We start from the raw sequence: 66,445 nt of genomic DNA, 5'->3' as shown, positions 1-66,445 counted from the left end.
GTAGGTTCTCTTCAGTTAAGTCCATCTTCAGCAACAGTTGTCGAACATTCGAAAATATCCCCAACGAAAGTGCTTCGGTGAAGGAGTTCCAATTATATCGATCGATATCAACTTTTAATATTTCGATCTTTTTGGTGAAATGGTTTGAATAAATACAATTACTATTAATTAACGCTAATGAACTTGGTCAGTTTTATTATGTATATAACTTATAATTTGTCACAAAATATTTTGATTATTATAAAGATATAGATGTAAAAATTTGATGACGTAATGTCATACTTCAAAGATTTGATGACGTAATGTCATACTTCAAAGATTTGATGACGTAATGTCATACTTCAAAGATTTGATGACGTAATGTCATACTTCAAAGATTTGATGACATAATGTCATACTTCAAAGATTTGATGACGTAATGTCATACTTCAAAGATTTGATGACGTAATGTCATACTTCAAAGATTTGATGACATAATGTCATACTTCACATCCAATTTACTGAAGTTCAGGCACTAAAATGCTAAATGTCGTGTATTAGTAGTCCTTGTTTACTGCGCTGTCGAGATTAGCTGATCGTACCTCCTAGCCCTCAATCGTATTCTCCAGTTGTAATGATTACATTGTCAAAGTTGATATGTAATAACGAATTGAAAAATTTCGATGACAGCGTGTAGGCCCTTCAGCCATGAGATGATATGAGCAGAATACGAGTGTTAGGAGGTACGACCAACCACCGGTGTATCTCGACAATGCAGTAAACAGGCTATGAGGGCTAGGAGGTACGCCGACAGCGCAGTAAACAGGCTATAAGGCTAGGAGGTACGCCGACAGTGCAAAACAGGCTATAGTGAGGGTTAGGAGGTATGCCGACAGCGCAGTAAACAGGCTATAAGGCTAGGAGGTACGCCGACAGCGCAGTAAACAGGCTATGAGGGCTTGGAGGTACGCCGACAGCGCAGTAAACAGGCTATGAGGGCTGAGAGGTACGCCGACAGCGCAGTAAACAGGCTATGATGTTAGGAGGTACGCCGACAGCGCAGTAAACAGGCTATGAGGGCTAGGAGGTACCACTAGCTGCCAGTGTATCTCGACAGTGCAATAATCTGGATATCAAGTTAAGGCTAGAAGGTACGACAATTTAAGCTACCGTACCGGTGTATCTCGACAGCGCAGTAAACAGGATATTATGGCTAGGAGGTATGACCGACTCTGGTGTATCTCAACAGCACCGTAAAGACTTTTCTTTCCATGGATGATTCCATATTGTATTTCAGTGTTTTAATTTATGTGCCTCTAAAATACAAATACTAAACATTTGCTCTTACTTTGTTTTTAAAAAATAAAACTCAAACCCTTACTTAGCATTATGTATAAAGTGAGCAGTCACTTTTAAAAACATTTTTGAAGTATAGATTTTGATATAAAAAAATACCGATAATGGCATTGTAGCACAACTGTACATAGTTTTTAAAAATGTTTATCCATATGCTAGTCCATGTTAACAATAGGTGTTCATTTGTTGAATGACTATCCATTTGCCTATCCAACCATGCTGCTATCTTTGCGATATACGCGATCATTTGGCTGTTGCTATGGGCGTGGTCATGTTGCTAGATATAGTTGCATACATTTTTTAATGTTTTTGTTCACTTGTGTATGAATTCCTGACATTATCTTTGCAATATACGTGATCATTTGGCTGTTACTATGAGCGTGGTCTTGTTGCTAAGCAAATTTGCTTACATTTTTTGAATGTTTACTCACTTGCCTACAGATGATGACGTTATTTGACCAAAATATACTGCCATTTGGTTGTTACTAAGGGCATGGTCATGATTGCTAGAGCCAATTGTGTCAACATATTTTGAAGAAAATCTGCAGATTAACACTTCGAGAAACATCTCACTAAGTTTCAGTCTCACTGACCAAGTACTTTTTGAGATATAAATTTTTGACCAAAATTCACATTTTTACACCTAATTTGCATATTACTAAGGGAATCATCATGTCATGAACAAATCTTAACTTACTCACCCCTAAGAATGTTCCCACCAAATTTCATGCCAATCTGCCCAGTAGTTTTGGAGTTTAAGTTTTTTTTAACCAAAAATCACATTTTTGACCCAAAACCCAACAATTTCCCAACTAGACATCAGAAGTAAATATCAAAGCAATGGGTCCAGCAGTTTTTTACTTTAAAGTTGTTTACAAACAGACAGACAGACAGACAGACAGACAGACAGACAGACAGACAGACAGACAGACAGACAGACAGACACTTTGCCATGCCTATAGCACTACTGAACCTTATCAGTTCAGTTGTGCTAAAAATGACAAAATGAACATTGCCATTTTAGAATCCAATATCTATTCAAGATTCTAAAACCGCCAACACGATATTTTAACTCTATGGAGATTTTGATTTCCTTGAAAACAAAAGATGATAAACTTCCAAATATCTGACCAGGAACAAGCTTTCATACCACAAAGTTTCGAGAGATTTGAACAAGTTCGGCTTTGGGGGAAATGGCTAATAGGACACACTCCATTCTCGCACAGAGAAGTACGTGTTACTTATCTGTGATTCTCGCAAGCATCTGGCAGCGGATTTTGGATGGTGACGTAAAAGAGGCTGTGGTTTACGACACTAGGCACACTCTACAGTAAGTTGTAACATATTGACATCACAATTCAAATGTAACTCTGAGTCATAACTTACGTTATCTCCTTTGATTGTTTTTGACAAATACGTTCCATAATTGTCAGCCCCGTCTTTTAGAGCAAACTGGTGAATCTCACATCTTTCAAAGGTCACTCTGACGTCATCGACCAAAGCATCATCTTTGCTAGAAGATGTTCTACCCCACAAGTAACATATATACAAAATAAATATAATGATAACAAAAATATGTTGAAAATTTCAAAATATATATTACAAAAAAGTCAGAAATATATCAATAGTGTTACATTAATATGTTTTTAATCTGGTTAATTAAAATAGTTCTTTTTGGCCAGTGGTCATACAAATTATACAAATCGGGCACTCGAGCGCGAGCGTCTAGTCGAGTAAATTTATAAAACCCCTCAAAAGGTTAGATGTTTGAACATGGGCTGGAAACCGTTGTCCAAATCCACCACCCCACCCCCACCCCACCCTGCCCCATCCCGCCCAACCCGGGACTGAATGACTGTCATATTGTAGAGTTTATACTCACATTTGGATGTACACAATACAGTCACCGTTGTTATGCGTGTCAAGTTTTATTCCCTGCTCCATACTACGACATATATTGAAGATGACGTCATCAGCCACTTTAAACAGATGGGTGTACCTGCATTGTTGGTGTTGAACGTATGATCTAATACGCATGCTCGACGACAAATGCGATATTGACACTACATCTGATTGCATGCCTGTATAAAAGTATAGTAGGAAGTGAACATGTGATTGATTGATGGATGGATGGATTACTTGGTTGATTGATGGATGGATGGATTACTTGGTTGATTGGTTGATGGGTGGATGGATGGATTACTTGGTGGGTGGATGGATTACTTGGTGGGTGGGTGGATGGATGGATGGATGGATGGATGGATGGATGGATGGATGGATGGACGGATGGATGGACGGACGGACGGACGGACGGACGGACGGACGGATGGATGGATTGATTGATGGATTGATTGATTTCATAAACTGTTGTCCTCTTCCTGTCTTGTTGACGGAATAAAGACACATTGTCTAATTCCTGTCTTTAATCTCTACTGTAGTATTAGTTACATTACATTTCACAGGATGATTCAATCTGTGACATTAAGTGTCCAAGTGATATACCTATTGAAAATCTCAAATAGAATATAGATATTTAGACAAAATCTCCATATCAGTTTTTTTTTAAATACCTGGATAAATTTCGTGCAATTGCGATTTTTTCAAAAATCAAACATGAATGTACACAAGACCATTCAATTTTCGAAAAAATAAAACCCTCTGATTTCAGCCCTTCCTTTAGTGTTCATGTGATTTTGATGGAGATACGTGATTGGTTAGAATTATAATAATATGGACATTTTGTATTGGTTTAAAGTGGCGATTGTGTTGCCAATGCCACGCCACCTTTTTGGAGTTTCTCGATGTCCTTGGTAAAGAACTTTGCACATTCAACTTGAAAGACCTGGTGGCAAGGGTTAGCATTATGAAATTTGAGCACTGATAAATTTGGAGCTCGTCCCATCGTGTACGTGGGTCTGGATATACTTTTTATCCAGCTGATTCTAATGTCATGGTTAATCATACAGAACTCAGTGTAATTTCTAATGCACACATCGAACTTTAATCAACTAAATTGTGATCTGTTAGGCGCAAATGTGACGTAAACTGCTACAATGTATACAGAGAAAAAAACTGAGAGAAATATCTACCGACAAAAAGTGCCGGACACCAAAACAATGTATTAATATAATGGATAAAAAAACACACATAAAGACGCATGTGACGACCACCGTTAAGTGTGGTGAATCTGGTCATGTGATGCCAAAAACCTATTTTATACCCAATTTTTAATCTCATAGTGATTTGTACAAGTTGGGATCGTTTGGTGCGCACTCTGGGTGCACATATGATGTAAACTGCGACAATGTATTTACAGAAATTTAGCACGCCAGTCACCAATGTTCATCCTTAAGACGTGCGGCCTCCTTTGAGTGTGGCACTCATGCTGCTCAAACTAACATCGGGTCATGTGATACCGAAAAACCTATTGACCAAATTCGAATCTGCATTTACACAAGTCACACAAGTGTGTGCCACTGATTGGTATTTGCTCATATTGTGATTTTACATGAAATATTGGATGGCCAGTTCGTGTACCTCCAAGGGCTTTGATTTTAAAGTTAGCGATTTTGAGTTTAATTATTTTTACTAATATTTGAAAAAATATGGCGAATCCTTGATGAGTGAACGTTATCCCCGACAAACAAAATTGAACATTTTGGCAAAAATTAATTTCGAATATGACAAATCAAATCGGTACATCACTTGGCCACTTGATGTCATGGATTCAAAATACATTGTATTCTCTGTATTTATCGAACTAACATAGATCTTTCTCACCTGATTTTAATAATACCAGTATTATCAGTAATAACACTGGTGTCAATACCACAATAATAGTTGTTTTCACCTTTATTCGTAACATGTTTTTATCAGAGTATTTCTCCCACTGTGAACCTGGAAATATAATAAATTAATAGGTATATATGTAATAAATTAATAGGTATATATGTAATAAATTATTAGGTATATATGTAATAAATTATTAGGTATATATGTAATAAATTAATAGGTATATATGTAATAAATTAATAGGTATATATGTAATAAATTAATAGGTATATATGTAATAAATTAATAGGTATATATGTAATAAATTAATAGGTATATATGTAATAAATTAATAGGTATATATGTAATAAATTAATAGGTATATATGTAATAAATTAATAGGTATATATGTAATAAATTATTAGGTATATATGTAATAAATTATTAGGTATATATGTAATAAATTAATAGGTATATATGTAATAAATTAATAGGTATATATGTAATAAATTAATAGGTATATATGTAATAAATTAATAGGTATATATGTAATAAATTAATAGGTATATATGTAATAAATTAATAGGTATATATGTAATAAATTATTAGGTATATATGTAATAAATTATTAGGTATATATGTAATAAATTAATAGGTATATATGTAATAAATTAATAGGTATATATGTAATAAATTAATAGGTATATATATAATAAATTAATAGGTATGTATGTAATAAATTAATAGGTATGTATATAATAAATTAATAGGTATATATGTAATAAATTAATAGGTATATATATAATAAATTAATAGGTATATATGTAATAAATTAATAGGTATATATATAATAAATTAATAGGTATATATATAATAAATTAATAGGTATATATATAATAAATTAATAGGTATATATGTAATAAATTAATAGGTATATATGTAATAAATTAATAGGTATATATATAATAAATTAATAGGTATATATGTAATAAATTAATAGGTATATATATAATAAATTAATAGGTATATATATAATAAATTAATAGGTATATATATATAATAAATTAATAGGTATATATATATAATAAATTAATAGGTATATATATAATAAATTAATAGGTATATATATAATAAATTAATAGGTATATATGTAATAAATTAATAGGTATATATGTAATAAATTAATAGGTATATATATAATAAATTAATAGGTATATATATAATAAATTAATAGGTATATATGTAATAAATTAATAGGTATATATGTAATTCAAACATAATTTGTGTATATTTGACAATCACAAATCTATTTTAGGAGAGTTCATGGCACTGATGTGTGAATTTTTCTCTGTAAAAAAACAATCAGGTATAAAAAATGAATGTACCGGTGACCTGTGTGTTGGGCTTTTTATACCTGACACGGTACACCTGTCTAAAACTATTTGACTACTAGTATCTAATGAAATTCATGAAGGTAAAGAAATTTACATAAGTACAAGGACAGAAAGTTACATAACTAAAACAAAACCTAACACTGAATAACAAAATTGTAACTGTGACACAGGGTATTACATTATACGTACTACAATACGTACGTCAACCAGCTGCGTTAACTAGGGAGCCCCGGGGGGGGGGGGATTAGCCAAAGAACTAGCGATGACTGAAGCATGCACGCGTCACATGAAAGTGTATCAAAAGTGTTCGAAACTCATGACTTTTGACCCGTTTCTGGCCAAAATGTAGACTTTTGACCGCTATTTTTCGAATTTTTGTAGAGTTTGTGGTTTTATTTTTTGTCCGCCAGGGTACATATGTACCCATTATCCACCCGAGTACCCCCCTCTCCCGGGCTAGGGAGAGGAGACACACACAGGGTGACAGATTTTGTTGGGGGCGAGTTGAAAATGGGACGAGTTCAGGTTGGGGCGAGTTGAAGTTCAGACGAGTTGAAAATGGGACGAAGTGAATCACGATCAAATTAAACATACAATACAAACGAAATACTACACAGAGAATCAGGACGATGGTAATTGACGCATGCACAGTCACCCTACGAAGTGTCCTCGAAGTGTTTGATATAGCGCAGGGTAAAAGAGGTCTGAGCAGGTCACATATGGTAATTAAAATAAATGAAACATTTGCAACCATTTAAACATACTCAGATACACAGACAAGATACAACAACACAACATGTATGAGTTATCAAAAATACCACAAACGCATAAGTATATTTAGATATATATCTTGTTTCCGCTATTTATCAATCTAGATTAGAAATAAACTATAAAATAATAAAATACAATAGTCTAATTTACAAGCTTCAAAATTAAAAGAAATAGAAACACGCACAAATATCAAAAACTGATAAATTATACAGAATACCGAGGTATCGTATCAAACGTGAAGGTGTGCATGACTTTCATTTATACACGTAAATAGGTCAATCTATATAAAAAAAATAAGTAATGCAGTAAATAACCGTCGAATTGTCCTGCAAGCTGGTTTCTTTCTGTTATAATTTCGCTTATTTTCGTAAAAGGAATGTTTATGCGTCTGGTGTGATAACTAATATGTTTAAACTGACTGCACATTCAGTTATAAGGACCGACATACACTTACCTAGAGCTGAGCCTAGAGGTGTCAGTTTCAGGACGGTTGGAGTTTGGCTGTCTGGAGCTGGAAGTTAAAGTTACATGTGCTGGAACCATACACTTCTTCCTTAATTGGATATACAGTGAATACCACGATTAGACTCTCACATTGAATTGAATTGAATTGAAATTTATTTCATCAGATAACAAAAAACAAAACAATAAATAAATAAATAAATAATACATTACACTTTCAAACAAATTGGACAAAAGGAAATATACATGTGTTATCTAATGGGGACCATGAAAATAGTTCAGCAGAACTAGTCGTGTCCATGGCCCGTACATTCAATTTTAGATTAATTCAAATTCATAAATGGACGCAACGAAGAAAATTAAGTCAAAAATAAACACAGCACGCATTCACGCACACTCATACACACACACGCACGCACATACATACATACGCATACACACACACGAGAAGAAATAAAGCAAAAACCAGAAATGTTATAAAAACGCCAAAGAGTATAAATTAAGGTTGGTGTGTAGAATTTAAAATATAACTTCTTAGTTCATTTTTGAACTGTTGCCTGGACATGTTAATTTTTAGGTGACTTGGTAAAGAGTTCCAGTGCTTTGTCGCTGCATATTTGAAATTGTGTTGGGTGATGGTCAATTTTATCGATGGTGGACGAAAGTTACCACTGGAGGCTGAACGGTTTTGATATGTATGAATGGGACGGTCAAAATACTTTTCTATGTTGTGGGGATAACGATTATTTCTAAGATCATACACGAAAATACAGGAGGAAAATTTACTAAGTTGAAATATATTTAGAACATTAAGTTGGTTAAAAAGGGGTTCAGAGTGTGCGTTGAAATCAGTGAATGTTATCAAGCGGACAAATTTCTTTTGTAGTCGGAATATTGGGTCGTGAAGAGTTTGGTAAGTATTGCCCCAAATCTCTAAACAATATGTTAAGTGTGGTAAAATAAATGAATTATATATCATGATAATGGTCGATCTGGGAACAAAGTGACGTAAACGTGAAATAATTCCTACTTTTTTGTTAACAACTTTGATGATATTTTCTATGTGAGATTTCCAAGAAAGAGAAGGATCAATAGAAACACCGAGGTAACTTGCAGATGAAACTTGCTCTATCGTCGTACTGCCAACATAAAGATTACCTTCCAAAGTTATATTTCTCTGTGGCGTTTTAATCAACATGAAATTGGTTTTCCCTTCATTAATAGTAAGTTTGTTAGCCATGCACCATCTAATCACATGTTGGAACTCTTCATTGATAGTGTTGAGGTTAAGTTTTGGGGAATACAATGGTCGAAATAAATTTGTATCATCGGCGAAAAGTCTGAAATTGAAATAGTTGGTGGAGTTGCAAATATCATTGATATAAATGAGAAAAAGGGTCGGGCCGAGAATTGATCCCTGAGGCACGCCACACTGGATTTGCTGTGGACTTGAAGATTTCCCGCCAACAATTACGGATTGATGACGTTTATAAAGGTAGCTACGAAACCAGTTTAGCGATTCACCCCTAATCCCATAGATATGTAACTTACGTAATAACATTTCGTGATTTATGGTGTCAAAAGCTTTCTTGAAATCGATAAATATTCCAAAGGTTGTATTTCCATTGTCCATCGTATTAGTTAATTCTGCGACAATGTCGACAAGGGCCAATTTAGTGCTGTAGCGTTTGCGAAAACCATACTGAATATCTGATAGGATGTTGAATTTGTCTAAATAGGAAACAATTTGCTTATTAACGATAATTTCGAAAATTTTGCTGAAAACGGGTAGTACTGAAATAGGTCTGTAATTCCCAACGTTAAGAGGGGACCCCTTTTTATACAATGGTGTAACTTTTGCAAACTTAAGTGCCTCGGGTAACATTCCTTTGGTAAGTGACATATTAATAATATGCGAAAGGGGACTAGAAATGTGATTAGCTGCATGCTTGGCCAACAAGGGATGGATGAGATCGTAACCAGACGCTTTGTTTGTGTCAAGGGACAGTAATTCTTCTGCAATATCTTCAGCAACAACTGGTCTAAAAAAGAAAGAGTTGTTGTAATTTCCTGTGACGAACTGTTCAAAATCGATATCGGACGATATGTTAGATGCTAAGTTAGGACCAATATTTGTAAAAAAAAATCACAAAAAGTGTTAGCTATTTTTGTAGGGTCTGTTTCGATCTCATTCCTGTCTGGCAAATGCAACTTATTTGGTGTAGAATTCTTGTTCACATTTCTATTTAAAATGTCATTAATAACTTTCCAGGTTTTGGAAGAATTACCCGCTACAGAGGTGAATTTATTATAGAAATGACGTCTCTTAGCAGCTCTCATGACACGTGTTAAAATGTTTCTGTACGTTTTATAGTATTCTTGTAAAACATTGTTCCTTGGCGACCGTTTAGTTTTAGAGAACAGTGTGTGTTTCTTTTTAATCGAAATGAGAATTCCCCTTGTCAACCAGGGTTTATGGAGAAATGACTTCGCCCAGTTTTCGTGTTAAGGGGGACATGTTTAGAGACTAAACTTTGGAATTTAGCGTAGAATAAATTATACGCCTCATCCGGGTTTGTGCTGTTGAAAACTGTCTGCCAGCTGACGTCATTCAGATCACTAAGAAACGATTCACGATTGTAACAAATAGTATCACCAATAGTGTTGTAGCCCAACTATCTGTAGCTGTATCTGTATAGTTACGGATTGGTCGGAATGGTTTGTGACAGTGTCGGACTACCATTTCAAAGGCGTCACAATATTTAGCGCACACAGTCCTATTGTCGAAATGGCATGCTATTGTCCAGATGGTTCAAGTCTACTAGTGAATGACAAAGAATGGGTGTACTGTTTGTATGTGAGCAGTTCGACAATTATCAATTTCAAAACACTTTGAGTTATTTGTAACACGGTCGGGACAAAACACAGGTGCAGGCCAGGCCAGGCCAGGTCAGGTATAGACTGAATATTGTTTTTGGATTCAAAGTCACATTCGGCTCCAAATATCCGTCATCTGTTCTTATTTGCAATATATTGGCTTTCATGGCAAATTTCATCTTCTCTTTTATAAATGCTAATTCAACAATGTAAGTACTCGAATATGTTCACATTCAGTTGAAAACGTCTGTGATAAATACTCTCTAACGATATCTCTCTTGACAACCATTAATTACCAATTTTCATTACCACTCACACAGAGCATGCACATTTAGATGTGTCATAGAGGGTGTAGTAGAAATGGTAGCTGTATGCCTAATGATGGAAATCCACAATTTCAAAGCATATAATGTACCCATCACCTGACCTGAGTTTTTGCGCCAACTTTCATTGAACTTTGTGCAACGTATATGTTAGTGTCGGTTACCCAGACTCTTGCCATTGAGAGCTCGACTTCTGCTGTTGGGGGTGGCGCCCTCAACGGCAGGAGTCTGGGTAACCGAGACTATGCATATGTATCAATACATATTAAAGTGTAATTTTGAACATTCATATAAAACAGATTGAATATCAGGCTAACATTGAAATATTCTTGTTATTTCACACAGTCTTTCAATTGTTAAATTCTAATTACAACTACGTAAAATGCGACTACGTTCCCATATGAGTGTCTGCCATCTTTTTTGTTTTTCACATATAACATTCTAAAAGTCTCTGCTGTTGGCAAAACGTTTTTACTCTTGAATGCACCCAGTACGTACGTACAAGAACGTACGAGTATGAAATCTATGTGACAAAAATGTAATATCTAGAACAGAAGACACTAATTGCGCTGCATAGTGATTACGAAAACAAAATAAGTACCGGTCGTTTTTTGCTTACTAAGGGACCGGTCAGTTTCTTCGGCCGGGGGGGGGGGTGGATTTGTAGGGGGGGGGGTCACTCTGTTTTTGAAATTGGCAGTAGGGGGGTCATGCTGTTTTGAAAATTGTGGATGGGGGGGGGGAGGGGAGTCATTGTGTTTTGGAATGTGATGGAAGAAAAAAATCCTTTTCTACAATGGCATATAGCTTTGTCTGAAATGTGGTACATGTCAATATTTGTTCTTATCCCTGTTTCTTACATAAATTCTTTAATATTACTTATTTAGTTCAAACATAACTACATATACATATACATATACATATACTTATACATATACATGTATTACCTAGCTACCACACTAGTTACAGAACATGTTATGTAAATGCTTGGCTGTTTCACAATCAGTGCTTCACTTATATTGCACTTTGGGTAGACTGTCGACAGTCGCTCGCGCCTTTTTTTCCTCCGTTTTATCTAAACTCCGACCCGGCGCAACACTAGTCTAATCGCAAACTGTATTCTTAAATAGCATTTACAAAAAAAGAGCCACATCCAACCCATTGGCTTATATGACATAAAGAATATCAAATTAATTAAATAAACAAATAAAATAAACATTGGACCATAGATGGAATGATTGGACGTATCTCAGAGTGACCTTATCTTATCCCCCAGTGTTGACTATATGACATAAGTATGCAATAGACACCAGTGGAAAGATAAACAACAAGGCGGAGCAAGATTAGTCGGTCTCACCATAGACCCTCCACCATGGGTGGAGGGTCTATGGTCTCACCCTTGCTAAGATAAAGTACACGACTGTCTCACCCCTAGTCTTGCTGCTAGACGTTCGGACTTTCTTTCGACACTATAAGCGAACGAAGTTCGCAGTGAGGGCTTGATGACATTTGCTAGACCTTGGATGTGCCATCCTCGATAGCGATGTTCGGTCGTGTGTCGTATTCTATCGGAAGAACATCCGAGGTCAAGCAGATAGACTATCTCACCCCTTGCCAGGCTAGGTGATGATAATACTGAGATACAAGTGTACACATTCGGATGGGGACACATAGTATGCAGTGTTCACAGCGAAACAAAATTGCCACGCAACATTCACAAGCGCTGATAGGGCTGAACAACGAGACGTGTCTTATAGTGTAGCTCATATGAAGACCTGTGTAAAATTGTTTACCGTTTCTTTTGAATGGTAACAGTTGTGCCCTCCTTCCTTAAACCCTTACTGTGCAGTCACTACTCCATTCATGGTACAGTAGTATGACATATTTTAAATACTATTCGCCACAACTATTTTTCTCCGTAATTAATTTCTCGTAATTTTGGCAAACTATTTTGGTCCGGGCCGTACTCTTGCGTTTCATTCGTGAGACCATTTCTAAATCCCCCTTTGTCTTACACTATCCAATACTGATAAGACTTCAGCAGCAACTCAGACAAGGAGTTGACGGTTATACCCTGCTACACAAACTTTAATATTAGCTCCAGTAGAGGACTGCTAATCCTGTACATGTCAAACACTAAGTTAACATTTTGACAGCTAAAGGGTATAACATTGTTTAGCATTGGTTCATGATCAAATATTGAGGATGGATCTATACAATGGGGGGTTAACGACCTAAAGATTGTCAGAAAATACACCAAACAGAATCTCACTCAAATATGTCGTCTTTATCGCATTGAATCAGACTTTTACAACTCAAGGTTGCTTCACTGTATGCCAAAAAGTCATACAAGAACACACTCATTCAATATGCAAATTGGGCTCATTTAATATGCATACATATTTTTTTTTCAAACAAAGACATACAGACATCGACACTCACAGAACCAAATTATAAGCAAATAAAACAAGCATAAAGGACATTGGCACAAAGAAGAAATAGTGATAAGGAGCAACAATTTTATTACCAATATTACTTTATAATGGCAGGCTTCAAAGATACAAAAGAACAGAAAAAGAGAGATGAAATGTTTAAAAGAATTCAAGGAAACTCAAAAATAGCACAATGCCATGGTAACATAACTATAGCGTTTTGGCAACAATTAAAATAAAATAGCATCAATGCCATGGTAACATAACTAGAGTTTCGGCAACAATTAAACATTCTCACAAGTAATAATAATAATAATAATAATCTTTATTTATACTGGATAGTTCTTTAAGCATTTAAACACTTGTCTCCCAAGAAGTCCAGTGAGGGCCATCCCTCATGGGTTCAGTGTTAATGCAGGAGGAAACCGTCAGAGTACATTTTCTCTGCTGTCCACATCACTGGTTCTGCTGGGCTTGAAATGAGCCAAAACGTTCCGAATCACCATTATTTTTTGAGAGTTTTCATGAATTATGCTTGAGGAGGTATACTTATATTATTCTCCCACATTTTTCTTCATTCAGCCATAAAAGAACAGTTACCTAAGAGGTCTTTAGCGATTCGTAGTGACTAGACCTCTTAGGTCACTCATATTTTTCCTGGCTGAACAATTGAGTAATAATATCTAGTAACATGTGCATATATTCTAGAATGTTGAGGAAATCTCTACTATGCCTTCAACTCTGCCAACAACAAAGACGACAATAGTTATTGCACTCGAAGGCAAGCATCTACATCAACTTTATACAAGAATAGTTTAACTGAACTTTTCTACAAGTTGTCATGCTTTATATACTATATAAAGTCAGTGCCACTTTAGGCCAAATAAAAATTGTTTCTGGTCAGAACAGTTTTGCTAAAATGCGATTTTTTTTTTAATTCTCAACAAACCTGTCACTCAGTCTACTATTTATGACAGTTACTGTTCTTTTTATTTAGTACTTTAAAGCAAGTGTGTATGTGGGGCAGATGTCATCTACTTGTTCATAATTGGCTCTGCAGTTGTGTACGCTGAATTAGGGAGGGTTATTTTTGTGTTTCCCCACAGATCTGCAGACTGTATGGGCTGGACAAACACACACACACACACATGCACGTGTGCGCGCGCACACACACACACACACACACACACACTCACACACACACACACACGCAAAGACTGAATCTGTTTTTCAACTGTCTGGTTTCAGTCTTCTAAAAAGGAGTACTTGTGGCTCTGTAGGAAAATAAAGAGAACAGTTATGAGTTAACTGCTTAGTTTGTGAATAAAGAGAACAGTTATGAGTTAACTGCTTAGTTTGTGAATCAACAAGTTTATTAACAGATAAAAAACTTGGAATGGACCCTAGTCTGATTAAAATCTGATGTAGGCAACTTTGCATGATTTCTTTATTTACCCCATACTTTTATTGTCATTTAGTCTTTTTTGTTCTGTGAACACCTTGTACCTACATCTGACACAATACCATAAGAGTCCTTGTACCTACATCTGACACAATACCATAGGAGTCCTTGTACCTACATCTGACACAATACCATAGGAGTTCTTGTACCTACATCTGATACAATACCATAGGAGTTCTTGTACCTACATCTGACACAATACCATAGGAGTTCTTGTACCTACATCTGACACAATACCATAGGAGTTCTTGTATCTACATCTGACACAATACCATAGGAGTTCTTGTACCTACATCTGACACAATACCATAGGAGTCCTTGTACCTACATCTGATACAATACCATAGGAGTCCTTGTACCTACATCTGACACAATACCATAGGAGTTCTTGTACCTACATCTGACACAATACCATAGGAGTTCTTGTACCTACATCTGACACAATACCATAGGAGTTCTTGTACCTACATCTGACACAATACCATAGGAGTTCTTGTACCTACATCTGACACAATACCATAGGAGTTCTTGTACCTACATCTGATACAATACCATAGGAGTTCTTGTACCTACATCTGACACAATACCATAGGAGTTCTTGTACCTACATCTGACACAATACCATAGGAGTTCTTGTACCTACATCTGACACAATACCATAGGAGTTCTTGTACCTACATCTGACACAATATCATAGGAGTTCTTGTATCTACATCTGACACAATACCATAGGAGTTCTTGTACCTACATCTGACACAATACCATAGGAGTTCTTGTACCTACATCTGATACAATACCATAGGAGTTCTTGTACCTACATCTGACACAATACCATAGGAGTTCTTGTACCTACATCTGACACAATACCATAGGAGTTCTTGTACCTACATCTGACACAATACCATAGGAGTTCTTGTACCTACATCTGATACAATACCATAGGAGTCCTTGTACCTACATCTGACACAATACCATAGGAGTTCTGTGAACACCTTGTACCTACATCTGACACAATACCATAGGAGTCCTTGTACCTACATCTGACACAATACCATAGGAGTTCTTGTACCTACATCTGACACAATACCATAGGAGTTCTTGTACCTACATCTGACACAATACCATAGGAGTCTTTGTACCTACATCTGACACAATACCATAGGAGTCCTTGTACCTACATCTGACACAATACCATAGGAGTTCTTGTACCTACATCTGACACAATACCATAGGAGTTCTTGTACCTACATCTGACACAATACCATAGGAGTCCTTGTACCTACATCTGACACAATACCATAGGAGTCCTTGTACCTACATCTGACACAATACCATAGGAGTCCTTGTACCTACATCTGACACAATACCATAGGAGTCCTTGTACCTACATCTGACACAATACCATAGGAGTCCTTGTACCTACATCTGACACAATACCATAGGAGTCCTTGTACCTACATCTGACACAATACCATAGGAGTCCTTGTACCTACATCTGACACAATACCATAGGAGTCCTTGTACCTACATCTGACACAATACCATAGGAGTCCTTGTACCTACATCTGACACAATACCATAGGAGTTCTTGTACCTACATCTGACACAATACCATAGGAGTTCTGTGAACACCTTGTACCTACATCTGACACAATACCATAGGAGTCATTGTACCTACATCTGACACAATACCATAGGAGTTCTTGTACCTACATCTGACACAATACCATAAGAGTCATTGTACCTACATCTGACACAATACCATAGGAGTCATTGTACCTACATCTGACACAATACCATAGGAGTTCTTGTACCTACATCTGACACAATACCATAGGAGTCCTTGTACCTACATCTGACACAATACCATAGGAGTCATTGTACCTACATCTGACACAATACCATAGGAGTTCTTGTACCTACATCTGACACAATACCATAGGAGTTCTTGTATCTACATCTGACACAATACCATAGGAGTTCTTGTACCTACATCTGACACAATACCATAGGAGTCCTTGTACCTACATCTGATACAATACCATAGGAGTCCTTGTACCTACATCTGACACAATACCATAGGAGTTCTTGTACCTACATCTGACACAATACCATAGGAGTTCTTGTACCTACATCTGACACAATACCATAGGAGTTCTTGTACCTACATCTGACACAATACCATAGGAGTTCTTGTACCTACATCTGACACAATACCATAGGAGTTCTTGTACCTACATCTGATACAATACCATAGGAGTTCTTGTACCTACATCTGACACAATACCATAGGAGTTCTTGTACCTACATCTGACACAATACCATAGGAGTTCTTGTACCTACATCTGACACAATACCATAGGAGTTCTTGTACCTACATCTGACACAATATCATAGGAGTTCTTGTATCTACATCTGACACAATACCATAGGAGTTCTTGTACCTACATCTGACACAATACCATAGGAGTTCTTGTACCTACATCTGATACAATACCATAGGAGTTCTTGTACCTACATCTGACACAATACCATAGGAGTTCTTGTACCTACATCTGACACAATACCATAGGAGTTCTTGTACCTACATCTGACACAATACCATAGGAGTTCTTGTACCTACATCTGATACAATACCATAGGAGTCCTTGTACCTACATCTGACACAATACCATAGGAGTTCTGTGAACACCTTGTACCTACATCTGACACAATACCATAGGAGTCCTTGTACCTACATCTGACACAATACCATAGGAGTTCTTGTACCTACATCTGACACAATACCATAGGAGTTCTTGTACCTACATCTGACACAATACCATAGGAGTCTTTGTACCTACATCTGACACAATACCATAGGAGTCCTTGTACCTACATCTGACACAATACCATAGGAGTTCTTGTACCTACATCTGACACAATACCATAGGAGTTCTTGTACCTACATCTGACACAATACCATAGGAGTCCTTGTACCTACATCTGACACAATACCATAGGAGTCCTTGTACCTACATCTGACACAATACCATAGGAGTCCTTGTACCTACATCTGACACAATACCATAGGAGTCCTTGTACCTACATCTGACACAATACCATAGGAGTCCTTGTACCTACATCTGACACAATACCATAGGAGTCCTTGTACCTACATCTGACACAATACCATAGGAGTCCTTGTACCTACATCTGACACAATACCATAGGAGTTCTTGTACCTACATCTGACACAATACCATAGGAGTTCTGTGAACACCTTGTACCTACATCTGACACAATACCATAGGAGTCATTGTACCTACATCTGACACAATACCATAGGAGTTCTTGTACCTACATCTGACACAATACCATAAGAGTCATTGTACCTACATCTGACACAATACCATAGGAGTCATTGTACCTACATCTGACACAATACCATAGGAGTTCTTGTACCTACATCTGACACAATACCATAGGAGTCCTTGTACCTACATCTGACACAATACCATAGGAGTCATTGTACCTACATCTGACACAATACCATAGGAGTTCTTGTACCTACATCTGACACAATACCATAGGAGTTCTTGTACCTACATCTGACACAATACCATAGGAGTTCTTGTACCTACATCTGACACAATACCATAGGAGTTCTGTGAACACCTTGTACCTACATCTGACACAATATCATAGGAGTTCTTGTACCTACATCTGACACAATATCATAGGAGTTCTTGTACCTACATCTGACACAATACCATAGGAGTCCTTGTACCTACATCTGACACAATACCATAGGAGTTCTGTGAACACCTTGTACCTACATCTGACACAATATCATAGGAGTTCTTGTACCTACATCTGACACAATATCATAGGAGTTCTTGTACCTACATCTGACACAATATCATAGGAGTTCTTGTACCTACATCTGACACAATATCATAGGAGTTCTTGTACCTACATCTGACACAATACCATAGGAGTTCTTGTACAAATCTTGAGTGGATTTACTCACCAAACAAGAATGCCTAATGCGCCAAGACGTACCATGACGTGTGAGTTCCAGTGTGGGTACTCGAGGGTATTTTTAGTGTTTTCTGCTGCACTTTAATGATAGTACAAGAACAGAGCACTTGTACAAATACCATGGGTATGCCACACTTGTACAGATAACATGGGTATGCTACACTTGTACTCACGCCTCATGGCCTTCTGTTATATTATCATAAATTGAGTAGTTATATACCTGGTACATGATTCATATAATGTTCCCATCCCGGTGACTGTTGTACACCTAGATTCCTCCATTCTGTCTCTGTCATCAAGTGAGTCTTAGGAACCAGTTTAGCCAACTCTGCCGGCAGGATCACATGTCTGAAAAGATATAATCAAACATAATTCAGTATTCTCTGGTACCAGTTTAGCTAACATCGACTATGTCACCAAGTGAGTCTTAGGAACCAGTTTAGCCAACTCTGCTGGCAGGATCACATGTCTGAAAAGATACAACCAAATGTATTCAATGGTAACTAACTCTGTCATGTACATACCTGTATTCAATGGTAACTAAGTCTGTCATGTACATACCTGTATTCAATGGTAACTAAGTCTGTCATGTACATACCCGTATTCAATGGTAACTAAGTCTGTCTTGTACATACCTGTATTCAATGGTAACTAAGTCTGTCTTGTACATACCTGTATTCAATGGTAACTAAGTCTGTCTTGTACATACCTGTATTCAATGGTAACTAAGTCTGTCATGTACATAGCTGTATTCAATGGTAACTAAGTCTGTCTTGTACATACCTGTATTCAATGGTAACTAAGTCTGTCATGTACATACCTGTATTCAATGGTAACTAAGTCTGTCATGTACATACCTGTATTCATACCTGTCATCACAGTATTTTTCAGAATAAGAGATTGGTTGGTGTTGAGTTTCTGTAGGCATGATTATGTCAGCCAGATTGTGTCTCAGTGTCAGACCAGATTGTGTCTCAGTGTCAGACCAGTGGACAGCTTACATCAGATTTTGTCTTGAAGTCAGACCAGATTGTGTCTCGGTGTCAGACCACTAGAAATGAAAAATAAATCAGGTGAAGTACATGTAGGTATCCACGGACATAGAGTGAGATTTGCAGAAAGTTGATTGGATCACTCAGGAATATAATATAAACCAATGACGTCCCTGTATAATAAACTACGCAGTTTCATTTGAATCTATACAATAAACAGTAGTGTTTCTCTGCCCAAGACGTTTCACTTCATGTATACACACACACACACACACACACACACACACACACACACACACACACACATATATATATATATATATATATATATATATATATATATATATATATATATATATATATATATATATATATATATATATATATATATTATGAAGTTGTTAAAACTAATTATAAGCATGTTAAAGAAATAAAGATTTTTCCAAGCTAGCAACCAAACTCTTCATTGTCGGTGGGGAGGGGAAGGGACTGAGTCGGAGGGGGGGCCCTGAAAATCCATGCCCTGCATATCTACACACTGATACACAGGCACTCTAATCAATCTGTATGATTTGTGGGAAAAAATGGGCTCTTATTCACTATACATTTACAAAAAATCATACACATTGATTCGAGTGCCTGTGCTGGGATACAAGATATATTTGAAAAACGAAGCAATGAGTGCTTTACCTGCGACAGCTATTCAAAACAAAGCGGCTGGTGTTGTCGTGTACAGAAACTGGTGAATGGTCATTGCCTTCTTTATGATTTCCCAGAATTGATTTATAACGTAATTTATCACGCGGATGATAATATATGCAAAGATTGAATTCCGTACTAGTCCGTCACCGAGTTTTCGGTGTCACCACAACAGAACGAGAAACTCAAAACTTTACGCCATGCGAATTTCCCACTCACTTTTTCCAGATCCCGTTGTAAGTTGGCGCTTCACTTCTCGCGTGGATGTACGAGAATAGACAGCATACAAGCAATATGGCGCTGCTAGCAAGGTAGGTTACGTGACCAGGGTAAAATTCCGACTAATTTGGGAAATTGTGGAGTTTTAATTGATTTTGAGCTCGCAATTTGCTGCTTATAACTAACTGTATAGAAGGCCAAGACGTAAATATCATTGTTATTCAAGAAATCTGTTAAAATCCAAAAGTTAGTGTACGTGTGACCTCATCAGAAGAGTTCATCGAAATGTCATTACTTTCGGTCAAGGCTCGGATTTTTTTGTACTACAGTAACAAGCTATGTGCATTTGGACTTGTTATTGTGGTCGATTGTGTAAATCAGTAACTAACCTCCTTTGCTCAAGCAGACATTTTGTAAGAGACAAGGGAAATGTACTGTGGAAACACTTTTCTCGTCTACAAATTTGACATTGGATGACCTTGTATAACTGTTAATGTTATGTAGCTGGCAACAGCAACTTGCAAGTAACAATGTAAATGCCGGGCGGTGAAGGACTTTAATATTCCATATTACTTGTACCATTGAAGGAGAATGTTTGAAAGTACAGTTGTAGGCTTATTCCAAACAGTATTTAATACCCGGTGATGTTTTCATTAATCTCCATGTTACAAAAACTATTGTTACATAACTACTGCATTACATCATGGAAATACTTCCATGATTACACCATGTGGTATCATTTTGTGCCTTTACCCATAAGCAGGTTTTGTTCTAGAATTTCAATACCAGACCTAGGTTCACATGATGTGTACATAGGTGAGTTTTCACAATAGATATACACAACACCTAGTAATACATCTCAATAATGTTTTCAAGTTTTGTATTGATTTTGCAGTCTGACAACATTAGTGGAATAAATTGAAATGCAAGTGTATCACTCTCCCCATAAGCTTTGACATGTTGTTTTGAGTCACCTATGTCACCTCTTTCACAAACTGGTACAGTCCAGGTCCAAGTGTTGTGGCAAAGTAATATACTTGTAATTGATCTGAAATGCCAGTCTCCTCTGAGTCTGCACAAACTTCTCACAGTTTGTCTTTTTTTCTCTACAGAACAGTCAGATGTAAGCATCTACTTTTCAAGCAGACAAGTCCGGTGTTTGTTTGCAGGTAAGATATACACTAATCCAAGACTTTTTTCTTTGGTTAGTCATAGTGTCAAGGATGGTGATCAGTAGTCCTATATTCCTGAACTGAAATCAATATTCTCCTCTTGGAAATATGTTTGTTATTAAAATACTTTTATGTCTGTAAATCTTCCATCCTTTAAATCATAGTATAATCATTGGTAGCCAGAGTTTGGCTACCAGCTGCAAATTATGGTTGCCCCATGAAAGAATTGGTAGTCTTTGTACTGTTAATTTTGAGCCCTGTAGTATGGTCTATAGTCGGAAGGCTTTGATGGATGAGGTTAAGGAAGTCCTTATAGTAATGGAGGGGGTGGGGTGGGGGTTGTAACAGTTTTGAAGATATTTCCATGGAATTCAGGGGTTAACAAATCATTTTGTGAACTGGTGGTCCCCGGACCATTGCCTTAAAAAATCCAGTGGTCCTGCTGAAAGAATGAGTGGTCCCAGGTCCTGCTAATGTGAAACATTAAATCTTGCCTATGAATCTGTATATTCAGATGACTTTTTAACATAGTTATTAACAGTAAGGTACTGGTCCGATGGACCAGACAAGGTAAAATTTGTGTGGTCCGCCCAAAAAAATCACTAGTCCCGGACCCAGGACCAGTGGATTTGTTCACCCCTGCAATTTACTATAAGCAAGACAATTGCAAGTTCATGTATATCACCATAGAACCATCATCACTATAGTGTGTATAATATGACTAAGTAAACAGGAATATAGCAGAAATTAACATAAAAAATATAATTGTTGTGAACCCGTGTCCCTGTTGCTTTAGATATTTACTGAATGTTGTATAATCTCTGTACAATGTAGGGTACTTGCCTCAGGTGGTAGTATTTCAACACCTAGTAAGGTACCACTCTATCATTTAGAAGATCGCAAAGAAAAGGATCAATTCTGGGATTTCCAAAATAATGTCTTCTGGAAGAAACAAAAAACACTGAAACGTCCACGTTCACCATTCTGGATTTACCAGGTAAATTGTTATACATCAGAGTTCAAGAACTCTTCAGTAGAAATTCATGGCTGTCTTGAATTGAACTATCTTACACATATCTTCTTAATGCTATTAAAGTGTTGTCCAGTTATTAGTATTTACAATAAGTTGATAATGTATCATTCTCACAAACCAGAGCTGATTTCTTCCGTGACAACGTAAAAAAGGCTGTGGTGGACAATGATGACATGTATAGTTGCCAATAGACCTCACAAGTAATTATACAGTTTATGTCAATTCATACAATGGTGGACTAGTCTTCCATCATTATGTCATGTACAATATAAACCAATGAAGGTTGAGTGATTTAGCCTAGAATTGAAGTTGTCTGTGGTAAAGAATCAATGCTCTTAGTTGAGAACTACATAGTGTAGGATTTGACTTGGAAGTAACTTTTAGGATATTATTCTGATGTGAACTTTTAGAATATGATTCTGAAGTGAACTTGTTAGTGTTTGCCGAGGAGTCATTGCTTTAGTTATAATGCTTTGAAGGTATTTGTGAAAGTTGTATTCTTGTCAAGCAGTGGCAATGTTGTCAAGAAAACACTGTGTTAATTATTATTTTTGTATTATCTCTGACAGCCTCAACTGACAGCAATCTTGTCAATCTGTCACAGAGCAACTGGTGCCATTATGGCTCTTAGTAAGTATTCAAAGTCTATATGTATAGATCAAAGTAGAGTATTCTATAGAGCAATCACACTCTTAGTAAGTATTCAAAGTCTATATGTATAGATCAAAGTAGAGTATTCTATAGAGCAATCACACTCTTAGTAAGTATTCAAAGTCTATATGTATAGATCAAAGTAGAGTATTCTATAGAGCAATCACACTCTTAGTAAGTATTCAAAGTCTATATGTATAGATCAGAGTAGAGTATTCTATAGAGCAATCACACTCTTAGTAAGTATTCAAAGTCTATATGTATAGATCAAAGTAGAGTATTCTATAGAGCAATCACACTCTTAGTAAGTATTCAAAGTCTATATATGTATAGATCAAAGTAGAGTATTCTATAGAGCAATCACACTCTTAGTAAGTATTCAAAGTCTATATGTATAGATCAAAGTAGAGTATTCTATAGAGCAATCACACTTAGTAAGTATTCAAAGTCTATATATATATAGATCAAAGTAGAGTATTCTATAGAGCAATCACACTCTTAGTAAGTATTCAAAGTCTATATATGTATAGATCAAAGTAGAGTATTCTATAGAGCAATCACACTCTTAGTAAGTATTCAAAGTCTATATATGTATAGATCAAAGTAGAGCATTTTATAGAGCAACCACACTCTTAGAAATATTCACAAGTGTACTGATATTCCTTCAAATGTTTTGCACATTTCAGAAGAAAGAAAATTGAAACAATATGTGAAATTCATGAAGTTTTTTAATTCCCAAATATCAGTTCCTAAATATAGTAAAGTGTTATATATTGTCTATTTTTATCAGGTGTTTCCACCTTTGCGATTACAATGAATGTATTGCCACAAGACTTCATGCATTATGTGGACATCATCAAAGGATTAGAGCTACATCCACTATTATTGTATGCTGGAAAGGCAACAATAGCCTGGCCACTAATGTACCATATGGGTAACGGTGTTAGACATCTTGTAAGTGTTTCATAATGTCTTATGATGATATATTCTGAAAAAGTCCAGTCAGACTTATTTCTGCCTTTTGTACACTTGTATTGATTACTGCTATCAACTTAAAGAAAAAGTCGTCAGACTTATTTCTGCCTTTAGTACACTTGTATTGATTACTGCTATCAACTTAAAGAAAAAGTCCAGTTAGACTTATTTCTACCTTTTGTACACTTGTATTGATTACTGCTATCAACTTAAAGTAAAAGTCCAGTCAGACTTATGTCTGTCTTTAGTACACTTGTATTGATTACTGCTATCAACTTAAAGGAAAAGTCCAGTCAGACTTATTTCTACCTTTTGTACACTTGTATTGATTACTGCTATCAACTTAAAGGAAAAGTCCAGTCAGACTTATTTCTGTCTTTAGCACACTTGTACTGATTACTGCTGTCAACTTATTGATATTGTTGTTGTGTTGTGTTGTGTTGTGTTGTGTTGTGTTGTGTTGTGTTGATGTAATTAACAGTAATTCAAAATATTAGCAAAGGCTGGTTTAAAAACCCTGGCCTTGTCTTTCTTTAATTCAAATTCAAAGTTATGCACTTGTTAAGTCTAATCAACACAATCTGTGTGCCAACTACTAACTACAGTTGGACTGGCATTAGTATGTCTATGTCACTGACCTGTGATTCTGCTACAAGTGATAGTGAAGAGAAGTGAAATCATAAATCTGTGATAAGTTAGACTGATAGTAGTTTTATCCACCAAACAAATGACAGTATAAGTAAGTCATAAGTTGTTTAGTGATGACAGATTGACTAATTAATAATGTCAGTAAGTCAATAGTCAATAATATTTGATCTCTTTCACAGTTCTGGGATATGGGTTATGGCTTTGAAATGAAGAACCTATATCGATCTGGTTATGCTGTAGTCTTGTGGTCCATCATTGCTGCATGGGGTCTGGCTGCTATTCCAGTCTCCTAAAAACCTTCATTTGTTTTTAACAACAACACACAAGTACTGGTATCAGTTGTATATTGTTACCTAGCAACAAGCTGAGAATGTTGCCTAGCAACAAGTGTACTTTTATATTTGAGTTATTAGTCAAAAACTTATAAGTTGAATGCCTTTGCGTTGTTGTTTGTAGTCTAGAGGCCATTCATGGCTATGAAAGGATTCAAAGTCATAGATGGTCTCTGGACTATGCTGTTTGTATTGTTAAAAAATGAAAATTAATGCTGTATGTCTAGTCTGGTCAGGTTATTGATAATTCAAATAGATTTCTTGAGAAAGCCCACAAAGGTACGAAACTTGTCAGAAATTAAAACCATTTTGTACTCACTTACTGCAGAGATATTCTGGACTGTGTATTTTTCTGTATATCGAGGCATGGAGTCAGTAGTTGTGTGTTGTTGTTTTATGTCAACTTTCAAAGTTTTTGTATAAAATGCATAATTTAATAGGTTTGTAAGCAAAGAGTTATATGACGTACATAAGTTCTATGCTGTGATCTTTGTAGCTTTCCAGTGACAAACAGAGAAATACATACAAATACAAAGATATATCAAGAGATAGACAAGACAAGTAAACAGAGTTACTGGTGGTACTATTAGACAGTCTGTGCTACAAGTGTATCATCTCCCTCATCATAGTTTTATCATGAATTTCAAAAACAAACAAGGTATAAAAAACTCAGAACTGCTTTTGTGTATTTTATTGATAATGTTCTTGATTTGGAAATACATGACCAATTTGTTGGAATTTCAATTTATGTATAGAGGCTTCATTTGAAAAATTTTGACCAAGTGTTATGAAGCTGTGTGTAGAAAAAGAAAATGTGATTTATTTTATAATGTTAGCAGTGGAACAGAAGTTACAATCAACTATGTATTATAGGCATACACACACACACACACTGCTATTGTGTTAAGTTTGCTTAGACAAGCTGTAAGGATTGTGAATAAATTTCAATGCTTATCACCCAATAGTGTTCAAGTGGTCAGTGTTTCTAATGGAAGTATCAGGTGTAGTCACATGTCTGTATATATGTGTGTGTGCGTGCATATGCATGCATGTACTTGCGTACGTACGTAATGAATGCATGCATGCATGCATGTGTGTGTATATATGTGTTTGTGTGTAAGTGCGTGCAGGTATGTGTGTGTGTATGTATGTATGCCAAGTACGTACATTTACATGGATGTTCATGTGTACATAGGCACATATGCATGCACATGTATGTGTAGTATGTATGTATGTGTGTGTGCGTGCATATGCATGCATGTACTTACGTACGTACGTAATGAATGCATGCATGTGTGTGTATATATGTGTTTGTGTGTGTGTGTGTATGTATGTATGCCAAGTACGTACATTTACATGGATGTTCATGTGTACATAGGCACATATGCATGCACATGTATGTGTAGTATTTGTGTATGTGTATGGATGCAAGTGTGTGTATGTATCAGTGTATGATAATATTCAAATCTCTGAGATTTAACCTGGAATCTGTGCTTGGTCTGAGGGACTAAACAGTGTAATAATGGCATTCATTATGTTATAGCAAAGTTCAGAAGTTGTGGTATACCTCTGATGTTGAGTTATCTTTCTATCATATTTTGGTGCTTGAATTCCCTTGGTTTCACAGCATTGCATTCATGTCTGTACCTAGGGCAGATATGGCATACCAGTAGATACACATACATGTACTTATTTCTCCAAATGACCAATCAGTTAGTTAGTTAGTCCTGATGACTGTGTTCCGATTTATACTGTTATCCAGTGTAAATCGGTACAGTCATCAGGAGCTAGACTAAGTCACAGTATACTATATCACTCTATTAACACAGTCGTTAGGAACTAGACTAAGTCAGTATACTATGTCACTATATAACAGTCGTTAAGAACTAGACTAAGTCAGTATACTATGCAATCTGATTAAAATCTGATGTTAGATAGGCTGGTTTTCCTGTATTTACCTATATTCCATCGTTATTGCATCTTTTCCTGGCCCAGGAAAAAAAAAACTCACGTAAAAGACGCAATAACGATGGAATATAGGTAAATACAGGAAAACCAGCCTATCTAACATCAGATTTTAATCAGATTGTATACTATGTCACTATATAACAGTCAGGAACTAGACTAAGTCAGTATACTATGTCACTATATAACAGTCGTCAGGAACTAGACTAAGTCACAGTATACTATATCACTATATAAACACAGTCATCAGGAACTAGACTAAGTCACAGTATACTATATCACTATATAATGTCAAGACAATATAAACTGCTTCCAGTTACTGAAACAAATTTACCACACGGTAGCTTTTCATCAAATTCATTTATTCACCATTTACAGAATCCACAAAACTTAGGAATTTACATATTTCCAAAAACATATGTAAAATTCAAAACATATAATTTCTTGATAGCAGAAGTAATATGTACATAATTTACATGTTGTAATTTTTATTTGTTACGTAACATCTGAAATATTCTACCATATTCATGTGCCTTTTTCCTTCTATTCGAGAAACAAAACCAATGATATGAAAGTTTAATTGGACTGAAAACAATCTTTGACTCAATATTTACATCACCTTTAGGAAATACAGTACTAGGCTACAATATCTATATTGGGGTAAAGTGTGCATAACTACAGTCATGTCAATGTATTGTCAGTGGCTGAGTAGTTAAACCACTTGCCACTTACCACTGTGTTTGGGGTTTGAATCCATTCAGGGTTGGATTAAATTTACCAAGCTGTAAGTAAGAAGAGTGTCATTCAATGTGACTCTACCGAACATGCAGGTTTTCCCCGGGTACTCTGGTTTCCTCCTGCATTAACACTGAACCCATGAGGGATGGCCCTCACTGGACTTCTTGGGAGACAAGTGTTTATATACTTAGAGAACTATCCAGTATAAATAAAATTATTATGTATCAACATTGTACAAGCATAATATACAAAAAGTTATGGATATGTAAAATAAGAAATGATTACAAACACAATGACAACAGTGTAATCACAGACATTTAATTACTATATAACTTACATATCATATAGTGCTTTCTAGTCAACCAGGAGGGTATTTGTTTCAGGGCTTGGAATTAACTTTTTCTTTGGTTGTCCTAGTGGGCTACCAATTTCAGAAAGTTGTATTCCAAGGATGGTGACCGATAGCCCTATATTCCTGAACTGAAAAAAGAGCTCCTCTATTGGACCTACATGTATGTGTGTTATTAAAGTAATGTATGTAAATTGTCAAAACTTGAAATCATCACATTATCAGTGGGCTATCAGTTGCAAATTATGGTAGTCCCATGACAAGAATTTGTAGTCTGTGGAGACATGACTACTGTTAATTTCAAGCCCTATCTTTGTATGTACACAAAACACTATAAGTTGGAAAAATACAGGATTCAATTATATACTTCAAAGTTTTTAAACACGTACTACATAAGAACATTTTACTTAATATTGTTGCAAATTTTAGTAGGCACTTCAAAAAAATTCTTTGTATTTTTTTTTTGCATTATAATTAACATATTGTGAAATGTATTCCTATAAATGGTATGGTATTTTTAACTCAGAACTAAAATTTCACCCCTCATTTTAAATCACGTGTAATCGTATAAAAATACTCTCATTGTAAAATTATTGTTGCTGAAAAAATGCTTGTTTTTATTTTCTATCATTACATATTATACCTTAATGTTGTGATAATCCTATTCATGAAGTTAATGGCTCAGTAGATGTAGTTATTCTTTCATTGTTCATTTTATATATCTATATATCTCTACAGTACTTGCGCCAATACAAACATTCAATGCAATAAAAGTTAAGATGAAATGTTGTTGATCCAAAATTTGTTCAAAAATAGGAACTGTGGCTGCATTGAACCTTTATTCACAGCATCACACTTCTGAAAATGTGTGCGACAAGACAATATTCACTGCTCTGTTCATACTTTACGCAATGGTACTCATGAATTACATTTTCTAAAACGTTTTTGCTTTTGTCCTGATCCAATATATCACAGAGACTTAGTATTCCATCCAGTGTGTATTGTTTAATATCTTTTCTTGATAGGTTTTGCCAGCATTGGGTCCATCCAGTGTGTATTGTTTAGTATCTTTTCTTGATAGATTTTGCCGGCATTGGATCCATCCAGTGTGTATTGTTTAATATCTTTTCTTGATAGGTTTTGCCAGCATTGGGTCCATCCAGTGTGTATTGTTTAATATCTTTTCTTGATAGGTTTTGCCAGCATTGGGTCCATCCAGTGGAATAGAAAGACAAAAACCACCCCTACTAGAACAAATAAGCCCATAAATGATACCAGTACTGTCCTTCCAATGATAGTGTTATCATAGATCTGAAACAGAAAATAGTACAACTCAATTCAGATCTCATAATCCCTTGCTTCCTTAAAGTTGTACAAATGAAATACACTTTAAATAGGATGGGGTGGGGGTGGGGATGGGGGTAGAGGATGGGGTGAGGGTGGGGGTAGACTGTAAAATACATCACTAGATCTGGATGTGTCCCCTTTGAAAGGGGGGGGGGGGTAATTAAGAGAATACTGTAAAGGTGGTCAGTCTATTGTTTCTTCTATGCCTACTCTAGCTGCTAGATCTTGGCCAATTCTACTAACTTTGAAAGCAACCACAGGTTGCACAGCACCAAAGTCACTTTCAAAGGCTTGGTGTGCATCAGAGGTATTGTAAGCCTCTACTTTTGTTTGACAACCCTCCAACCTAAGACCTAGGTCTTTACCTTCAATTAACAAGTACATTATGTAAAATCAGTACAGTACTCCCATTCAGACTAATCCCTCTGATGTTATACAAAATGAATACTGGGTGGGGTGTGGGGGTGGGGCTTTGATTCAAGACAGATATACTTTGGTGACTCGGATCTCAAACAACTTCTCAGAATCATTGATTCCTGCCATTGGATGTGTTCTTGAGGTATGGCAAGATGTGCTACCATGACAAATTGCGCCCTCTAGAGGTACTTTGCTGTACTAGCATTGCTAGATGAATACCAGTATTATCTATGCTGGCTAGAAACTACCAAGAGTTGTATAAACACAGTCATTTTGCCATAGATTAGGAACCCTGTTAGAAGAAGGGAGGAAATCAGATAAAACTACCATAGTTTCCAATATACTGTACAATAGTTTTATGGGAACCCATTGTCCAAAAATGCCTTTACATTGACAAAGCAGGTCCAGACTATATTATAGTCCGGACTTAGTCAGCCTGTTTTGGTCTGGACTATTTAAAGTTGGCCTTAGACTGCTCTAATGCTTTCACATTTAGTACTTTTAGGTTGGACTAAAAGTTAGAGCGGCCCTGGAGTGGACTAAATTTAGCAGTGTGAAGCCCCTACAAATGACTGGGGAACTCAATTAGGTTTTATCTACTCACAGCCTAAGTAACAAAACACATGGGTCATACTTACTGTGTAGTCCTCTACTACTGGGGCACTAGGGTCTTCCCTTGGAAAGAATAACAAAACACATGTGTTGTGGTCATACTTACTGTGTAGTCCTCTACTACTGGGGCACTAGGGTCTTCCCTTGGAAAGAATAACAAAACACATGTGTTGTGGTCATACTTACTGTGTAGTCCTCTACTACTGGGGCACTAGGGTCTTCCCTTGGAAAGAATAACAAAACACATGTGTTGTGGTCATACTTACTGTGTAGTCCTCTACTACTAGGGCACTAGGGTCTTCCCTTGGAAAGAATAACAAAACACATGTGTTGTGGTCATACTTACTGTGTAGTCCTCTACTACTAGGGCACTAGGGTCTTCCCTTGGAAAGAATAACAAAACACATGTGTTGTGGTCATACTTACTGTGTAGTCCTCTACTACTAGGGCACTAGGGTCTTCCCTTGGAAAGAATAACAAAACACATGTGTTGTGGTCATACTTACTGTGTAGTCCTCTACTACTAGGGCACTAGGGTCTTCCCTTGGAAAGAATAACAAAACACATGTGTTGTGGTCATACTTACTGTGTAGTCCTCTACTACTAGGGCACTAGAGTCTTCCCTTGGAAAGAATAACAAAACACATGTGTTGTGGTCATACTTACTGTGTAGTCCTCTACTATTAGGGCACTAGAGTCTTCCCTTGGAAAGAATAACAAAACACATGTGTTGTGGTCATACTTACTGTGTAGTCCTCTACTACTAGGGCACTAGGGTCTTCCCTTGGAAAGAATAACAAAACACATGTGTTGTGGTCATACTTACTGTGTAGTCCTCTACTACTAGGGCACTAGGGTCTTCCCTTGGAAAGAATAACAAAACACATGTGTTGTGGTCATACTTACTGTGTAGTCCTCTACTACTAGGGCACTAGGGTCTTCCCTTGGAAAGAATAACAAAACACATGTGTTGTGGTCATACTTACTGTGTAGTCCTCTACTACTAGGGCACTAGGGTCTTCCCTTGGAAAGAATAACAAAACACATGTGTTGTGGTCATACTTACTGTGTAGTCCTCTACTACTAGGGCACTAGGGTCTTCCCTTGGAAAGAATAACAAAACACATGTGTTGTGGTCATACTTACTGTGTAGTCCTCTACTACTAGGGCACTAGAGTCTTCCCTTGGAAAGAATAACAAAACACATGTGTTGTGGTCATACTTACTGTGTAGTCCTCTACTATTAGGGCACTAGAGTCTTCCCTTGGAAAGAATAACAAAACACATGTGTTGTGGTCATACTTACTGTGTAGTCCTCTACTACTAGGGCACTAGGGTCTTCCCTTGGAAAGAATAACAAAACACATGTGTTGTGGTCATACTTACTGTGTAGTCCTCTACTACTAGGGCACTAGAGTCTTCCCTTGGAAAGAATAACAAAACACATGTGTTGTGGTCATACTTACTGTGTAGTCCTCTACTACTAGGGCACTAGGGTCTTCCCTTGGAAAGAATAACAAAACACATGTGTTGTGGTCATACTTACTGTGTAGTCCTCCACTACTGGGGCACTAGGGTCTTCCCTTGGAAAGAATATCAGTATGAGTGTTATAATGAGTGATAGAAAAAATATACCAATACCAGCATTCCTGTTAAAATAAACACAGTTAGGGTTAGACTCAAGTATGAGCTATTTCACTGTGTGTGTGTGTGTGTGTGTGTGTGTGTGTGTGTGTGTGTGTGTGTGTGTGTGTGTGTGTGTGTGTGTGTGTGTGTGTGTGCATGTGCATGCATGTGTGAATAATTTCATTTTTTAAAAACACAACTGTGTCATTTACTAACTCGTGTATGAAATGTTATATATTTACTGACTGACTGACTGCTTGTGAAACAGTCCGGTGAAGGCTTATACTAGACTAATAGTTACTGGAATTTTTTTATTAAGTTGGACAATTTCCTTTACAAAACTAGAAATGAATAACGAAACTTACAACATTTGAAGATTATGAGGTGACAAAAAAAAATCTGCCAAGTGATTGGTGCCAGTCTAAATTAATGTATGGCATGAATGATAGTGATCTCACTAAACAAGGAAATCCAAAATATCACAGTGATACTACTTATCTATATAATATGTGAATCAAAGTAAAGCTAGAATTGTTGTAAGTGAAATCCAAAATATCACAGTGTGTTATAATGAGTGACAGTTATTGACTGTGTTTATATAACTTATCTATATAATATGTTAATCAAAGTAAAGCTAGAATTGTTGTAAGTGATAAAGATATTTTAACTAAAACCAAGTGAAGTGTTTGTTTCTTCACATTTGTGTCTGAAAGAAAGTGACAAGAGACTTTTCAGTGGCGTTTTTTTAAAGATACCAGTACTTGATTTGCTTCAATTCAATAACATACTACTCTTACTACTTCTATTTGTATCACAAAGTTTAGCTTTAACAAAATAATATGTAGGGGAATCAGATTATCTAGTATTAAATACTAACATAGTTTTTATTAGTTCTTGGCTCACAACCAATTGTTGCACATACACTGTACTTACAAGTAATGTTTTATCTATTCAGGTCAATAAATCTGATTAATAACTACTATTGTCTATAAATATTACCATGATGTCCATTGTCTATAAATGATATTACCATGATGTCCATTGTCTATAAATGATATTACCATGATAGCCATTGTCTATAAATGATATTACCATGACATCCATTGTCTATAAATGATATTACCATGACATCCATTGTCTATAAATGATATTACAATGACGTCCATTGTCTATAAATGATATTACCATGATGTCTATTGTCTATAAATGATATTACCATGACATCCATTGTCTATAAATGATATTACCATGATGTCCATTGTCTATAAATGATATTACCATGACATCCATTGTCTATAAATGATATTACAATGACGTCCATTGTCTATAAATGATATTACCATGACGTCTGTTGTCTATAAATGATATTACTATGACATCCATTGTCTATAAATGATATTACAATGACGTCCATTGTCTATAAATGATATTACCATGACGTCTATTGTCTATAAATGATATTACTATGACATCCATTGTCTATAAATGATATTACCATGATGCCCATTGTCTATAAATGATATTACAATGACATCCCTTGTCTATAAATGATATTACCACGATGTCCATTGTCTATAAATTATATTACCACGATGTCCATTGTCTATAAATTATATTACAATGAAATCCCTTGTCTATAAATTATATTACCACGATGTCCATTGTCTATAAATGATATTACTATGACGTCCATTGTCTATAAATTATATTACCACGATGTCCATTGTCTATAAATTATATTACAATGACATCCCTTGTCTATAAATTATATTACCATGATGTCCATTGTCTATAAATTATATTACTATGACATCCATTGTCTATAAATTATATTACCATGATGTCCATTGTCTATAAATTATATTACTATGACATCCCTTGTCTATAAATTATATTACCATGATGTCCATTGTCTATAAATTATATTACTTGTACAATGACATCCATTGTCTATAAATGATATTACCATGATGTCCATTGTCTATAAATGATATTACCACGATGTCCATTGTCTATAAATGATATTACCATGATGTCCACATTCCTATTTACCTACACTACTTTACATACACCACCTAAAATCAGTACATACCACCAAATTGCATGATATCAACTAGTAACTACTTCTTACATTCCCTTCATTCTCTCTACAACATTGTATCATCTAATAATATTATGATATTACTGAGTTAGTCCTGGAAATATATGCTCTGAGAACTCTGGCACATCAGTATTCAGCTCTGCTATAGTTCCTCCCATGGAGACTGAACAGTGATGTGTCGGAGTTCTTGGTGCAAATATTTCCAGAGATATTATGGTTAGTAAGATGGCAACAGCCATATCTAGTACCTCACTCCCCTCCATTGTACATGACATACAGAACCATAATAGCTATCTCTCCCTCCATTGTACATGACGTACAGAACCATTAATGGCTATCTCTCCCTCCATTGTACATGACATACAGAACCATAATAGCTATCTCTCCCTCCATTGTACATGAACCATAATGGCTATCTCTCCCTCCATTGTACATGACATACAGAACCATAATAGCTATCTCTCCCTCCATTGTACATGACGTATAGAACCATAATAGCTATCTCTCCCTCCATTGTACATGACATACAGAACCATAATAGCTATCTCTCCCTCCATTGTACATGACATACAGAACCATAATGGCTATCTCTCCCTCCATTGTACATGACGTATAGAACCATAATGGCTATCTCTCCCTCCATTGTACATGACATACAGAACCATAATAGCTATCTCTCCCTCCATTGTACATGACGTATAGAACCATAATAGCTATCTCTCCCTCCATTGTACATGACATACAGAACCATAATAGCTATCTCTCCCTCCATTGTACATGACATACAGAACCATAATAGCTATCTCTCCCTCCATTGTACATGACATACAGAACCATAATAGCTATCTCTCCCTCCATTGTACATGACATACAGAACCATAATGGCTATCTCTCCCTCCATTGTACATGACATACAGAACCATAATAGCTATCTCTCCCTCCATTGTACATGACATACAGAACCATAATGGCTATCTCTCCCTCCATTGTACATGACATACAGAACCATAATAGCTATCTCTCCCTCCATTGTACATGACGTATAGAACCATAATAGCTATCTCTCCCTCCATTGTACATGACGTATAGAACCATAATAGCTATCTCTCCCTCCATTGTACATGAACCATAATAGCTATCTATCTATTTTACTGTAGACTGAAAGTTTCATCATTGTTGGTTCTCCTGTTAAAGTGGCACAAGTTGAGTTTTTACTCAAGAGGAAATACATTCATAAAACTTTTATTTAACTATTCTAGTATAATGTTAATATTAAGGAATACTTTTTATGACATTACAATTTCTGTTGGCATGTTAGAACAGTTGGCTGCATAGTAGGGATGTACATCATAAAATTGTATATAAGTTATATCCTAATACCAGGTTGGAGTTCAGTCAATTGCAAATGATGGTTAAGTGTACATGAATACTGCGAGTATTTACAGAAATGCAGCAAAAATTACGACTAGAACCAAATAAACTCAGCTTGTGGGCCTTTAACTATTAGCTGAACACAGTACAGGTGATATATGGACTATGTAGACAATGATGAACCTTTCAGTCTCATTTCTCACCTAATACCATATCTACCACACTATATATCTCCATGCCATGTTTATCCATGCATTGTAACTTACCACAGACACTTAGAGGTCAAATAAATAATATTTGACACTCTTAGATCAAGTGTAACTTACCACAGACACTCGGGGGTCAAATAAACAATATCTGACAGTCTTAGATAAAGTGAGTAGAAAATAATAATAGATGAAACAGAAGCATAAATACAGCATCTATAGAGTGGTATGTTATGAATTATGGTATGTTATGGTACATGAAAAAAAAGTAAACAGAGAAATAAAGTGAATGGGCTCATAAAAATTCAACTTTGCAGGTTTTTAAACACTGACATGTAACAGTGTTTCACTAAGGTTTTGAAAACCCAGTAGCAGAGGGAGAAATCTGGGAATATTTGCAAAGTTTTGCATATCATGAGCACATTGAGTTTTATTGATATCAGTGGATTTTACTCCTTTTAGTCTGTCTGTTGGGAATATCAATCAATATACTATATCTCATTTGTTTAAAAGCATTGGTCAGCATATACTACTAGTAGTAGTATAGTATCTGTATACACTGTGTAGCAGGTGATTGACAAGTCTAAACCAATGCATGCAAACAAGATACATCTCTTTGGAGTCTCCACTTTCACCAAAAAATGTAAGTTAGAGACAACATAGCCTTGCTGGGGAGACAAAGAGCAGCAAAAAGTGGCCAAATTTTTACAGCACTAGAAAGAACACATTGAGGTCATTTCAAGAATTACTGTCAGATACATCTGATCTGTCTTTGTAATTATTTTAAAAATAATGTAAAACTTACTTGAGTCCCCCCTGTGACCTAGAGAAGAAAAGACACAGGGCAAAAGTCAATGTCCATATAAAGGCAAGTATGAAGATTCCTACTCCAACACCAAGTACTGTTGCCATAGTTACAGACGCCGTTCAGTAAAATTACCAAAGTGGGCCAAAAAAGTACAAAAAAACAACACAACCGAATGATTTAGCGAACAGAGGACGGCTTTCTCAATAAGGTCATGGCCAGGTCTTCGTCTTACATTCCAAAAACACGTCTTCCACAGGAAAATAGGCAAATTCTTACGGCCCAGTCTCGGCCAATAATAATAATACGACCCTTCACACTGTCAAAATGTCCAACTCTGCGATCGACGAAACATCTGTGAGTATTGACTTTACATTGTTTCGTATACAACTTGAAAATGTATCAACTGTGCCAATTTTAGTAGTTAATCCGTTCTAAAAATCAGTGTAATCTTGCAAAATATCACCAAACTGTCCTTAGATCTTGTTTTCAAACGTGGAGCCCTGGAAAAATGTGACCTCCGACATGCGCATATGGTGTGACCTTTTGTAACTTAGTACAGAGCATTTCATTGGTTCATTCTTTTGCATGTAGTCCACAAGAAGACCAATGACATTTGCTGTAAGGAAATTCACCCAAGGGCAGCTGAGCAGCCATTGACAATAACACTTCCCTTGTCATCCCCAATTTACCGCGATATCTCAACTTGGTAAGGGGTGAGAGGTGAGTAAGTCAACGTAAATGTTATCTAACTAATCTGACGTGTAACTAAATACTTTGAAATTAAATAGTCGGTATTTTTATACGAATTTTCGATGACGACACAACACACACTAAAGCACATGGATGGCAAACAAAGGCAACTCTTATAAGTTATAGGTTATTGAACTCTGATGATTTATACGTATGAAATAATTTTGTAATTTGTATACCACAACAGGTTGGAAACTATTGACCAACATCGAAATAGTGAAAATATGAAACTTGAGAATTCTATAAGTAGATATATAGAAAGTAGAGTGAATTCTAGATTATATTGATTTCTAGACACTTGTTAAATTGTCAATCAATATTTATATATTTCATTTGTGTATATATTTGTGTGTGTGTGTGTGTGTGTGTGTGTGTGTGTGTGTGTGTGTGTGTGTGTGTGTGTGTGCGTGTGCGTGCGTGTGTGTGCGTGTGTGTGTGTGTGTGTGTATATTATATATGTATACATGTATACTATATACTGTATATATATTGTGTATGTATGTGTTTATATATTTTATGTGTGTATATGTGCTCATATTTCATTTATGTATATGTTTGTGTGTGTATGTGTTTATATATTTCATGTATGTGTATATTATATTATATTCCATTGCATGTACATGTATATGTGTGGTTATGTATTTCATGTTTGTTTGATGTGTATATGTAAGTGCATGTGTGTGTGTGTGTGTGTTTGTGTGTGTGTGTGTGTGTGTGTGTGTGTGTGTGTGTGTGTGTGTGTGTGTGTGTGTGTGTGTATGCATGCATGTGTTATTTATTTTCATCAGTTCTGGTGCAGTGTGACACTGTACAGACAGAGTTTTCCAAATTCTTGATTCCGATTGTTGTAGACAGGCCACCTGTAAACAAATCAGAATTGAGGCATGTGATAAGTGTAAGCAAGATGACATCAGTCCTACCAAGCAATCAGAAACACGTTGTCTCTTTGTTCTGTAGATTTACGAATACCTTGTTTAAGGTTATGTTATGTGTGATGTAATATTGAAGTTAGCATTGAATAGTTATGTTAATTTACACACCAAATTGAAGCACTTTTCGTCAAGTATTTTTTACGTAATGACAATGGATGAATATCAAATATTTTGAATTCATTTGTTTTACAGGTTATCTCTACACAAGTTCTCCACAATTTGTAAATCTATAATGGCTGAAAACATAACTTTACTACAGCGTACAGAGTCTGATGAACAGTATATGAAGAGAACTGAACCATGTACAGAACATTATACAGAAAGTGCAGCACAGTATACAGAGAAAACACAACGTTACATAGATGATGAGGACCAGTATACGTTAGGACCAGAAGAGTATGAAGAGTTATTTCCACAAAACAGGATGTATGATGCAGAGTTGAATGAAGAGTACCAGGAAGCTATTTTAACTGCTGATGATAGGAATGAACCACCTCTGACGCATCCCTTCCCCATCGTCAAAGTGAAAAAAAGAAAGCGTAAATTTGAAAATAAAGACAATACAGTCACAAAGATTGCTAAAGTTGATTCACAGAATGGAAATACTGAGGCCACTGTTGCTGTACCCAAAACAAAGACGGCTGAAGACAGGAAAATGATGGCCCAGAAAATGAGGGAGAAGAGACGACTTGAGAGTCTTGCCAAGAAAAAAGAGACAGAGAATGAGAAAGCTAGACTTGCAGCAGCAATTGCTAATAGAAAGAAACAAGTCACCTCAACATCAAGATGACGAGGCAGTGTCTATCTTATGCTATCTTGTCCTACACTAGTTTATTACATTGCAAAAACCATAGACCCTACACATATAAGGTCTATGTAAAAACTGATGATATAAGATATACTGGTAATGGTATATGAAGACGCCACAGTGAAATCCAAATAGTAGGTGAAAGACACCACAGTAAAATCCAAATAGTAGGTGAAAGACGCCACAGTGAAATCCAAATAGTAGGTGAAAGACGCCACAGTGAAATCCAAATAGTGAAATAGAAGGAAAGACACCCTCAATATCAAGATAATACCATGATGGCATTTACAGTACAGCTTCACCATTCTTTTCAATAATTTTAATAAATCATGTAAACCTATGCTGAAGACATTTTGAGTTCTGATATTTGTAAGATCAGTTGAAAACATAGAAATAAAAGTAACACATTACCTCTACAGCAAGATGACTTGAAGACGACCATAAGTGGATTTTATATCGTTATCCTCTTCAGTTGAAAGAAATTGGAATTGATATCAGTTGATATAGTGAGGGAATTATCTTAAAGTTACACTGCATTATCGTTTGGCTACATGCTGCTGTTTCGCTGGTCCTTGTGTACACACTGTCTATATTTTCCCCCAGTGTCTATATTTCCCCTCCACTGTCTGTATTTCCCCTCCACTGTCTATATTTCCCCTCCACTGTCTGTATTTCCCCTCCACTGTCTGTGTTTCCCCTCCACTGTCTGTATTTCCCCTCCACTGTCTGTGTTTCCCCTCCACTGTCTATATTTCCCCTCCAGTGTCTATATTTCCCCTCCACTGTCTATGGTATAGGTCATAATTTCAAGGAAACAGGATCTTTCTCAAAGGACAAACAGTGTAACTGTTACTTTATTGATAGAAAATGACACTATGACATCGATACACTAGAACCACATTAGTGTTCTCTGTTTCTGTTTTCATATAACACATTTTCACCAAGCAGTGAGAAAAGAAGTCTGCCAAAGTTTCTGTCACTGAATGTGTTGTAATTTTTGAAAGTTTTTCATCAGTTAAAATGCTATGAATACACTTCTTTGATAATGAAATATTGAAATCATGTGTACTAATCAATAGCATACTATGATGTGTACTAATCAATAGCATAGTATGATGTGTACTAATCAATAACATAGTATGATGTTACTTTTAAGATCAGTAAATTTCTAAATTATGTAAACTTATAATTATGTGAATGATGCAGTAGAGATAACTTGATTAGGTTTACACTTTAGTATACTGTGGATACCATCTCCCATCTATTTACACCAGTCTACGTACTGTTAGGTGTTTCCAACTAGATTTCAATAAGGTAACTTTACCTCTACCGTACTACCATACTACCATACTATCGTACTACCATACTACTGTACTACCGGTACTTCAGTTTACCTTGTGAAGAGATGGTATATAAACATCAACCTGATCTTTGAATATATGAGACCACATTGAAATTCATCTGATCCATATGCATACACCTCTGGATCTTGACTGTAAGATATATTGTGTCACTCATCCTCACCAGCCTGACCGCTGTGTGAGGGCGCCCTGTAACTGCATACATGTACCTTACACAGACTACTCTGGGTTCCACACTACAAAAATCTAGCTAGCATGTAAGGACATTCAAGAAAACTTTGAACTTACAGTGCACAGTACATTATAATTTTTCCATCTATAAAATTGGAATTTCATTTTATCACTATACTAGTATCCAAGCTAATCTCCCAGTCTAGACTAGTATCCAAGCTAATCTCCCAGTCTAGACTAGTATCCAAGCTAATCTCCCAGTCTAGTTTTCAGCTACAATAAAATACTGTAAAATACAGTCTTTTTCATATTGAGTATAATAACGAACAGTTTGACAAAACCTGTCAACCTGAACAGGCAAAATGTTATTCATAATAGAACCCTTGATCGTGATACAAGAATGAATTATTATTGACCTGATATTGTAAAATATTGCCATGTAAAAAGATTACTATCTGATATGACTGTTAGTAATATAAGTAGAAATTTGGGCACACACAGAGAATTGTTGAACAATATGTATTGTGGGATTGTACAGGTATAACTTGTGTGTCACATTTCACATGGTTCTCTTATATTCCTGTACAGATAACTAACACTGTATACTTGTCTGTGATTCCTGTACATAGGACATATGGATGCCATATGTGAATGTATGCAAGGATTGTGAATAAATTTAATATCACCCTGAAGTCATGTGATCAGTGTATTTGCTCATCTGTGGGAGATAGTATTTACATATTGTATGTATGTATGTATGTATGTATGTATGTATGTATGTATGTATGTATGTATGTATGTATGTATGTATGTATGTATGTATGTATGTATGTATGTATGTATGTATGTATGTAACCAAGTGTTCTTATCGTTCATTTCAATTCAGATTCACTTAGCTAATGAGTTCGATACTTGGTAGTAAGTATCAAACTCATTAGCTAAGTGAATCAGTAGATATTTTGTACTTGAAATTAAGTTCTGAAATATCTTTAAAATTATCTGTTGTTTGGATTTGTCTGTGTTTATAATAATTCTGCCAGTTCAGAAGATCATATGACATCTGATAGGCCTAGAGGGAAAATAGAGAGAGAGAGAGAGAGAGAGAGAGAGAGAGAGAGAGAGAGAGAGAGAGAGAGAGAGAGAGAGAGAGAGAGAGAGAGAGAGAGAGAGAGAGAGAGAGAGAGAGAGAGAGAGAGAGAGAGAGAGAGCGAGACTGACAAATAATACCGTCACGATCACATATAACACTTTAATATATTCAATATTCAATCTTTATTAGAATACGCTACAGACACTAAACGAGAGTGTGGTAATAATTTAATACAGTAGTAATATGCCGCATCAGCGTAGCAGGTGTTCGTGTGTGCCTTTTTACGGGTAGACATGGTGTCTATGTCTACGTAAAGGTCGGTTTTGGAAATCAACACGGTTTGACAGATTGCATTTGTGAATGTAGTGACCTGTACATCTAAGGTCAGCCGCTCCACGACGCTGTATTGTTATGGTGACCTGCTATGTCTTCTATTCGTCTAATCACCGACACTTTTTCACTGCCAACCATTCACTTGTCGTTTTCTCTCCTCCCACTCCATCACTTTTATTCAGCCACGCAAGCTTTTGTTTTCACTATAAAATAAACCCATAAATATTTTACTTTCACATCGGCTAATTTATGAGGGAACCACCCATTTATTGAAAATTACGATGTATATTTTTAAAACAATAGTATTGTTCATCAGTTTGCGCGAACCATTTTCACATCCGAGACGTAGACAAACCTGTTTTCTAGTGTTCTAAAACTGACCCAGCGCTAGCTAGCTAATTTTCAGGTGATCGTGAGTTTTGGTCAAGCACCCACTGCTCGTTTTTGTTATCGTTTTATTGCGGCTATCTGTTTTGGCGGTGCTTAGCGATTTCTATTATTTTATCATTGTGGTGGACCAGCCTACTAATTTAGCCAAACATTTGTTCTGCTTTATCCACTGATGAGACAATAAAGATAATATTCAAGTGACGTAAGCGACCAACCGGTGACCTAGTAGCTTATTCCATCTGTACTTAAGATAGGGGTAAAGCTAAAGGACTGAGGGACAACTGTAATACTATAGTGATAATATGTTCGTCATCAAAACACAAAAGACATTCCGATTTGAATTCTGAACAGATGTTAGCTATTTTTAAGTGATAACAGATGCTTTAATCCTTTTTATTCAAATCTGTATTGCAACTCCACGATTTCCTGTTTTCTTTTTTTACCCACTTTTAAAAATGAAATGAGCTAAAATCCCACCCACTGATGAATTATTCATGACCGGTAGACATTATTCAAAGATATCACGTGATAGGTGTCAATCACTTGGGGGCCGTTGTTGTAAATTGACGGCCGCCAAAAAGCGGCAGCGTCCGTTGACGAAGAGTGACAGATAAGGTAAGATGTCAGTCAATGTCGCCCAAACCCCACAACCGCGAATTATTTAGGGACTGCAAATTGGCATATGCAGGTAGTCGAGTCGTTTGATTTGCACCTTTAGCCTCCGTCCCCAATTGAAAATCATTGGGGGTAAAAATATCCACGATTAGTTGAGGGTCTCAAAAACTGAAATTGTCTATCACGCTGCAAGATGAAATCGATCTGTGTTACAACCGGACATAATTCAAAACGAATAGATCGCTCTTCTCTTAAGTTCAGCCCTCTCGTTTGTGTATATAGATGACATTTAGAGGTGTTAGACAATGTCAGATTTATTGCGGCTGCTTTCCATATGGCCTGATCGCATCCACACACGTTGTAAAGTGAATTTTGACGCCTTCTGTTTTGTCGATCGCTGGCGTACCCACTTCTGAATACTCGCTGGAAAATGTGCCAGCGCTTTTGTTGCTTTTGTTGTGTTACTAGTCGGCGACGAGATTGCTCTTCGCGCTGTGCTTCAAATGGAAACGTGATTGAAATACCGACGATCTACTTTGAAATGTAGTCACTAACTGTTACAAATGCATTATGTGTAACCCAGAGGGTCAACAGAATACGTAAACGCTGTTTTTTAGTGTCGTAATTAGCTACATTTTCGCAGATTTTTTTGTAGCAATTCCCTGACGATAACAGCATCCAATATGGCGATTTGTGCGGTGGTTGATCATTAAGTCTGAGTTGCCCTGCAGTATAGCAAACTGTGAAACACGGCATCACGTACATACGCCGGTGAAAATGGCGGATGTTCGGACAGGTTTTCGAATTCTCGATCTTTCGCGTTGTCCATTAACCTGTATGCTGCATGCTAACCTGCATGTATGCATGATATATATATCGGCTGCGAGCCTCATGTGCAAAACCGCGCCATGTTTATTGTTTACGTTTGTGCTCAGTTTCAGAGCTCGTAGGTTGTAGGGCTTGTACGGAATGTTGTAGTTGCGTCCACTGTTTACAGTACGAAGTCGAAGTGTGGACACCGCAAATCGGGTTTTAGGGTGACTTCATATACACATTTCTGGTTTGAAGACCAAGTTTACTCCCCCAACTTCAATAACTTCAACATGGTAACTTGTTGAAAGGTACAGACTCTCAATATTGTACACTGTTAGTGTTTCTCTAAAAAATATATATATTAAATTTAACAAGAATAAGTAATGAAAAATAAATACATAAATATTGGAACTTAATCTTTTTCATATGTCCTTTATACCAGCAGTTCTGGTTACCCCCAAAAAAATCATTTTAGCATGTCTATATTTCAAGAGACCACTAGTTGTTAAAGATAGCAGTTTACTGTCATTTTAGAATTGAACATGGGGTCTCTCCTGTTTACGAATGATACGTCTCATTCCTGAATATCAATATATGTAACTATTATGTTTTACCCATGAGATTGTATGTGCATGTATACACCATTGTGTTCACATATTTATTCTGCTAAACTTTGGACCTGAACATTTGCAAGCAGAGAAAGAAATTAAATACTAGTAGCCTGGAGCTAAAATAGGTACAGTACTTATGAATCAGGTTTGGACAGCTAGGTCTAAAATTAATTATTCCCTTAAAAAAATGAACTAAATGGTAAACCATATAGTATAAAGCCCCATGAACATGTACATCAGTTTTGTTTTTTGATATTGTGAGTAGATTTGTAAATTCACATTGTTTGCACAGCTCTCAGTTATTACCATCTGTTTGGTATATTTTTGAACTTGAACATGTGTTCAATGTATGTCGTGGCAACCATACAGCAATGTGGGTTGTCCTCTAAATGACAACACCTCCCTCAGTTATATAACAGTGACAAGTGGAAGGAAGCTCTTAATTGATGGGTAATTTATGGGAGTGCTGACACTAAGAGGAACACCCACTGGACATTGAAATAATGGTTATCCCACCCACAAGTAAAGCTGTCAGTGTATAATTGATATTTCTTATCAAATTAATTAACTAGTCAGGTGATAAATCTGAATAACTTTACCTGTGTTGTGTGTATGGCCTTGGGAGTGGTCATTTGTTCAGGTTGATGGCATATGTATATGGGTCGACAAACTGATAAAGGACTGGGTATGAGTGGAGTGTGGACAACCTGGAAAATAGTAATGTCTGTGTAGTAAACATACCAATGCATTAAAACCATTTCTAGTTTTACCTTTCTACAATTTATTACAATATCCAATGTAGATCATATGTTTACAATTGAAAATCAAATTAGAACAATCTTGCAACCTAACAGGTAAAATCTACTTTTTGGTAAGAAATTTCATATGACCTAACTCTGCGTAGCTTATTCAAAATTATGGCATTTAAAAAACTATTATGAAAATGGAAAATGGAGAATAAACACAAAAGTAAAAAGTATCCTAAAAGAATAGTGAACAAACAATAGAGACTTCCTATTTTTTGAAAGATTAGGTGTCAAATTTCAACATTTTTATGTCTTACTAGACAAAGAAACTATTAAGAGGGTCAAAATAGAACAAGAAGATTAGTTTGTTCTCCCACATATACATACCAAATGTACATGTATGTGTAGTGCATATATTGGAAGTCATAGTAACACCTTTAAAATATATTATTAATAAGTGGCCCCAACAAAGATATTTTTTCAAATTGTTCCACCTTTAATTCTGTGTAAATAAAAAATAGTCCCAGGATGACAGCCAACATGAAAATTCAGTTCTCCTCTGTCCTTGTAGATAATGTATTGTTAAAAAAATTAGACATTGAATAGATACTAAATATAGCATTAATTATGTGTATCATCATATTATATTAAATTAGCAGGTATGGTTTTCTGTGTTTGCCATTTTTGCTACTAAACTCCAGGCCATATTCTTAGTTTCCATGTATCTTTCTTGTTGAAAATTTTGTCTGCAAATACAAAGAGCCATGATAAGTGTATATTGAAAATGTATAAATTTACTAAATGTTTACCTTTATACCACCATGTATGTATATGTACTAAATCTTATACGATTACATCATGTACATTGTTGTGTTCATGTATATATATGTAGTAAATCTTATATGACTACATCATGTACATTGTTGTGTTCATGTATATATATGTACTAAATCTTATATGACTACATCATGTACATTGTTGTGTTCATGTATATATATGTACTAAATCTTATATGACTAAATCATGTACATTGTTGTGTTCATGTATATATATGTACTAAATCTTATATGACTACATCATGTACATTGCTGTGTTCATGTATGTATATGTACTAAATCTTATATGACTAAATCATGTACATTGTTGTGTTCATGTATATGTACTAAATCTTATATGACTACATTATGTACATTGTTGTGTTCATGTATGTATGTGTACTAAATCTTATATGACTACATCATGTACATTGTTGTGTTCATGTATATATATGTACTAAATCTTATATGACTAAATCATGTACATTGTTGTGTTCATGTATATGTACTAAATCTTATACGACTAAATCATGTACGATGTTGTGTTCATGTATATTGTCATTTTAAAGTACCTTTATAACAATAACAGTTAAGATCACCTACTGTCAGTTATCACCTATTGTATTAATTGCTACCCACTATTTTGTTACACTCTGTAAAGATTCCAGATTTAGTGTACTTTAAACTTTACAGTTGAATGTTCAGTAATACATACAATGACAATGTCAACCTGTAGCCATGACAACAGTATACTGCCAGCACTATCTATACATGTGTCAGACTGGTGCCAACAAAATGACAATGAGCTGTTTATTGTCATTTTATTGTAATTTATACACTTACCACTGTCTCTTTTATCACATATAAATTAACTGGTCAAGAATATTAATGTATACGATCTATTATCATGGAAAATTTGGCATTGCCATGACAACAGTGTACTGACAGCACTAATGTGTCTGTGTATATGTGTCAGGTTATATTGTCAGCAATGTGGCAGACAACTGTCTATCACCATAGCAACAAGTCTTACTGGATCAAATCTGTACAAACTGTACTGACACTTTTTTCATCAAATATAAACCTAAGATATAGCCATAAAAAATTAGACAATAAAAAGACATTATATCTGTTAATTAGTAGTCAATATTATCTGTAGGTAGTGTAGTGGCAAGTTTAAATCTTGAACGAAAGCTAAAGTTTTGAATCTGTTGCCATGTTAAAATTGTACTAGTTCTACAATGTAACTGGAGTATTAGTTTTCGATCAGACAACACTGTATATTCACTGAAAATTGTTAAAATACCCAAAAGTAGACATTGTATAATGGTCGATATTATCCAAAAACAGTACAGAAAAAAGATTGCAATCATGGTCACCATTGAGGGCGCTGTTTTTTTGGTCATTATAGAATCCAGACCTCCAATTTCTAGAAAACAGACAATGAGATTTGATTTGTGCATTATACTTGTGTAAATATAATGTACCATAACTCAGCAGTTCATACAAACTTTGTTTTAGAAGCGTCAAAAAATCTAATGTGTTTGAGTATGATTAAAGGTAAATACCTTGAGAATCTCATTCTGTGTAGCTACTCCCAACTAGCTACAAAACCACTCTTGAATGTAGTATCTGGCGTTCTCACAAATGTTTGATGTTATCAAACAGCTTATATGTCAATTCTGATTTTTTTATTCAGATTCTAGTGAGGGCCTCTTTGGTCCGTCAGGAGATTCCATTTCACCATGCAGCATGCAGCGGGTCCTGTTCCGGTTTCCTTAGTAGCCAGTCATCACCAGAGTCTGGCACCACCTTCGTACCAGGATGCCCAGATAGTACATCAACAGCCACAGCAAAATAGTGGTCAACAGATGCAGCATGGCGGAGTACAAGTACGACAGGTGTCAACACCAACACAATCCATCACACCACAGTCTACGGTTCAAACCACACCCAGTGTACAAACACAGGAACAGACTGTCAATGCTGGAGATATGCAGGCACAAACTGAAAATGATAAAAGAGCAATTTATAGGTGAGTTAGATGGCCTCATTACTATTGTAGTGGCCACTTAACTTCTCAATGAAGATAAGGGTAAAAGAATAGATTCTCTTTCAGAAACACAATGTATACAGTTTACACCACACACACACACACACACACACACACACACACACACACACACACACACACACACTCACACACATACATACATACATACATACACACACAGAGAGGCACTCAAACAAACAAAACACTATAGACTGTAAAATACATACACCTTCCATATATCTTAAACAAGACTTGTTGATTGTTGCCAAATATGTGTTTTACAGTCAGAATGTACCAGTCTTGGTTGCTTAGATCAGCTTACAACAAATTTCCAGAGGGACAAGTGTACAAGCACAGTTTGAAAATGAACCAGATTGGACTCTGTGCACATAGCATGATTCTATTTTGTAATTGGAAATAGGAAATTCTTGTTTAGTTATACATGAAACCAGCCTTGTTTGAAAGATTAGAGTTTTCTGTATCAAACTATCGCATTGTTTATGACTCTTGTTTGCAGGCATCCACTGTTTCCTTTGATGACGCTACTGTTTGAGAAGTGTGAGCAGGCTACACAGAGTGCAGACCCACCAACGTCAGCAAGTTTTGATGTGGACATAGAAACCTTTGTCAGACATCAAGAACAAGAAGGCAAACCTTTCTTTAGTGATGATCCAGAAGTTGATAATTTGGTAAGTGTCAAGGCTGTCTATAGGTTGATAATTTGGTAAGTGTCAAGGCTGAAATCCATAATCTATAAGTTGATAATTTGGTAAGTGTCAAGGCTGAAATCCATAGTCTATAAGTTGATAATTTGGTAAGTGTCAAGGCTGTCTATAAGTTGATAATTTGGTAAGTGTCAAGGCTGTCTATAGGTTGATAATTTGGTAAGTGTCAAGGCTGAAATCCATAGTCTATAAATTGATAATTTGGTAAGTGTCAAGGCTGTCTATAAGTTGATAATTTGGTAAGTGTCAAGGCTGAAATCCATAGTCTATAAGTTGATAATTTGGTAAGTGTCAAGGCTGTCTATAAGTTGATAATTTGGTAAGTGTCAAGGCTGTCTATAAGTTGATAATTTGTAAAGTGTCAAGGCTGTCTATAAGTTGATAATTTGGTAAGTGTCAAGGCTGTCTATAAGTTGATAATTTGGTAAGTGTCAAGGCTGTCTATAAGTTGATAATTTGGTAAGTGTCAAGGCTGTCTATTGCACCATAGACCCTCCACCCACGTGGAGGGTCTATGATTGCACAGTGTGATTAGTGTAAGAACAAACAAAAAGATGAAAATGGCTTCCATACTCAAAAGTTTCATGCAAATCTTCATCTTGGTATTCTCAGATGGTCAAAGCAATTCAAGTTCTTCGGATCCATTTGTTGGAGTTGGAAAAGGTCAACGAACTTTGTAAAGACTTTTGTCACCGTTACATCACATGCCTTAAAGGCAAAATGCAGAGTGATAACTTACTTCGCAATGACATTCCAAATTATCCCGGAGGACCGGTTGCTATGACACCAGAACAGCAGCAAATGCAACAGCAACAACAACAACAACAGCAGCAACAACAACAACAGCTGCAGCAACAGCAGCAACAACAACAGCAGCAGCAGCAACAACAGAATCAAATACAACAAGTCCAACAGATACAAGTAGGTGTAATCTCAGTTTTATCACAAACAACAGTTATTAGTTTATTTACAAATAACAGAATAAGATCATTTACAACTGTGTACAAGATTAATACATTTCAAGGAAGTGTTTTCAAACGCTACAATATCAAACAACTTCTGGAAAATCTTGGGAAGTCCTGGAAAATCTACATCGTTTCTTGAAACTCCAGGAAAATGTATCACGGTATGATTGTACTATAAATGTAGTGAATTCCCATTGCCATTGTCGAATAAAGTACTATCACCATTTCTATCTATCTACATCAATAAGTGTAACCATGGTAATCTGTCTAGTAATTAGAATAACTCTAATGTTTATATCAATGAAATGGTTTTGACAAGATGAACTAGAGTAGTAGATGTAGTGTTCTAACACGATGACGGATGTAGTGTTCTAACACGGTGACGAATGTAGTGTTCTAACACGATGATGGTGTTAATAAAAGGTCACTTGAGGTCATCTTAGAAGATATAGTCACATGATAATATATGTTAATAAAATGTCATCTTACAAGATGGCTACTAAATGAAAATGTAATCTGAATTGTGGTCTAAGCTTAATCTGTGTGATGACAAGACAGTCATTCATTGCAGGATGGCGTCATTGAAAGCACTATTAGAATTTACCTTGTTTAGGAATACTGTGCCCCCTGATCCTTGTATTTCTTGAATTTCTTTGATTTACATGGTTGATTGACAGACTTTATAATTGATTGTGAATCGAAGCCATCTTTGTTTAGATTAAAATGTTATTTCAAGGTGTGGGTATGACGGGCAATGAGTATATGGTATGGTGTGTGGGGGTGGGGGTGGGGTGGGGGGGGTTGACTCTTGATGAGCAGTGTATGGTATGAGGGGGTGTAAATTGGAGGGAGTTTGATTTACAGATGAACAGTGTATGACTTTTCATGTGTGGTGTGTCACAGTGTTGGGGTGAGGTAAAGTAAGTGTTGGGGTTAGAACTGAGAATTCACAAATGTTATTGGAAGAACTTGATTAGCATAGGTGAACTTCTGTCAGTAGAAAATTGATATCGGATTTCACCATGTTTTGCAATGTTTACATTGATATGGCATCCAATCCAAAATGACATTCATTCATGTGTGTGAAATTGTGGCATGTCAGATACATAACTACCCATTACAATGACCCTTTAACAAAAACTGAGTCAAAGGTGGTACACTACCCCAAGAACTGCAGTCATGTTTAATGTCCACTACCCCAAGAACTGCAGTCATGTTTAATGTCCACTACCCCAAGAACTGCAGTCATGTTTAATGTCCACTACCCCAAGAACTGCAGTCATGTTAAATGTTCACTACCCCAAGAACTGCAGTCATGTTCAGTGTTTCATTTGAGCCAATAGTATTGAATTGACCTCAATTAAATTTATAGATATGTCACATGACTTGTGTAATCAGTTGACATTTGAACTCTTTCTAGGTTCAAACACAGCCACAACAACAACACATTCAACAAATGACAACTTCAGGAACACCAATCCAATCGGGAGCTACTGGAGCAGTTATTTTACAACAACCAAACCAAACAGGACAAGGTGCTGCTGTTGCGCAGGTCCAACAAACACAAGTACAACCAACAGTTACCATGGCAACAGTAATGAATGCAGCAGGACAAATTGTTTATCAACCAGTGACAATGGTCACCCCACAGGGGGTAATGACACCTCAAGGAGTAGTCACACAAGGAGCTATTCCAGGAACTGTACAAATACAAACCACCCCTCCACAGGCTGTTGCACAAGCACAACAAGTTATCTCCACGCCAATAATTCATGGATCAACTCCCATTTCTCAGATCGGAGTGCCCTCACAATCAACACATATAACAACTCCATCGGCGTCACTTACAGTTACTACTTCCACCCCCTCTACTTTTGATACAAGTTTTGCAGACAGTGACTTGCTAAACAAAAGAAAAAACAAGAGAGGCGTTCTTCCAAAACAAGCTACTAATGTTATGAGGTCATGGCTCTTCCAGCACATTGTGGTGAGTAAATTTGATAATAAAGACAATTATAACATAGCTGGGTACATAGTGGTCAATAAATTTGATTATAACATAGCTGAGTACATAGTGGTCAATAAATTTGATTATAACATAGCTAAGTACATAGTGGTCAATAAATTTGATTATAACATAGCTGAGTACATAGTGGTCAATAAATTTGATTATAACATAGCTGAGTACATAGTGGTCAATAAATTTGATTATAACATAGCTAAGTACATAGTGGTCAATAAATTTGATTATAACATAGCTAAGTACATAGTGGTCAATAAATTTGATTATAACATAGCTAAGTACATAGTGGTCAATAAATTTGATTATAACATAGCTAAGTACATAGTGGTCAATAAATTTGATTATAACATAGCTAAGTACATAGTGGTCAATAAATTTGATTATAACATAGCTGAGTACATAGTGGTCAATAAATTTGATTATAACATAGCTGAGTACATAGTGGTCAATAAATTTGATTATAACATAGCTAAGTACATAGTGGTCAATAAATTTGATTATAACATAGCTGAGTACATAGTGGTCAATAAATTTGATTATAACATAGCATCCATATCACATGATTGTAAAAATTAATGTAATACATTTTATGGAATTGACAGCATCCATATCACATGATTGTGAAAATTAATGTAATATATTTTGTTGAATTGACAGCATCCATATCCCACTGAAGATGAAAAAAGACAGATAGCAGGTCAGACAAATCTAACACTACTACAGGTCAATAATTGGTAAGTTTTGTAACTATGATAAAGTAATACGTTGATCATCTCATTTCTGTAAATTTACACCTACAGTTTCTATTTTGTGGGTTTGTCACTTTTAACCCAACTACTAGTATTAGACCCTATAATTTTAATGTGATATACAGTGCTTGGTTTCCTGTAGTATTTTCATGTATTTTCTATGTGTTCTGATGTTTTGTCGTAAATGAACAAAGTTTATTTATTGAGTTTGCGTGATATTGTGTGATCGTCCTCAACAATTTATATATGACCATTCTTCAAGTTTGGTTCTAGTGCATCTTATTATATATAGCTCTATCAGTCGGTCGTTTCCTCACCTACATTTTAAATTTGATGGAAACTGGACCTTTAATGTTGTCTTCTAGGTTTATAAATGCCAGGAGGCGAATACTTCAACCTATGCTTGATGCTAGTAATCCAGATCCAACTCCTAAAGCCAAGAAAAACAAAAATCAATCACGACCAACTCAGAGGTTCTGGCCAGAGTCACTTGCCAATGTTGGTATCCAGCAACAAGATGCCCATCAACAACAACAGCAGTTAGTACAAGCATCAACCACTGTAGCAGGTGAGGTGAGATCAAACTATTATTTACAATTGTGTGCAGGTAGACTAGATGTCACTCGGGTCAAAGGTAAAACATGGTTATTTACATATCCATTTTTCATTTACATAATAGTGTTTGTTGCAGGTATATAGTTATATAGGCAAGGGGCAAGTTCAGGATAAAAACAGTTTGTGATCCATTAGCTAGAATGTCCACGTCACTGACACTGTACTGTGTCAAGCTGTGGTAGTGGATGGGACCTAGTACAGTTACAGCACAGTGATGTAGACATTGGAGGTAATGGATCGCAAACCATTTTTATCCTGAACTCACCCTTCATTTAGATCAAAGGTAAAATATGGTTATCAGTAAAATGTAATTTCTCATTTGCATATTAGTGTCAGTTACAGGTGTGCTGGTAAATAACACATCATTTGGATGAATTATCTATTTACTCTCATCTCCATGTTAGTGTTTGTACATCTGGGTCTATTTACTAGTATCTTTCTAAAACAGACTAGATAGCCATACATGTATCTACCACGATTAAGCTTCATCACAAGTTGCCATGGTTATGAAACCTACCAGAATGCACTGCTTTTGCCATAGGGATTTCCCATGGTGCTAATTTTAGTGTTTTAGCAGAAAGGGGCCCAAAAATTTAGACCAAAATTTCTGATTGACAGAAGACTTTTAATTCTAATAGTTTTTGTTCTACTTTATTTTTGTGAACAGCCTCCGGGACAGATACTGTTACAACAGTAGCATTGAATACAACGGGAGTAGAAAACATGGCAGCTCTACAGGGGGCTACACTCTCACCTATGCTAGGAGTACAACAGACATCATCAGCAGCATTAGCAAACATGGTACACAATGGAGAAGACAACCCCCTGAACAGTGATAATGATGATTTAGGATTGGACAGTAGTTCGTCGTCAGGAATGGTTGATTAACAAATTTTTATCCTGCCAGTTTTTAACTGCCAAAAAAATAAAACGATTTGATGCCCGTCTCAGTCAGTGCCAAAACTGAATTTTTGTATATATATGATGAAACCTTTTCAACTTTCATTTTAACAGCCAAATCATAAGATTTTCTTCGTGTATTTTATAGATTATGAGTGTATGCCTTCAGTGTGCTTTTGCCTGACAAACTAATACATATTAGTAGAAAAATTCCGCACAGTTACTTACCTTTTAAATATATATATATATGTCGTGTATGTAGTTGTTCCATGCTATGCAATGAATTTTTGGTCTCCCATCTGCAAAGCATGATGGGAAACTATACTCTTGGCAAATTGCCAAGAGTTGATTTCATCATCTTAAGCATTCCCTAAGCTAGAGTTTTGGTCATGTGATCAAAAACACCATATTTCTACTCAAAGTATTAATATGGATAAAGTTACTATGTACAATCATGTTTGATTGTGACCTTTGACCTTATAAAGTTCAAAGGTAGCTTTGTCTTTGTTATGCATTCGAAACTAGCATATATGTACCACAAAGAGCAATAAATAATGTCTTTTTTAGTGTAAGGGCTTGTAGTCTGTCATCAGTTAACTTCTGTACACTACCATAGAGGGCGCTTTGCTATGCTGTAGCCATTCTTTAGCATAAGTGCTGTAAGCATGGTTGATTGAGCTTGTCTTGCTGCTCTGAGCATGTGTGTATGTGTATGTGTATGTGTGTGTCTGTGTCTGTGTCTGTCACTGGCTGTGTGTCTGTGCGTGAGAGACACTTAAATCTAAAAGATGCTGGACCAATTGCAATTATAACTAGTGGCGATGTTTACTCTTGGTGTCTAGTTTCTTAAAGTTTGGGTGTATCATCAGTTATACAGCCTTAGTTTTCATCAGTTCACCTAAACCCCATTGTTGCAACATTTGGTATATGTAAACTTCACTCTATTTAAAATGTTATCATTCAATGTAAATGTGCCATATTCTGGTTATAGGAAAGATAGAACTTGGGTAACTAAAATATGACATTAGATGCTGTGTTATAGATATATATTGGCTCTTGGTGTACATGTACATGTAAAAGTTCTGACTTTGTGTATTCACCACCATTGATGTTATGTTATGTTTGTCACTTACTCCCCCAACACTATGAGATTACACAGTTTCATGTGAGGTTTCCAAATTAGAAACACTTCTGATGTGGACTGTAAGAGGGGACTGTGGTTGATACATGTAAGATGTGATTACAATGACAGTATGACAGCAAGGAATATATTGTACAGAAATATCCAAGTAACATCATGAAGTCAAATGGCAAACAATGATTATGAAGTGAACAACATATACTGACTTGGAAGGGGCTCCTTGTTGAAATACAGCTAACAAAATTATAACTTTGTCTATATACAAATGCATAATAAAATTCCACTGTGGAGAACACTATTCACTTCTATGAATTTCATGAATTGTTTTAACATATTTTGAATCATGAACAGTTCTTAGAGGATCACACTGTGCAACTTAAGAGCAAACACCCAGTAGTGTTATGTTTAGTTTCATGTGGTTTTACACCTCGCGTGAAAATGCTCCCTAGTGTAATTTTCTGAATATTCAGATGGCTGTGGTGCAGATGTATGTAGGCATGAGAGAGATAAATGCATTTGATTCTCTTAATATTTATTATGACTAACAATCAAGTAACTGAGTATGTTGTGGTAGCACACCTATACTGGTTGATATTAACCAAAAACTTCACTTAAGTTCAGGATAAAAGCTGTTAGCGATCCTTTAGCTAGCCTGTCTGCTAACATAGACGTAGTGGAGTCACAGATCCATCACAGTGGACAGGCTAGCTAACAGATTGCTAACAGCATTTATCCTGAACTTGCCACTAGTCTTGCTTTCCTAGACTTGCCACTAGGGGGCTCTCTCACCTTGAATAGAGTCCAGGGAAATGTCTGCTAATAAGTCATTGGAATTCATGGGTGTCCACCTGTAGTAAACATCTGTGATAGATGTACACCTGTAGTAAACATCTGTGATAGATGTACACCTGTAGTTAACATCTGTGATAGATGTACACCTGTAGTTAACATCTGTGATAGATGTACACCTGTAGTAAACATCTGTGATAGATGTACACCTGTAGTTAACATCTGTGACATGGGTGTACACCTGTAGTTAACATGTGATAGATGTACACCTGTAGTAAACATCTGTGATAGATGTACACCTGTAGTTAACATCTGTGATAGATGTACACCTGTAGTTAACATCTGTGATAGATGTACACCTGTAGTTAACATCTGTGATAGATGTACACCTGTAGTTAACATCTGTGATAGATGTACACCTGTAGTTAACATCTGTGATAGATGTACACCTGTAGTTAACATCTGTGATAGATGTACACCTGTAGTTAACATCTGTGATAGATGTACACCTGTAGTTAACATCTGTGATAGATGTACACCTGTAGTTAACATCTGTGATAGATGTACACCTGTACTACTGTAGTAAACATCTGTGATAGATGTACACCTGTAGTAAACATCTGTGATAGATGTACACCTGTAGTTAACATCTGTGACATGGGTGTACACCTGTAGTTAACATGTGATAGATGTACACCTGTAGTAAACACTAATGTAGATACATTTTTGTGAAATCAAGAAAACTTGTTTCATAGAGTAGTATGACTGCCAAGCAATGTATGATGGGAAAAAATATCTGTAATACACGAAAGAGATCTATATTGCTATGTACATGTACACCAACTTACACGTTATATTGTGTAAAAGTACAGGGTTTATGTAATAATTGCTATAGAGGCTTTTAAAGAGTAAAGTTGTAAATATTTTATGTGTTTTGATAGATTTTAAAAGAGGTTTAGAAATCAGTATTTTTTGAGATGTTAGAAGTCATTGTGTGTGTGTGTTGACAAATCCTTTACTCTTGAGATTTTGTATATTATTTGAAACAAGATTGATACATTGTTACAAGAGTAATGTCTGAAACAGTTTTAAAGAAGTCAAACTTCATACACCAATACCTTGCAAGGCATAATGTACTTACAAACCTTGATTTATGCATAGTCACTTTGAGATAGGGACCGTGGTTTATGCTAAATGTTCCCTAGACTTAGCAACTGGAGAACTGAACCCTCTCCTGTAATTTCTGTGTCATCCCTGGACTTAGTAACAGGAGAACTGAACCCTCTCCTGTAATTTCTGTGTCATCCCTGGACTTAGTAACAGGAGAACTGAGCCCTCCTGAATATTCTGTGTCATCCCTGGACTTAGCAACAGGAGAACTGAGCCCTCCTGAAAATTCTGTGTCATCCCTGGACTTAGTAACAGGAGAACTGAGCCCTCCTGTAATTTCTGTGTTATCCATGGACATAGTAACAGGAGAACTGAGCCCTCCTGTAATTTCTGAGTTATCCATGGACATTGTGGTAACATGGATTCCAACCCACCTGTGTAAAATCAGTCTTCTCTGTGGTCAAAGTAACAAGGCATTGACCTTTCCTTTCATCATATTGCAGTTATTGCAAAAATTATCAGACAGTAAAGTTTGGACATTTGCATAAGCAGAGCTTTTCCTTGATTTGTGGAACTGGTTGCATACTCCTTGATTAATGATTCTATGGAATGACTGCCAAGTTGTTCATCAAAGGTCCAATGTAATCCATTCCATGATTAAGTTTATCTGCTTCAATCAATGTCAAGTTTATCTGCTTCAATCAATGTCAAGTTTATCTGCTTCAATCAATGTCGAGTGCATTTTCTAGAATTGTCAAACGTTTGCATTTCCTCTACAAATCACAGATAGTCACCATCTGTGAGCAGTCTTGTCAAAAATATGTTAAATTGTTCAGTTTCTATTGTTCAGCTCTTGTTTTAACTTCTACATCTGCACTGAGTGTCTAATCAATCATTTTATTGAATATTTTCTTCATACCCAGCTGACTTCAGTGTCCAGGGATGTGTTAGTGAAAAAAGTATGATCTGCTGAAACTATACATATAATTCAACAGTTGAATCTTTAGTCTTCACTTACATGTGATCAATAGATGTCATCATGTGACTTGCATGTGATCAATAGATATCAACATGTGACTTGCACGTGATCAAAAGATATTATATGACTTGTATGTGATAGATACCAAGATGTGATTTGCATGTGATCTTTGGAGTTCAACATGTGACTTACATGTGATTAATAGATAGAAACATGTGACTTGCATGTAATCAGTTCATATCTACATGTGACTTTGGATGTGATCAGCAGTTCTTAGAATATGATTAACATATATTGCTTGAATGAAAACCTTATAACTTTCATGTGATCACTATTTGTTTTATACTTACAATTGCAAGCATGACTTATTAACATGTGATTAGTCACATGCACAAAACATGTACCCATGACTTATATTAGCAAATGACTTGCATGTGATCAGTCATTATCAGCATATAGTTGACTCGCATGTGATCAAAAGTTATTAACAAGTCACTTGCATGTGATTAAACGATGTTAGCAAATGATGTGCGTGTGATCTAGAATTATTAGCAGGTGACTCACATGTAATCAAAAGTTATTAGCATGTGACTTACGTGTGATCAAAAGTTATTAGCATGTGACTTACATGTGATCAAAAGTTATTAGCATGTGACTTACATGTGACCACCAACTGAGAACACACAACTCAATGAAGACAATTATGTACATGTATATGAGTAGTTTTAGTGAATGACTTGTACATCATTTGTAATGCACTTGATATTTAACAATGCAGATCTACGCAAGACACTCTGATTTCATGTGTGACAACTTTGTTTTTATTTTATTTTTTCAATGTAAAGTTTCTTACTTTTTTGTAATCAAGAGTACATACAGCTTATCTTCATTTTTTGGCAGTTTATAGTTTATAGACTTTTTTCTGGCTAACTGAGCAGCAAAGGTGTTTTACGCTGACAACTTGACAACCTGTATAATCTCACCGAATAAACTCAGATGGTAATTTGAATGTTTTCCCAAATATGTATACTAACAAGCTGTATTTGCATAAATGGTTGCATACTAATTAGCCATATTTGCATAAAAAGTGTTGCATACCGATTAGCCATAGTAGATAGGAAGATAGCTGTTATTTAATCAATGTTGTAAAGTTTTTATTCAACTATTACGTAGGAGTTATCCAAAACCTTTGTTCATATTGTGTTGTGTTACAAGCACACAAAGATCATATCATTTAAAATAATTATGTAATCACACTTTTTAGTATGTGTAGAAAAGTGGCAAATGAGATATGCAAATGTTTATGTAATTTGCATATTGACCATGTCATGACTTTTAACCATTGTACTACTATGTGTCATGAGATAATCACAACCCATAGCTGTCCGTCCCAATGTTAGAAAATTAATTTAATCTATTGTCTGAAAAAAGGTAGAAATATTCTCAGAAGCCAAAACATATTGTTCTGCTGGTGTAACACAAAATAATGACATGTTGTATGATAGCCAAACATACAGGCAGGTAGTTTAAAACAACTGTATACTGTCAACCTAGATGTTTCCACTTCTAGAAAATTTTACAATTTTGCAATCTTCAGCTAGCTCTGAAAGACTAATGACATCCTATGACTGGAGTAAAGACTGCAAACACATATACATTAGTTTACACATATAAAGACGGTATGCCAGATGTACAAACACCTGTATAATGTTGACATCAATTTAAACTACATAGAACATTCTACTATATGTTGTAACAATTTTAAATATTTAGTTACAGTAGAAGTTCCCTATTGCTTTAAAGTGGCCATATGGATGAGAATTTGATATTTATTTTGGAATTGTATTTGATAAAACAGCTTCACTAAGTTTTTCGACTTGAAAAAATAATGTAAAATAACATATACCAAGTCCATGTTCGCAACTCAATAAAATGTAAAACATTAAACAATGTGTAAAATGTTTGTTATTGTACGTACAATAACAAACTTTTTACACTTTTTGCATCTTTTTGCAATGTATTGAGTTATGAACATGGACTTGGTATATGTTATTTTACATTATTTTTTCAAGTCGAAAAACTTAGTGAAGCTGTTTTATCAAATTCTCATCCATATGGCCACTTTAGGTATCTGGTCATCTTTGAGTTAAAAATCCAGCTTGTAATGAACCTTGTTTTGAAAATTGTATTTTGATGTCAAAACTCGCTGCTTTTTTAACAAAATATATTTTTCATGTGTAAATGTGTTGGACATTTAAAAATATCTTATTCATTTGCAGAAATGTTGAATTTAATTCCACCTCTTGTAAAGCAATGGTACAGACAATCTTGAGAGTATGGGTCATAGCATAGGCATCTACACACATGGCACTTTCTATGTAGATGTAATCTTTGACTTCTTAGAAATAGAAAACAAATATATTGAAAATCTGAATGATGGCAAAAATTTTATAATGTAATAATATAAACCAATATCTTCCTTAATACAGCAATAAAAGAAGATATTCCTTTATTAGATATTATTGTCTTAGTGTATGTGTAAATTCGAAGAATGTGAGAAATGGAATTGTCACCCCCGGGTTGTCACCTTTGCCACCAGGAGTTGGACATCAGGTTTATATTGTGTAATATGTTTGAATGGATTATAAATGAATGGGATTAATATCGCTGAGAAGTATATGTTTTGATTGATGATAGATATATTTATATGATATAAACTTTATGGAAAGATTATATCTGTGAAGTAAACGTTTCGGTACATTTCGCTTCACTTGAGATATTTAGTGACAGCGACCTCTCGTGATGAAAATTGGAAAACATTAGATATAAGAAGTACAAGTGCGGAAGGCAAAGATCCCGGATGGTAGATAAACAAGTCGCCAAGTCAGTGAAACTTGAGAAGTGATAGTGGGGGCCAGAAGTTACATTCCTACTAGCCGTCCACGCTGATCATGGTACAAATCTCATGACGCTACGCCCAGTCGAGTCTTGCGGATTTTACCTCAGATTTCCGTTAATTTCCTAAACATGTGTTCCCGTGGAGTGGTGGTTTTTCTCCTTTTATCTTGCCTTCTTTCGTCCACTTTCGGCGGTAAGTTTTACGATTTTGAATTTCTCTCAACGCTCAATCACATAATTTCTTTTACCCCCCCCCCCCAGTTGTACAGCTAGTACGTTACCGTTCACACACAATTTACTAAATGTTATCTCTCGTTATTATTGTTCATGTCCAAGACAACCCAGTTTGTGTTTTGAAATACGATTTATAATTTCATTTGTGGGAATTTGTCGGTCATCTTTGGTTGTATTGTATACAGTATAGAATTATATGCAAGTTTGTTTGATAATGTTTGCCATGGTTTCACTGTCTGGGTGATAACAACCACTATTACATATCGTGTTGATAACATGCAGTCTTCTAGCCCTTTCTATGGTGAATTTGAGTATTAGGGTGTCTCGACGGATTGCGGCGCATTTTATGGGCGTATAAGTGTAAGAACTTGAAGGGGACCTCACATCGTAGATAATGAGGCCTCCCGGGTACTGGATATTTACGATGTGTTTGAAATTCGTGCATCGAAATTTATTTGAAACTTTCAATTTTGTCAAATATTTATTACGACGAGTCATGGTTTCAGTACGAAGGTATGAGAAACATTTTTTAAAACGTCAGAGCAAATGATTTATAGAGTAGTTTGTCTGTGTGATGTGACGACCACGATAGTTCGTAGATTCCAACGTCTTCGTGTGTGTATCTGTCTTCAAACTAAACAAACACGTTGGCAGATCGACTAAACCACTAACAGTAACACACATGTTTTATTTCAAGAGTGTGTTCAAATTTCTCTTTTTTTTCCATGGAAAGGTCAGATATCTTTAAGTGCAACATGTTGAAACTGACCTGTCATTGCTTTGTTATGATGTAGATAAGTGTTTTTTCTCCACATTTGGTAGTTGTCTGATCGTGATGGATTCAATATTCGATCAGATGGTGTCTCATTTTGAAGTTATCAGTTACCTTCACAAGGGAATATTTACAAAAAATTCGCACCGCCAACATAAATTTGGCATTTTCTGCAAGCAGGACTATGGTTTCACAGTAAAAGAGTTGATCTAGGGATATCCTGTATCAAATCATTCCGATCTATGATAGGGGTCAGAGACCACATTGCCATCCTAACTATAAAGAGTAAAATTTTAGATTAGTTTGGTACCAATCAGCTTTCCAAAAAGTGCAATTCAGATCATAAGTTTTCTGTATTATCTTGGGGGTAACCAAATCTTTGGAACTGTGGTAGTTATATTGTTATTTTTATCCAGTCTGTACTGACTGATCACACATGGAGAATGGAATTAGTATGCTTCTGTAATGGGTTGTTGCACATTGTCAACTCTATGGGGAGTCAGTTAGAAATCCATGTTGTTTGTGACCTATAATAGCATTATTACACTAGTAGTGGCTTGTTGGCAGAGAACAAGGGAAGACTTGATATGTATATCACTGTACTTCAAGGCTGTTACTGTATACTTCACCAGTTCCCAGATCATTAGTCTGTTTTAGATCAAGTCAAAATAGTGCATTGATCAGTACTGATTCTCTTTGGTTCATGTTGGCCTTTCATATTGTCTAGGGGTGAGTGTGTGTTACACTACCACTGCAACAGACAGGCAGTGTCTTTCTAAAGTTTTGGAACACTATACTGGTAATAAATTGAAAAAAATATAGTAAAATTTGTAGCTAGATATTCCTACCTTGTACAATAACTTTGATGGGAACTTGAACCCCAGTAAAATGCCAGGGTAAGTCTGGTAGAAATGAACTTAACAAAAAACACTGGCTATGGTATACAGTAGAGGTTAGTGGAACACTTGCAGTTAATCTATGTCCTGACTGGTTCAAATTAAAGTGTTGTTTTGAAACTTCATTAACAGTTCTGTACCTGGCCTGTTTTAAAACATCAAACTAATTGGTTTTAACAGATAGAAAGAGTTACTATAGGAACTGAGTACACTTTATTCCTACATTTTATTGGTAGTTTTAATGGGTTTGGTGTAGTTTTAGTAGGAAATGGGATATTGTAGTAGTTAGCTTCTGTACATCTCTATTGTATCGAAGTATTTATTTGATAAGTAGAAGATCAAATCTTGTCTTTGTACCCTGGACTACTGCTAATTTGGTAGTCTAGATAGTGTTTAGTAGTCTATAATGTACCCTAGACTACTGGTAGTCTAGATACAGTGTTTAGTAGTCTATGTCCCCTGAACTACTGCTAACTTGGTAGTCTAGATACAACAATGTTTTAGTATCTGTGTATCTGTATGCCTAGGACAACTGCTAATTTTGAATCCCTGGGTAGTCTCAGTTTGATAATAAAACTACTAACTAGTGAGTAACTAGTGAGTAACAATTCCTGGTAACAATAGACAGTCATAAGTTGTAGCCAGAGGCATTATTTCATAATCTCAATCAGGGAAGTGTTTATTTAATGTATATACAACTACCAAAGTATGCAGTAGAGTAGTGACTAAAAGATAAACATTCTTACATTGTTTAGGTAAGCCAGATTTCTTTGCTTTGGTCCATTGTGAGAAATTCACCACGTTTGCTGTATAGAGAAATAGTATGATTTATATATATGAATTAAGACATCTGTATACTACTATGTAAGGATTTTCTACCCCCACTGTATCCCTGTCACTTTCCCTTTAGTTTATTATGTACACAGAATGTGATTATTATTTTTGTTTGGCCTGAAAACAGATATTGTAACTTTTAAAAGTTATTTAAACCCCTCAAGGAATAATTTGGATGAGCTATTTATTTTCCTGCAGAGCTGTTTTCCTGGTTATATTATTAGTGTAATGTTTATATAAGTCATTAATGGAGTCATAATGGAGAAACAGATGGCATGGCCATCTTGTAATCTGAATGTTGTAAAGTGTTGCCTTGTCTTTGCCATTTTCTTCTGAATGGCAAAAGTCCTTAATGGTAAGATTTGAACCATGATTATTCCCCAGTCTACCCAGCTGCATAATTGGGGACCTGGTAGGATAGAGATTGCATTGTGAATGCTTTAATCCTATGTGCTTATAGAGGCTGCAATGGTTTGTATGCTCCCCAGGGAATTGAGGAAGTAAAGGGCCATTGTGCCACTATTGATCCATGCCATGGGGGTACTTGTTAGGACCTGAAGCTCTCTGGAAGATATTCACATTATATTTATAAAGACACTTGATTTTTACAGGAAATTTTGATGTAAAGCCTAGGCTAGGAAACTTGTGCAGATTTTACTTATTCCTGCCTTCAAGGAAAATAATGCTTAATTCTTCCCATGTCCAGACATGTTTCCCTAAGGAATTATTGTGATCAATATGAGATGTGAAATTGTGTGATGTGTGCTATATGTTTGTTTTAGATTTTAGAGTTTAGAATAAGTTTATTTATACAGTGGCATGTCAATGAAAACTTTATCCACACTGCTGTACAAATGGAAATAAAATAGAAGTAACTAAAATCTAGTAATACTAATACATAACGTGATAGTCCGATACTGGAAATAGTTTCCTGCTATAACTAGAAGAGTATTTCCTTGATTTGACAACCAACAATATACTCACTAAAAATTGTTGAAATACCAATAATTAGATGTTAAATACAAGTTTATTAGTGGCTGATTTTATCCAAGAAATACAGCAATGGGTTGAAATCATAATAGTATTAGGAGTGCTGATTTAAGGGTGCGGACCTAAAAATCAACTTGATTGAATGTATTGCACTATATTTGTATATGGCTTCACAAATACTTTTACCCCCAGGTGATTCAATACTGTGCATGATTTACAATATCATGATTAAGTCATTATATTTTTAAAATGTTATAGTTTTAGCCAGTGCAGCTGTAAGAAATGAGCCATACCAAGAAAAGGTGTGGCACATAGCTGCTATTTGTTTACACAGTATTTCCTCCACCATAGCATTGACCTTGTCTAGCATGCAGGGTTAATCTACAAATGAATTACAAACAAGCAAACAATTCCTGATAACAACAAAGATACCCCCAGTTTTAATAAATGTTACCATGGAGATGAGACTATATAGACAGAAGTGTTTGTATAAGATACACAGCTGTGTTTAACTTTGTGTTTAATTATCAGGATTATCATGTTTAAATCCAGTGGTGTTAATAGTGTTAGTAATCAGCTGTGAAGTGATATGTTAATACAGTGATAAACAAAATAGTTTAATTACAGTTATTGGACCATTACAAATAGCAACTAGACACTCTCTAAACATCATTATACCATGCACAAACCAGGTTCAACAGAAAATATCATGGAATATATACTCTGGTCGTTCTATGTCACAACAACACATTTGTACATCGTTGATTCTGCTGTGTTTCTTCTATGTCACAACAACACATCTCTACATCGTTGATTCTGCTGTGTTTCTTCTATGTCACAACAACACATTTGTACATCGTTGATTCTGCTGTGTTTCTTCTATGTCACAACAACACATCTCTACATCGTTGATTCTGCTGTGTTTCTTCTATGTCACAACAACACATCTCTACATCGTTGATTCTTCTGTGTTTCTTCTATGTCACAACAACACATCGCTGTGTCACAAAAACGCGTCTTCGTCTTTGGTTCTTCTGTGTTTCAGACACAAACATGAAAATTGTTATCTGAAATTTCTGATTGTACACTTCAGTCTTTGTCAACAAAATGACACATTATTTTTATGGAACTATTACTCAGAAAAATAAAAACTGTAGGATGTGTTGTCTTTTTTTTCACGTAAAATATACTTTTGGTACATGTTGGGTAAGTTTTTTGTATGCTGT

General features: G+C 35.8%; 5 protein-coding genes across 8 annotated transcripts; 3 read left to right on the top strand and 2 right to left on the bottom strand.

The window, feature by feature from the left end:
- Positions 1–14,556: 14,556 nt before the first annotated feature.
- Positions 14,557–20,748, bottom strand: LOC144440325 (cyclin-dependent kinases regulatory subunit-like). The gene is made up of 4 exons (XM_078129684.1): positions 20,533–20,748; positions 19,708–19,901; positions 19,071–19,198; positions 14,557–14,639 (listed from the first exon to the last, which is right to left on the bottom strand). The coding sequence occupies exons 2-4, from the start codon at positions 19,776–19,778 to the stop codon at positions 14,596–14,598; spliced, it is 243 nt and encodes an 80-aa protein (XP_077985810.1). The 5' UTR covers positions 19,779–19,901; positions 20,533–20,748; the 3' UTR covers positions 14,557–14,595.
- Positions 20,749–20,812: 64 nt separating this feature from the next.
- Positions 20,813–26,526, top strand: LOC144440150 (succinate dehydrogenase cytochrome b560 subunit, mitochondrial-like). Its single transcript, XM_078129421.1, has 6 exons — positions 20,813–20,852; positions 21,873–21,929; positions 22,767–22,929; positions 23,535–23,595; positions 24,407–24,570; positions 25,419–26,526. The coding sequence occupies exons 1-6, from the start codon at positions 20,836–20,838 to the stop codon at positions 25,530–25,532; spliced, it is 576 nt and encodes a 191-aa protein (XP_077985547.1). The 5' UTR covers positions 20,813–20,835; the 3' UTR covers positions 25,533–26,526.
- A 1,980-nt stretch (positions 26,527–28,506) lies between these two features.
- On the bottom strand, positions 28,507–37,600 carry LOC144440267 (transmembrane protein 218-like). Of its 2 annotated transcripts, XM_078129607.1 has the most exons (4): positions 37,109–37,600; positions 36,424–36,462; positions 32,546–32,648; positions 28,507–29,934 (listed from the first exon to the last, which is right to left on the bottom strand). In XM_078129607.1, exons 1-4 carry the CDS (start codon positions 37,213–37,215, stop codon positions 29,797–29,799), a joined length of 387 nt encoding a protein of 128 aa, XP_077985733.1. In that variant the 5' UTR covers positions 37,216–37,600; the 3' UTR covers positions 28,507–29,796. The 2 variants fall into 2 exon arrangements, with proteins under 2 accessions (XP_077985733.1, XP_077985732.1); XM_078129606.1 differs by lacking the exon at positions 36,424–36,462.
- A 158-nt stretch (positions 37,601–37,758) lies between these two features.
- LOC144440265 (uncharacterized) lies at positions 37,759–41,730 on the top strand. Its single transcript, XM_078129604.1, has 2 exons — positions 37,759–37,831; positions 38,986–41,730. Exon 2 carries the CDS (start codon positions 39,026–39,028, stop codon positions 39,581–39,583), a length of 558 nt encoding a protein of 185 aa, XP_077985730.1. The 5' UTR covers positions 37,759–37,831; positions 38,986–39,025; the 3' UTR covers positions 39,584–41,730.
- Positions 41,731–43,464: 1,734 nt separating this feature from the next.
- LOC144440155 (homeobox protein PKNOX2-like) lies at positions 43,465–55,255 on the top strand. Of its 3 annotated transcripts, none has more exons than XM_078129430.1 (8): positions 43,465–43,561; positions 48,246–48,581; positions 49,117–49,288; positions 49,937–50,245; positions 51,710–52,276; positions 52,970–53,046; positions 53,427–53,629; positions 54,344–55,255. In XM_078129430.1, the coding sequence occupies exons 2-8, from the start codon at positions 48,292–48,294 to the stop codon at positions 54,562–54,564; spliced, it is 1,839 nt and encodes a 612-aa protein (XP_077985556.1). In that variant the 5' UTR covers positions 43,465–43,561; positions 48,246–48,291; the 3' UTR covers positions 54,565–55,255. The 3 variants fall into 3 exon arrangements, with proteins under 3 accessions (XP_077985556.1, XP_077985557.1, XP_077985558.1); XM_078129431.1 differs by having other exon boundaries at positions 49,937–50,260; XM_078129432.1 differs by having other exon boundaries at positions 53,427–53,634; positions 54,344–54,506.
- Positions 55,256–66,445: the final 11,190 nt, after the last annotated feature.

This window comes from Glandiceps talaboti, chromosome 9 (assembly GCF_964340395.1).
Source record: "Glandiceps talaboti chromosome 9, keGlaTala1.1, whole genome shotgun sequence".
Lineage (NCBI taxonomy): Eukaryota > Metazoa > Hemichordata > Enteropneusta > Spengelidae > Glandiceps > Glandiceps talaboti.
Note: the sequence above shows the minus strand (reverse complement) of the source record. Positions and strands in the feature narration are given on the sequence as shown.

Excerpts from the sequence above, each read along its gene's own strand:
- LOC144440325 (XM_078129684.1), bottom strand. The coding sequence starts at position 19,778 with ATGCCTACAGAAACTCAACACCAACCAATCTCTTATTCTGAAAAATAC. Across the intron at positions 19,199-19,707 it reads GATGACAGGTATGAATACAG|ACATGTGATCCTGCCGGCAG; the intron begins GTATGTACATGA and ends ATATCTTTTCAG. Across the intron at positions 14,640-19,070 it reads TTATATGAATCATGTACCAG|AGCCACAAGTACTCCTTTTT; the intron begins GTATATAACTAC and ends ATTTTCCTACAG.
- LOC144440267 (XM_078129607.1), bottom strand. The coding sequence starts at position 37,215 with ATGGCAACAGTACTTGGTGTTGGAGTAGGAATCTTCATACTTGCCTTT. Across the intron at positions 36,463-37,108 it reads AGGTCACAGGGGGGACTCAA|ACTGTCAGATATTGTTTATT; the intron begins GTAAGTTTTACA and ends ACTTTATCTAAG. Across the intron at positions 29,935-32,545 it reads CAGTAGTGGAGGACTACACA|ATCTATGATAACACTATCAT; the intron begins GTAAGTATGACC and ends TTTCTGTTTCAG.
- LOC144440265 (XM_078129604.1), top strand. The coding sequence starts at position 39,026 with ATGGCTGAAAACATAACTTTACTACAGCGTACAGAGTCTGATGAACAG.
- LOC144440155 (XM_078129431.1), top strand. The coding sequence starts at position 48,292 with ATGCAGCATGCAGCGGGTCCTGTTCCGGTTTCCTTAGTAGCCAGTCAT. Across the intron at positions 52,277-52,969 it reads GGCTCTTCCAGCACATTGTG|CATCCATATCCCACTGAAGA; the intron begins GTGAGTAAATTT and ends TTGAATTGACAG. Across the intron at positions 53,630-54,343 it reads AGCATCAACCACTGTAGCAG|CCTCCGGGACAGATACTGTT; the intron begins GTGAGGTGAGAT and ends TTTTGTGAACAG.
- LOC144440150 (XM_078129421.1), top strand. Across the intron at positions 21,930-22,766 it reads AGTCCGGTGTTTGTTTGCAG|GGTACTTGCCTCAGGTGGTA; the intron begins GTAAGATATACA and ends TGTACAATGTAG. Across the intron at positions 22,930-23,534 it reads CACCATTCTGGATTTACCAG|CCTCAACTGACAGCAATCTT; the intron begins GTAAATTGTTAT and ends TATCTCTGACAG.